General features: G+C 46.0%; 1 protein-coding gene across 3 annotated transcripts; it reads right to left on the bottom strand.

Annotated features, from left to right (window-relative positions):
- Positions 1 to 38,132: 38,132 nt before the first annotated feature.
- On the bottom strand, positions 38,133 to 70,550 carry LOC137563310 (proto-oncogene Mas-like). 3 transcript variants are annotated; one of them, XR_011030316.1, is made up of 5 exons: positions 70,530 to 70,550; positions 70,250 to 70,392; positions 45,055 to 45,122; positions 40,714 to 42,646; positions 38,133 to 40,679 (listed from the first exon to the last, which is right to left on the bottom strand). XR_011030316.1 is itself a non-coding variant. In XM_068275604.1 (3 exons), exon 3 carries the CDS (start codon positions 42,570 to 42,572, stop codon positions 41,619 to 41,621), a length of 954 nt encoding a protein of 317 aa, XP_068131705.1. In that variant the 5' UTR covers positions 42,573 to 42,646; positions 45,055 to 45,122; positions 70,250 to 70,484; the 3' UTR covers positions 40,693 to 41,618. The 3 variants fall into 3 exon arrangements, 1 of the variants encoding a protein (XP_068131705.1); XR_011030315.1 differs by lacking the exon at positions 70,530 to 70,550 and having other exon boundaries at positions 70,250 to 70,484; XM_068275604.1 differs by lacking the exons at positions 38,133 to 40,679; positions 70,530 to 70,550 and having other exon boundaries at positions 40,693 to 42,646; positions 70,250 to 70,484.
- Between the last annotated feature and the right edge of the window lie 1,539 nt (positions 70,551 to 72,089).

The following is a 72,089-nucleotide window of genomic DNA, read 5'->3' as shown; positions in this document are numbered from 1 at the left end:
TCACAAACAGACCAGGGGGCACTGTATGACTGATATTGCGGTAAAACCCCTCCCACAAGAAGCTCTGAGTTCCGTGGTACTTCTCGCAGTTTCCTGTCTATGAACTTGCTGCATTGTGGGAAATAGCTGTTTACAGCTGTTTTCAACTGCCAAAAAAACATGCAGCAGCTACATCACCTGCCAACAGTAAAAATGTCACCATGTAATAAATGTCAGAATGTAAATCAGGGATTTTAAAGATTTTACAATGGGCAAACACTGACTAAATCATTTATACATAATTATTGTAAAAATGAAGCACTTTTTTTATTATATTATTTTCACTGGAGTCCCTCTTTAAAGTTGATGAACTGTTGTGGAGAAATTAACCGACAGCGGAAGATCTAACATTTAGTTAGTCAGTCACCACACTAACTGCCTATATTTTGCTGTAGCATTACAGTGTGTTTTAGGTTGCAGAAAAATAGCATATTTGCTGACTTAATTTTGTATTCAGTAATAAAAACTTTTAAATGATTTAACTAAAAGAGCATGTCCTTTTTACCGATTGGTTTTCCAGGCATACCATTCTTGGTCATGGAATCATAATAAATACACAAAAAGGATAACAAGGATGACAAAAAACAACAACAAAGCACCACATGCTTATCCAAATGCATCTGAGATGTAAAACAGGTATTATATAAAATGCAAAACAGGTATTATATAAAATGCTCAAATTGCATTTGTTTTTACATATGACAGAGAGCCTTTTATGACATTCAAAAACGTCCTATGTTGTATTTTCTTATTAGTTTGAATTAGATCACCAATATTTGAATATGCTGTATGCCGTTCCTGTTGGATGTGTGTTGTGGCTAATGTTGCATTCTGTTTTTATTCCCTTTCTTTCTGTAATTAAGTAAATAAACTACATAAAAATAGCAATCCTACCTAATAAAACACAAGTGTCCATGAGTCCTGTCCGTGTCTGTGCTTTTGCGCTACTGTGCATATCAAGCACTGACAGCCGTTAGGACAGGACGCAGGGCGGACGGGCGGGCAGCTGGGCGAGCGAGCGTGCGACCAGTCGGTGTTTGCGCGCTTGACCAATGGGTGCGAGCGCGGCGTGTGTATGTTGAAATGCCCATGTGGTTTAGCATACGTGGGCAAAACAACATCACCTTTCAAAAAAAGATTCCAAAAGCATTGCAGCGATGTTAATGTAGCTTGGAAAGCCATTGAGGAAAAGAAGGAACTGGGCTATACCAAATCGGTAGCCATTCATTGCATCGAAAACAATTATAAGGCATACCAACTGAGGGGTCAAGTTATAGAACAGGTTCGAAATCCAAGAAGAGGGGGTGACAGAGACAAACAGTTGTTACAGAGGGAGGCCTTCTGGCTACATGAACTGGGTATACTACACTCAGGAGGCCTGAATAAAAATACCCCCCTCACCTATTTTATCAATGAAAGATAGATTACCGTATATACTCGCATATAAGCCGACCCGCATATAAGCCGACCCCCCAACTTTTCCCTGAAAAAACAGGGAAAAATGATTGACCCCCATATAAGCCGGGGGTAGGAAATGCTGGATTGGTGCAGCCCCCCAGTGTGTCCCAATATAGCTAGTATAGTGCCCAGTATAGGTAGGTAGTGTCCAGTATAGCTAGTATAGTGCCCAGTATAGCTAGTAAAGTGCCCAGTATAGCTAGTAAAGTGCCCAGTATAGCCAGTATAGTGCCCAGTATAGGTAGGTAGTGCCTCAGTTTAGCTAGTATAGTGCCCAGTTTAGCTAGTATAGTGCCCCAGTATGGCTAGTAAAGTGCCCAGTTTAGTTAGTATAGTGCCCAGTTTAGCCAGTATAGTGCCCAGTTTAGCCAGTATAGTGCCCAGTTTAGCCAGTATAGTGCCCAGTTTAGCTAGTATAGTGCCCAGTTTAGCCAGTATAGTGCCCAGTTTAGCCAGTATAGTGCCCAGTTTAGCTAGTATAGTGCCCCAGTTTAGCTAGTAAAGTGCCCAGTTTAGCCAGTATAGTGCCCAGTTTAGCTAGTATAGTGCCCAGTTTAGCCAGTATAGTGCCCAGTTTAGCTAGTATAGTGCCCCAGTATGGCTAGTAAAGTGCCCAGTTTAGCCAGTATAGTGCCCAGTTTAGCCAGTATAGTGCCCAGTTTAGCCAGTATAGTGCCCAGTTTAGCTAGTATAGTGCCCAGTTTAGCCAGTATAGTGCCCAGTTTAGCTAGTATAGTGCCCAGTTTAGCTAGTATAGTGCCCAGTTTAGCTAGTATAGTGCCCAGTTTAGCGAATATAGTGCCCAGCATAGGTGGGTAGTGCTCCCCCCCCCCGCTCCCCCCGCGGCCGCCGCTGCTATTTTACCTTCTTAGACAGCGGCCGCTTCCTAATCCGCGTTCCTCTTCTTTCTCAGTGTCAGTGTATCACAGCAGCGCGCCGGGCGCTGCTGCTGTGACGATGCAGGGGGCAGGAAATAGCGCGGCTCCCTATAACGGCGATCTGTATCGCCGTTACCAAGGGAACCGCTCTTTCCTGCCCCCTGCATCGTCACAGCAGCAGCGCCCGGCGCGCTGCTGTGATACACTGACACTGAGAAAGAAGAGGAACGCGGATTAGGAAGCGGCCGCTGTCTAAGAAGGTAAAATAGCAGCGGCGGCCGCGGGGGGAGCGGGGAGGGGGGGGGGCGCGGACCACCCGACCACCCACCACTCACCACTAGACCACCAGGGAAGACTCGCATACAAGCCGACCCCCCAACTTTTGACCCCCTTTTTGGGGGTCAAAAATTCGGCTTGTATGCGAGTATATACGGTAATTAACAATGTTTGAAATGCTGTGATAATTCCCCTTCTTTTCACAGGATATTTAAGACTTTTTAATTAATTTTGCATTTAATTTTCTTTTGTTTCTCACAAATTTGATTGATGTCTTGCCAATTAATGGTTTATGATGCATGGATTAACATAATTTTGTATCTTTCCTACGGAGTTGGAAATCCCTGTCCCAGCCTTGTACATAGTAATGCGGTAAGACAGTGGGCGAGTTGTATAATTTTTGTATTCAGATATCATATAATGTTTAGCCACTAGGTGTCGCCTTAGCTGCGCTATGGGCATAACATTATCTTTAAGTAGTGCGACGTTATCGTCGCACTGAATCAGCATTATCCCCATTGGATGCGACGTGATCGTTGCATTGGTCTATATTGAATGGCCCGTACATGCTAGGTTTATGCGAGGTTTACGTCGCATAACCCACATGTTTGTTTAGCAGCGCTGCCTAGCAATGGGAGCTCCGCAGTGCGCAGGTGTAAGTCCCGGCAAGCAGCGCGTAATAGATTGCTAGGTGACGGCGAGATGCCGCACTCTGATTGGTCTGGATGCTCTAACCAGGCAGAGCACGGGGGCGTGGCCTCCCGTGACGGTATTTGTGATTCTAATACGGCAGCACAGCCCAGGGAGCTGTCAGTGATGTGCAGAAACGGCTGGTAAGCTGTGTTTACGTTTGAATACATGATGCAATTAACCAATATATTTCATAAGGAGCATATTGTGATGAGGCTGCGACACGTAAGATGAAACAAATGATGTAGCGCTGCGCGCACAAGCATTGTGATGAGGACTATTATTGCTTTGATGATATGAATTTGTCCCTTTTGCATTCATGTTTACTAGAGTTGGGCCGAACCTCCGATTTTAGATTCGCGAACCTGGTTCGCGAACTTCCGCGGAAGGTTCGGTTCGCGTTAAAGTTCGCGAACCGCAATAGACTTCAATGGGGATGCGAACTTTGAAAAAAAAAAATAATTATGCTGGCCACAAAAGTGATGGAAAAGATGTTTCAAGGGGTCTAACACCTGGAGGGGGGCATGGCGGAGTGGGATACATGCCAAAAGTCCTGGGGAAAAATCTGGATTTGACGCAAAGCAGCGTTTTAAGGGCAGAAATCACATTGAATGCTAAATGACAGGCCTAAAGTGCTTTAAAACATCTTGCATGTGTATACATCAATCAGGTAGTGTAATTAAGGTACTGCTTCACACTGACACACCAAACTCACTGTGTAACGCACCGCAAACAGCTGTTTGTGTAGTGATGGCCGTGCTGGACTGGTGCGCACCATGGCGAGAGTGCAGGTTTTGGTGGCTTTACAGCCCATATGGTCGCCTGGCTGATGTAGCTGAATGACAGAACAGTGACTGTCCAGCTGATCAAATTTGGTCTGACCACAATGAGGCAACGACCTTATTATCGTGGGTGTGCCCCCCGAGACACTCATCTAGGCGCCGGTCATTGCTTCATTGTGATACGCAAGCCCCTTCACCACGGCAAGGTAATGATCACGAAGGGGAATGGGCGCATGTACATGCCTTTTCTTTTGTTGTTGCAGCTGCCCGCAGTGCAGCCAGAAAAATTAGGCAGTCATGTACACGCACCAGAAAAATTATTACAGCGGCCGCTGCTGGCAGCGGCCTAAAAAATTCAGCAATCCGCCTGGAGTCCCGGACCCTGTTGGTGGTGGCGGAGAAGGTAGTCAAGCGGCCTGCAGGCAGACATGCTGTGTGGAGGGACTGGGAGCGACTTAGTCTTCTTGGGGCAGGCCAGGCAGCCAGTCACACGGCGTGCAGGCAGAGATGCTGTGTGTGCGGGGACTGACTTAGTCTTGGGGCAGGCAGCAGCCCTCCGGGATCCATGCCTCATTCATTTTGATAAAGGTGATGTACTTAACACTTTTGTGACTTAGGCGACTTCTCTTCTCTGTGACAATGCCTCCAGCTGCGCTGAAGGTCCTTTCTGACAGGACGCTTGCGGCAGGGCAGGAGAAAAGTTGGATGGCAAATTGGGACAGCTCTGGCCACAGGTCAAGCCTGCGCACCCAGTAGTTCAAGGGTTCCTCATCGCTGTTCACAGCAGTGTCTACATCCACACTTAAGGCCAGGTAGTCGGCTACCTGCCGTTCCAGGCGTTGGTGGAGGGTGGATCCGGAAGGGCTACGGCGAGGCGTTGGACTAAAGAACGTCCGCATGTCCGACATCACCATGAGATCGCTGGAGCGTCCTGTCTTTGACTGCGTGGACACGGGAGGAGGATTAGTGGCAGTGGTACCTTGCTGGCGTTGTGCCGTCACATCACCCTTAAAGGCATTGTAAAGCATAGTTGACAGCTGGTTCTGCATGTGCTGCATCCTTTCCACCTTCCGGTGAGTTGGTAACAGGTCCGCCACTTTGTGCCTGTACCGAGGGTCTAGTAGTGTGGCCACCCAGTACAGGTCATTCCCCTTGAGGTTTTTTATACGGGGGTCCCTCAACAGGCAGGACAGCATAAAAGACGACATCTGCACAAAGTCGGATCCAGTACCCTCCATCTCCTCTTGCTCTTCCTCAGTGACGTCAGGTAAGTCAACCTCCTCCCCCCAGCCGCGAACAATACCACGGGAAGGTTGAGCAGCACAAGCCCCTTGCGATGCCTGCTGAGGTTGTTCTCCTGCCGCTGTCCCCTCCTCCTCCTCCTCCTCCTCCTCCCCCAAAGAAACACCTTGCTCATCATCCTCTGAGTCTGACTCGTCTTCTGCACACGACTTCTCTTCTTCCTCCTCCTCCCCCCTCTGTGCTGCCGCAGGTGTTGAGGAAACAGCTGGGTCTGATGAAAATTGGTCCCATGCCTGTTCCTGCCGTAACGGTTCCTGGTCACGCTCATTCACAGCTTCATCCGCCACTCTACGCACAGCACGCTCCAAGAAGTAAGCGTAGGGAATTAAGTCGCTGATGGTGCCCTCACTGCGGCTCACCAGGTTGGTCACCTCCTCAAACGGCCGCATGAGCCTGCATGCATTTTCCATCAGTGTCCAGTTGTCGGGCCAGAACATCCCCATCTTCCCAGACTGTTTCATTCTACTGTAGTTGTAGAGGTAGTGGGTCACGGCTTTCTTCTGTTCTAGCAGGCGGGAGAACATGAGCAGGGTCGAGTTCCAGCGAGTCGGGCTATCGCAAATGAGGCGTCTCACCGGCATGTTGTTTTTGCGCTGAATTTCCGCAAAGCGTGCCATGGCTGTGTAAGACCGCCTCAAATGCCCACAGAACTTCCTGGCCTGCTTCAGGACATTCGCTAAGCCAGGGTACTTTGCCACAAATCTTTGAACCACTAGATTCATGACATGTGCCATGCAGGGTATGTGTGTCAGCTTCCCCATATGCAAAGCGGCAAGCAGATTGCTGCCGTTGTCGCACACCACGTTGCCTATCTCCAGGTGGTGCGGGGTCAGCCACTCATCCACCTGTTTCTTAAGAGCAGCCAGGAGAGCTGCTCCAGTGTGACTCTCCGCTTTGAGACAAGACATGTCTAAGATGGCGTGACACCGTCTTACCTGGCATGCAGCATAGGCCCTGCGGAGCTGGGGCTGTGTAGCTGGAGAGGAGAACTGCCACTCAGCCAAGGAGGAGGAGGACAGCGAAGAGCATGTAGCAGGAGGAGAGGAGGTGGCAGGAGGCCTGCCTGCAAGCCGTGGAGGTGTCACAATTTGGTCCGCTGCGCCCTGCTTGCCATCGTTCACCACCAGGTTCACCCAATGGGCTGTGTAGGTAATGTAGCGGCCCTGCCCGTGCTTGGCAGACCAGGCATCCGTGGTCAGGTGTACCCTTGACCCAACGCTCTTCGCAAGAGATGACACCACTTGCCTCTCAACTTCACGGTGCAGTTGTGGTATGGCCTTTCTCGAAAAATAAGTGCGGCCTGGCATCTTCCACTGCGGTGTTCCGATGGCCACAAATTTACGGAAGGCCTCAGAGTCCACCAGCCGGTATGGTAACAGCTGTCGAGCTAACAGTTCCGCCACGCCAGCTGTCAGACGCCGGGCAAGGGGGTGACTGGCCGAAATTGGCTTCTTCCGCTCAAACATTTCCTTCACGGACACCTGACTGCTGCTGTGGGCAGAGGAGCAGGAACCGCTCAAGGGCAGAGGCGGAGTGGAGGAGGGTGCCTGTGAAGGTGGAAGGGAGAAAGCGGCAGAAGCAGATAATGCACCTGATGGAGGAGGAAGAGGAGAAGGAGGGTGGCTTTGCTTTTGTGTGCTGCTGCTGCTTTTGCTCAGGTGGCCATCCCATTGCTGTTTGTGCCTTTTCTCCAGGTGCCTTCGTAAGGCACTTGTCCCTACGTGAGTGTTGGCCTTTCCACGGCTCAATTTTTGTTGGCAGAGCGAACAGATGGCTTTGGTCCGATCTGAGGCACACACATTAAAAAATTTCCACACCGCTGAGCCACCCTGGGATGTGGGCACTATGGGGACCTCAGCAGCTGATGCTGAAGGGCAAGTTGGCTGGCTGTACATAGGTGGCGATACATGGTGCCGGACTCTGCCACCAGCTGTTTCTGACGAAGAGCTGCCCCAGCTTCTTTCAGCAACTTCTCTCCTCCTACTACTCTCTGACTCCCCCTCTGAACTGTCCCCCTCTTCATCTCCTCTATTGGGAACATACAGAGGATCCCTATTACCGTCATCATTGTAGTCATCCTGCCCAGCTTCGCTTGCCTCAGACAAATCCAAACTTGCACCATCAGTAGGTCCTTCATCCTCCTGACACGTTACATCCATAGTGTTGCCGCGTAACTCAGACATATGAGCTGGTGAAAATTCATCTGGCTGTAACAACAATGGCTGTGCATCAGTGATTTCACCACTAAATAATTCTTGCGAAGTGTCAAATGCAGCGGAAGTGGTGCTAGTAGTAGCGCTGGTGGCTGAGCAAGATGAGGTGTTCTGTGTCGCTAAATACTCAACCACGTCCTGACAATCTTGGGAGGTGATGGGACGTGCCTTCTTCCGAGCACTGTACTGTGGGCCAGGTCCACACGAAATTACATTTACACGACCTCGCGCAGACCTGCCGGGTGGCCTTCCTCTGGCTCTGGCACTACCTCTTCCTCTACCTGTTTTGTCCATATCGGGTATGCACGGAGTGGTATATCACACTGCGTGCACTCACGTAGGTAGGTGGGTTCACTTAACTGCACAGGTATGCGCACTGATGCGGTGGGTTCACTGAACAGAACAGGTATACAGTGGCGGGTTCACAGAACAGGTATGCAGTGGCAGGTTCACTGAACACAACAGGTATGCAGTGGCGGGTTCACTGAACAGGTATACAGTGGCGGGTTCACTGAACAGAACAGGTATGCAGTGGCGGGTTCACTAAACAGAACAGGTATACAGTGGCGGGTTCACTAAACAGAACAGGTATACAGTGGCGGGTTCACAGAACAGGTATGCAGTGGCAGGTTCACTGAACACAACAGGTATGCAGTGGCGGGTTCACTGAACAGGTATACAGTGGCGGGTCCACTGAAAAGAACAGGTATGCAGTGGCGGGTTCACTAAACAGAACAGGTATACAGTGGCGGGTTCACTAAACAGAACAGGTATACAGTGGCAGGTTCACAGAACAGGTATGCAGTGGCAGGTTCACTGAACACAACAGGTATGCAGTGGCGGGTTCACTGAACAGAACAGGTATACAGTGGCGGGTTCACTGAACAGGTATACAGTGGCGGGTCCACTGAACAGAACAGGTATGCAGTGGCGGGTTCACTGAACAGGTATACAGTGGCGGGTCCACTGAACAGAACAGGTATGCAGTGGCGGGTTCACTAAACAGAACAGGTATACAGTGGCGGGTCCACTGAACAGAACAGGTATGCAGTGGCGGGTTCACTAAACAGAACAGGTATACAGTGGCGGGTCCACTGAACAGAACAGGTATGCAGTGGCGGGTTCACTAAACAGAACAGGTATACAGTGGCGGGTCCACTGAACAGAACAGGTATGCAGTGGCGGGTTCACTAAACAGGTATACAGTGGCGGGTCCACTGAACAGAACAGGTATGCAGTGGCGGGTTCACTAAACAGAACAGGTATACAGTGGCGGGTTCACTAAACAGAACAGGTATACAGTGGCGGGTTCACAGAACAGGTATGCAGTGGCAGGTTCACTGAACACAACAGGTATGCAGTGGTGGGTTCACTGAACAGGTATACAGTGGCGGGTCCACTGAACAGAACAGGTATGCAGTGGCGGGTTCACTGAACAGGTATACAGTGGCGGGTCCACTGAACAGAACAGGTATGCAGTGGCGGGTTCACTAAACAGAACAGGTATACAGTGGCGGGTTCACTAAACAGAACAGGTATACAGTGGCGGGTTCACAGAACAGGTATGCAGTGGCAGGTTCACTGAACACAACAGGTATGCAGTGGTGGGTTCACTGAACAGGTATACAGTGGCGGGTCCACTGAACAGAACAGGTATGCAGTGGCGGGTTCACTAAACAGAACAGGTATACAGTGGCGGGTTCACAGAACAGGTATGCAGTGGCAGGTTCACTGAACACAACAGGTATGCAGTGGCGGGTTCACTGAACAGGTATACAGTGGCGGGTCCACTGAACAGAACAGGTATGCAGTGGTGGGTTCACTAAACAGAACAGGTATACAGTGGCGGGTTCACTAAACAGAACAGGTATACAGTGGCGGGTTCACAGAACAGGTATGCAGTGGCAGGTTCACTGAACACAACAGGTATGCAGTGGCGGGTTCACTGAACAGGTATACAGTGGCGGGTCCACTGAACAGAACTGGTATGCAGTGGCGGGTTCACTGAACAGGTATACAGTGGCGGGTCCACTGAACAGAACAGGTATGCAGTGGCGGGTTCACTGAACAGGTATGCAGTGGTGGGTTCACAGAACAGGTATGCAGTGGTGGGTTCACAGCACAGGTATGCAGTGGTGGGTTCACAGCACAGGTATGCAGTGGTGGGTTCAATGAACAGGTATACAGTGGCGGGTCCACTGAACAGAACAGGTATGCAGTGGCAGGTTCACTGAACAGGTATGCAGTGGTGGGTTCACAGCACAGGTATGCAGTGGTGGGTTCACAGAACAGGTATGCAGTGGTGGGTTCACAGCACAGGTATGCAGTGGTGGGTTCAATGAACAGGTATACAGTGGCAGGTCCACTGAACAGAACAGGTATGCAGTGGCAGGTTCACTGAACAGGTATGCAGTGGTGGGTTCACAGCACAGGTATGCAGTGGTGGGTTCACAGAACAGGTATGCAGTGGTGGGTTCACAGCACAGGTATGCAGTGGTGGGTTCAATGAACAGGTATACAGTGGCGGGTCCACTGAACAGAACAGGTATGCAGTGGCAGGTTCACTGAACAGGTATGCAGTGGTGGGTTCACAGCACAGGTATGCAGTGGTGGGTTCACTGAACAGGTATGCAGTGGTGGGTTCACAGCACAGGTATGCAGTGGTGGGTTCACAGCACAGGTATGCAGTGGTGGGTTCACAGCACAGGTATGCAGTGGTGGGTTCACAGCACAGGTATGCAGCCAGACAGGAACAAGTTAAGCCTAACTAATCTTTCCCTGAGAGACAGTCTGCAGCAGCTCGCCCTACTCTCACTAACGCAGGCAGCACACGAGTGACCGTAATGGCCGCCGCTGCCTGCCTTATATAAGGGGGGGTGGGGCTCCAGGGGCTAGTGTAGCCTAATTGGCTACACTGGGCCTGCTGACTGTGATGTAGAGGGTCAAAGTTGACCCTCCATGTGCATTATGGGGCGAACCGAACTTCCGCAAAGGTTCGCCTGCGGGATGCGAACGCGAACCACTGAAGTTCGCATGGAACCGTTCGCAGGCGAACCGTTCGGCCCAACTCTAATGTTTACATTATGAACCCAGGAGATGACATCATTGATTGATCACTGCTTTGGGTGGGGTGTTTTAGGATTAATGTAGTATAGAAGAGTTCACCAGTATGTCTAATTGTAACCACACGCCTTGATGAAGGGGGACCCTGTGAGACCCCGAAACAATTGTCGGTATCATTGTGGATATGATGATGGCTCAATAAAAGAGCGTTTACGTTGGAATCACGGAGTGCTGGTATACTTGTTGTTTGACTTTGCATTTGGCATGCCTAAGCCATAATACCAAGCACCTGATCAAGAAGCGAATGGTGTGCCCACTCACACTCCTTGAAACGGAATCATGAAAGGGACTAGATCTCCTATGTGCACAAAGATATAAGGTAATTTTCATAGAACAGGTTTATAACAATAGAAAAAGTGTGCAGATGTTCCATAAAAGATGGCCTAGATGGATTTCTTTTATAAACTTCAAATTCATCAAATTCATTGATTAATACTGGCATGTCTGAAGGGTCAAACATTGCTGCTTACTGTGTTTGCATCTTCTAGATACAATCATTAAGTAACCATGTTCCCCCATTTAAAAGAATTGAGTAGCCACATGCCCCTAGCATTAGGTAGCCAGAGATGCCCCCATATTAGGTAGCCAGAGATCCCCCCACCAACAGTATTAGGTAACCAGGAGTGCCCCACAGTATTAGGTAGTCAGAGGTAGCCCCCCCCCCCCCCAGTATTAAGTAGCCAGAGGTTCCCCAAAGTATCAGATAGCCCAAGATGTCACCAAGTATGATCTAGCCAGAGGTGCCCCAACTAGTAAGTAGTCAGATGTGAATAAGTAGTCACATGTGTTCCCCAGTATTAGGCAGCCAGAGGTACCCCCAAGTATTAGTGTCAGTGAGGAACAGTATGTTGGCACTACTGATGTATAAAGCAACAGTGGTGGTTTATTTGAACAGTGCAGGTGTTAGATAACAACAAGCAAGGTGGACATAACAGTATTGATGAACGGTGGGTGGAGTTACGAAATTCTGCTCCTCACAGATATTATCCACTTGCTTTTCCTTCTCTGAGCACACTGATAGAAGAAGACCGGAATCTTAATCTACCCTAGCCCAAATGGTAGTGTCCTCTCTTTTTGTTGCCCCCCAAATATTAGGTAGCTAGAGGTGCTCTCATGCATTAGTTAACCCAAGGTGCCCCAAAGTATTAGTTAGCCATAGGTCCCCCAGTGTTAGGTAACCAGAAATGCCGCCCGCCAGTATTTGGTAGCCTTGATCGACTCAATCTCTAGTTATTTATTTATTGTATTTATAAAGCGCCAAAATATTATGCAGCGATATAGCTGCAATGTTATCTCTCATCACACAACCGGCCGGTATGGGCTGGCGGGTCACATGATGAAGTCAGGAGCCAGCGAGATGGAGATGATGGACAAGGTTGAAGGGAGATCTTGTTGCTGTAGTGCAGATGTGAGTTACCGCCTCTCCACTTGGGATTCTGTAGTTCTCGCCAGACAGTCCCAGACCTAGGAGTTACTTGAGAGGAAGGCAGGCACAGTAATCTGCTACTGCAATGGCACCCAACCTTTTTTTACCCAAGGGCCGAACTTCATATTAAGATAAATCTCACTGGCCAGAACAAATACATACAAAATTTTAAAAAAAGGGAACGAAAATGACATACCAAGAATTGTAGTACATACCATTTCATGCCCATTTTCTTAATGTAAAGTTTGCAGTAGGGATGCTCATCCGGAATTGGCGGTATTGATATTTCTGCATTACCGGCTGGAATTTGCATTTCCGTGTCGGTATGCGGAATCCGGAATTTATAGTACACGGAAACTGGATTTCCGTGGAATTTTTAAGCCAATCAGTGGATTCGGAACGAATGAACCAATCAGCTGGAAGTGACAACTACGAACTTCCGCCTGGGCGCTGCCCCCAGTGCACATTTGAAAAAAATCCGGAATTCCGGAAAAAAAGGCGGAAATTTACGAAAGTATGCTTCTGCCAAATTTACAGTATACACAACAACTTTATTGACAATACACTGTTACACACAATCTTGATGATCATCTTAAATGGCAGAAGAAACCAAAAACGATGTAGCAAATGAGCAACTGTCGGACTGAGTAACACTTCCGAAAAATACGGCCGTCCGGATAAAAATTACGGAAACATACATACCGCCGGAATGTAAAGGTAGCGGAACTTAGTAGCGTCGGTATGCGGAATTACCGGGGAACCGGAAATTGGCATTCCGACCATGCCTAGTTTGCAGCTATTTTTCAGAAACTAATTTCAGAATATTTAGCTCCAAATTTGTAACATTTATGCTTAATACAGAATGAAGATGATCATCTGTGATGTGAGAACTGCAGGGGTGTTGCTAGGGTCCTAAGAGATCCGGGGCACTTTTGCGCACTCCAGTTGGAAAATGGGTGTGGCCATGCACCATAATGTGGGCAGGCCTACAACAGCAGTCTAAGTAGGCCTGCTCAGCAAAATGTTGGATGAAGCCCCCCTCTCCGTTAATACAAAAAAAAAACAAAAAAACTGCAGCATATCACATAAATAGTGAGTGTCATTTAAACATGACTAGTCAGTTACCTGGCTTCTGTGCTGGCTGGTCTGGATTTCTGCTGGGTGGGCTGGCCTGCTGCCAGGTTGTCTGACCGCCTTGCATTCCCTAACTTTCTAATGGACCCCCCCCCCATGCTCCCATGGGCCTCCTATTGAGGCATCCCAACTCCCAGCATGCCCCATCGAAGAACCACAGCTCCCTGCATGCCCCATCAAGGCATCACAGCACCCAACATGGCACCACAACACCCATTATGCCCACATAGAGGCACCACAGAACACAGCATACCCCCACACCAGAATAGAAAAAACGAGTGGTTGTGGCACACCTTACCCAAGGGTGGGTGCAGAGCCTGTAAGTGCCAAGCCAAAGGCACTCGTTCACATAACACAGAGTATAAGTCCAGGCTCGCACACCAGATTCAAAATGCAACAATCTTGTTTATTGCTCCATCAGCACAAAGTAGTGACAATTGTTTCGGGGCCACTGGGGTCCCCTTCCTCAGACAGTGCGGACAAACAATATCCCTCACAATAAACACTGGTTATATACAATCCAAGTGAACATCCACCCCAAACGATCAATGAAAACCCCTCCCCCCATCCCAAACCACACCCATCATCCCAATGTAGACAGAACTACTGTACGCCTGTGCACCACATCTAGCAGTGTCACATATCACATACCGCTATGTTCCCAATCGAATCACTGCCTGGCGTATCAGTGAACATCGTGATCGCTCCTAGACACATGCTGATCCACGCTATTCCCAATGGCTCCCGCTGTCAGTCATAGCAATGGGGGCTGGCACATGCGCAAATTCAAATCCGATAGGCTGTGAGTCCGGCGCCACGGCTCCGCCGACCGTTGCCGTGCGCCGGGTGAGACTAACTGCAGTGACTTGCAGTCAGTCGCGTCACTTCCGCCGCACTCCGCGCAACTTCCGGTCGTCGTGCAGCCGCGGAGGCGCGTCATCACGCGTCTCCACAGCAACCATCACTATGGAAATCACCTGCCAACATATGCCATACCGCAGGAAGGGCACACAGCCCTAATGCCAGCATGGCTGCGCTATATCACGCTGTGCCACACTCCACCACATTGAGACCACATAGGTCGCGTGCGCATAATGACTGTACATGGATCCACGCGCGGGCGAACCGCGCTGACCGTCAGCAAACCTGCACCCCACCAATCGTTGCACCAGGCGACTAGATGTAGTGCGTGCAATGACGGTCTGGTCCCGAAGGGCTCTCCTAGTGAATCCATGGACATCGGTCGCGAAGGGGGCGTGGACTAAGTTACCAAGATCGACCACAGTGTTACACACGCCATGCTAAGGGTTGTCACAGTAGCAAAATAAGTAATACAATACAACACAGAGTGGGAGTGGGAGGGGGGGGAGAAAGGGGGGAGGGAAGGGGAAAGGGGGGGAAAAAAAAGGGGGGAAGGGGAAAAAAAGGGGAAAGAGGAAGAAAGAGCAAGCGAAAAAAGGGGGGGAGGGGGGGGGGATGGGGGAAGGGGGGAGGGGGAAGGGGGGGAAAGAAAAGGAGGAGGAAAAGGGGGGTGGAAATTCCGCCCTATCATATCAGGTACCGAGTCTGCCACACAGCCTCTGGCAAGATTCATTGACTTTCACTTACAGCCTGTGGTCCAGTCATTACCAGCATACCTTAAAGACACTGAACATTTTCTGCAGAAGTTGAGTACAGTTGGAGAGGTAAGTGGCGACATGCTACTTTGTACAATGGACATCAGCTCACTGTACACATCCATTCCCAATCGGGAAGGAATTAAAGCTGTAAGACACTTCCTGTTGAAACAAGATAACAGATTGTTACCCGTGGAATTTGTTTTGGCGGGACTTGAACTGATTCTCACGGAGAACTGTTTCAGGTTCGAGAAAGAGTGGTTCAGGCAATGTAGGGGTACCGCCATGGGCAGCTCGGCTGCCCCTGCGTTTGCTAATCTGTTTGTGGGGTACCTTGAGGAAACGGGTGTCATGCCGTCGCCGATGTACCTTGCCCATGTTGTTCTGTGGGAGAGGTACATTGACGACGTGTTTGTTCTGTGGAGGGGAACAACTGAGGAATTAGAATCTTTTGTCAGTTTTTTGAACTCCCTATTTGAAGGAATAGTCTTTAATCCTGAAGTATCTGATGTGGGGGTTCCTTTTTTGGATGTAATGGTCACCAAAAATGATAGTATGTTGAGCACCTCATTGTACAGGAAACCGACAGATCGGAACACACTGTTACATTACCATAGTGCCCACCCTAAACACCTCACGAACAGTTTACCCATATCCCAGTTCTTAAGGGTCCTGAGGATATGTAGCGAGGTGGAAAATGTGACACAAGAGCTCCATGTTATGAAAACACGATTCTTGGAGAGAGGATATCCAGAGAAAGTGTTACAGGAAGCGTTACAGAGAGCCAGAGACATAATGGAGGGGTATGATAAAAAAACCCCTAAAAGTGGGATTGCCTTCGTACATGATTATAACCCAATGGCAGGGACCATTAAGAAGTCCATGATCAAAAACCTTGCAATATTACAGTCTGACAATTCTCTTAATCCAATTTAGCATGAACTTCCATTGTTTTCCTATAGATCAAGCAGAAGTTTAAAGGACATACTGGTCCAAGCGGACCCAGTAAAGAAATATGAGAAGCCCCCCTATGTATTCTCCAGCAGGAAAGGTTGCTACAAATGTTATAACTGCAATGTCTGCAATGTGCTGATGACCGGTCCATATTTTTTACACCCTAGGAGCGGCAAACGCTATTATCTCAGGGAATATTACAATTGTAACACAGAGTACTGCGTATATATGTTGCGGTGCCCTTGTGGACTGGTTTATGTGGGGAAGACCACAGGGGCCTTCAAGGTACGTTTCCAGCACCACAGAAGTGACATCCGATTGGCAATTGATGCCTTGACAAAAGGTAAAACACTGGACGTCTCTAAGCCTGTGGCAGTTCATTTTGCCAACATGAAGCATAGTACCAGTGATTTAAAGGGCTCGGTGATTGACTGTGTAAAAATACCTCGACGTGGGGGTGATCGGGACAGGTTGCTATTACAAAGGGAGGCGTACTGGATATACACCCTGGATGCTGTAGCACCTGGGGGTTTGAACCAGTATAATTCTTTGAACTGCTTTCTCAATGAGAGATGATGAACTGTGTTGCTATACAAATATAGCATAAGACTGTATGCCTAGTACGATTGTAAAGTGGGTACGATGATTTGTTGAGCACCCTCTGAGTCATATACGACACTGTTTAATATGGTATCTAGAGTTACTTTTTTTGATTATCTTATGTTTCCGCCCCCCTTTTCCTCCTCCTTTTCTTTCCCCCCCTTCCCCCTCCCCCCTTCCCCCCTCCCCCCCTCCCCCCCTTTTTTCGCTTGCTCTTTCTTCCTCTTTCCCCTTTTTTTCCCCTTCCTCCCCCTTTTTTTTCCCCCCCTTTCCCCTTCCCTCCCCCCTTTCTCTCCCCCCCCTCCCACTCCCACTCTGTGTTGTATTGTATTACTTATTTTGCTACTGTGACAACCCTTAGCATGGCGTGTGTAACACTGTGGTCGATCTTGGTAACTTAGTCCACGCCCCCTTCGCGACCGATGTCCATGGATTCACTAGGAGAGCCCTTCGGGACCAGACCGTCATTGCACGCACTACATCTAGTCGCCTGGTGCGACGATTGGTGGGGTGCAGGTTTGCTGACGGTCAGCGCGGTTCGCCCACGCGTGGATCCATGTACAGCCATTATGCGCACGCGACCTATGTGGTCTCAATGTGGTGGAGTGTGGCACAGCGTGATATAGCGCAGCCATGCTGGCATTAGGGCTGTGTGCCCTACCTGCCGTATGGCATATGTTGGCAGGTGATTTCCATAGTGATGGTTGCTGTGGAGACGCGTGATGACGCGCCTCCGCGGCTGCACGACGACCGGAAGTTGCGCGGAGTGCGGCGGAAGTGACGCGACTGACTGCAAGTCACTGCAGTTAGTCTCACCCGGCGCACGGCAACGGTCGGCGGAGCCGTGGCACCGGACTCACAGCCTATCGGATTTGAATTTGCGCATGTGCCAGCCCCCATTGCTATGACTGACAGCGGGAGCCATTGGGAATAGCGTGGATCAGCATGTGTCTAGGAGCGATCACGATGTTCACTGATACGCCAGGCAGTGATTCGATTGGGAACATAGCGGTATGTGATATGTGACACTGCTAGATGTGGTGCACAGGCGTACAGTAGTTCTGTCTACATTGGGATGATGGGTGTGGTTTGGGATGGGGGGAGGGGTTTTCATTGATCGTTTGGGGTGGATGTTCACTTGGATTGTATATAACCAGTGTTTATTGTGAGGGATATTGTTTGTCCGCACTGTCTGAGGAAGGGGACCCCAGTGGCCCCGAAACAATTGTCACTACTTTGTGCTGATGGAGCAATAAACAAGATTGTTGCATTTTGAATCTGGTGTGCGAGCCTGGACTTATACTCTGTGTTACCCACACCAGAATAGATCTGGGGCACATGCCACTGATCTTTGGGGCTAGCAATGCCCCTGCCTGTGAGAAACGTGAGATTGTAACCATTTTTAGCCCGTTTATTTGGAAAGTTTTCTGATGAGAGTTCTGCATAAAATTCATAGCACCTTTTCTCTAAATTTGGCCTGCAGCAGTGTCTGGTATTGTAACCCAATCAGTTCCAATTGTAAATCACTTGGTGCGGTGGAAACTTCAACTGAAAATAGGGTTTCAAAGAAACGGATTTCATTCTTGAGGCTGTGAAAATCTTCAAACCTTTCTTTGACTTTTGACAGTTCCATCACAGAGAACCATAAGCTCTTCTGAGATTAAACAACGGCATGTGGTAAGGATGTGTGAAACGATAACAACTTTTATCAGCAATGTTTTGCATCCGACAGCATTATCAGATCTTTTAGCAACTTTTCCCTTTGTCACTGACTACTTCCTTCTCATAGTTGTGCTATAACAGTCATATCTTTGGCCATAAGAAATTTGGAAGCAGTTAACCCTATCAGATGTCAAATAAATGCTACAGAGTGACTAAACTGCTTGTAGGCAGCAGATTTGTCAAAGGATCTAGATGGGATACTGACAGAGGCTGGAGAGGTACCAGGTCTGGGCACAGCGCCGTAAAAGGGCATTCCTCTCCCTCTCTAAATGCCCAGCAGCCCATCTTCTCTCCACATGCCTCTCCACCTTCCGTGCCTTCCGTGCAGAGGCAGTCTCCCTATTCACAGCCAATTCCTTGTAGTAGTGCCCGTGCTGAGCAGCTGTGTGTTGCCAGGCAACAATAGGAAGCCGGGTTCTGCTTCAACAACAGCGGCACCACACTGGCATTGCTTAGGAGGAGAGAGGATGAGACCCTGTGGTCATTGCTGGTTTGCTGGCTTCACATTCAATGCTCTGGACTCTGCCTGACCTGAAACTGAGCAAGGCTGCTAGAGGATTGACTGGCTGTGGTGCTGGAAATGAGCATTGGCTGGTGTGTGTGATCAGACAGAGCACAGGCACCTGTAATGACTAGTGCTGCAGTTGCCCCACCAGTGTGATCAAACAATGGCCGGGGGGGAGGGAGGAACGGGGTGGCGACTCTCCCTATGCCCCCAGACCATTCTGTGCCTGCCTGCCACTAATATAAACTATGTTTGAGATACCTGCAGGGATGTTTTATAATCATTTTTCATGTCTCTGTGTTAAAAACCAGCATCTCCAGTTGTTTGCTTACAATCACCGCAGCCTGAAACATAAACTCCATACCACTTGCTGGTAATCACTTGTGTTTTTATTAAATCTACAGTTGGGATTCTTCTCCCACAGGGGGATATTGCTGCCTATTAGAGCAATAGTAAATCACTGTATTGTGTTTGAAGTTGGAGGTCAATGTGTAGTACTATAGTACATACTGTATAAACATCAACCTGATCTCTTAACCACTTCAGCCTTCAGTTGTTTTCACTTTATGCATCCGAGCAATTATCACCTCCCATTCATTAGCCTATAACTTTATCACTACTTATCACAATGAACTGATCCATATCTTGTTTTTCCCGACACCAATTAGGCTTTCTTTGGGTGGTACATTTTGCTAAGAGCTACTTTTACTGTAAATGCATTTTAACAGGAAGAATAAGAAAAAAATGGAAAAAAAATCATTATTTCTCAGTTTTCAGCCATTATAGTTTTAAAATAATACATGCCTCCATAATTAAAACCCATGTATTGTGTTTGCCTAATAGTCCTACAGTAGTATAGTATTACACCGTTGAAATGATGTCCCTATCACAATGTATGGCGACAATATTTTATTTGGAAATAAAAGTGCATTTTTTTCTGTTTTGCATTCATCACTATTTACAAGCTTATAATAAAAAAAAAAAAAATATTTCATCTTTACATTGATATTTAAAGGGAACCAGAGATGAACGATTCACACAAAATAAACTTGAAATCAGTTGATAGCTTGTAAAAAATAAATGCTCTACCCGATAATTTTGCCACTCTGGTGTGCCTTTTTGAGTGCTTTTTGTCCATTATTGCTCCAGGAAATATCCAATATGGCCGCCGGCTCATATCCCTTCTGCTTCCAGGTTATGAGGTGTTCTGAATGTGCTGTCTAGCCTCTATGAGACTATAGACAAGCAGGGCTGCTGCTGCAGCATTTCATCTGTGTGCTTTCAACTTCATATTCTGGTATGCTGTGTGGATGCCTGTAGGAAGTGTCTCTCATAGTAATGAAACTGCATACAGTAGATAATAATGATGACTGGCTGCACAGACAGAGCACACAGATCACACAGCCACACTTGTCTGTTTCAGAGATTTTTCCTGCAGCAGCAGCCCCTCCCATGTCATCAGAGCTCTCCGTATGTAAAGCAGGAAATCTGATCCAAGAGGGGGAAGGCTTGGGCTTGAAAAGACTCCACAAAAGAGTGACTCAGCTATAATGATTCCAGGTCAAACCTCGACTGACTCAGTCAGGGATTCTTATCACAGCTGATTATAGACAGATTAAGCAGAGAATATTTAAACTAAAGCAGGGTAGGTGTTTACTGTCATGTTCCCACTGATAAATGTAATAAAATGCATGAGAGTGCTTCGTCTCTGGTTCTCTTTAAAAAGTTTAGACCCTTAGGTAAATATTTACGTGTTTTTTATTGTAATGGTTTTTTTTTTTATTTAACATTTTATTTGGGTATTTTTGGGAGGGTGGGATGTAAATAGTAATTTTTTTATGTAAATATGTGATTATTTTTTATTTTTTTTACATGTAGATGTACTTTTACTTTTTGGCCACAAGATGGCAACCTTTAGTTTGTTTATATGATGTCACTCTAAGTGTAACATGTACGCTTAGAGGGACGTAGGGGGACATAAGAGGCAGAAAAAGCGAGGCTTCCGAGAGAAGCAGTCGCTTTTTCTGCCGGGGAGAGAAATCAATCATCGGGCACCATGTCCCGATTAATTGATTCCTGGGCTGACGATCCGTGGCCGGGAGCGCGCGTGCATGCGCTTATCAGCCGCGGGACCGCAAATGGCCTTCTGGACATAGATTCTACATCCAGAAGGCTTAAATGGTTAATATAATGTCTCATAATGGGCCACCTAGTGGACAAATGGGGAGCCCCAACGGGACATTCAAAGGTGCCTCTGCTGGGGCTCCAAGTACGCAGAGGATGGCTACGGCAGTGGGCATAGCCATCAGGCAATTGGGGGATCCAGGAAGAAGGAAGAGTAAGGAGGAAAAAATAAAATAATAATTAAAGGAGAAGAAAGAAGGAAGAAGAAGTAAAATAAGAAAGTGACAGATGAGAAACAGAAGAGTAAAGAAGAAGAGTTTCTCCCCCCTAAATAATGATTAATAATTTATTTTTTACTTGTTTATTATTTTTACTTTTATACAATAATTAGATATAGGGTCAAAATCGACCCTCTGTACCTACTTACCTGGAAGGGGCAGGGCATCTGGGGGACCCTTATTAGGGCTCCCAGATTCCACTTAAGCCCCCCCCCCATAGGATGTATGTCAGTGGGAGTGAGGGGGAGGGTTTGCTGCCCCTCTCTTACAGAGCCCCCCATATCATGTACCATGTGGGCTGGTATGGCTAGTATGGTGGAGCGACCTGCAGCCTGCATGGGTAACAAGTGGTTGATAAAATCTGCGGAGGGGGGCGATGTGTGTTTTTTAAATAAAAGAAAACATTTGGCATAGCCCCTCCCCTTTAAACTTTGTTTAACCCCTTGTCACCCATGCAGGCTGATAGAGCCAGAATGGCTATGTGGGGTCCGCCATAATAGCCCACATGGTCCATGATATGGGGGGAGCTCTTTAAGAGAGAGGCAACAAAGCCTCCCACCCTACTACAGAGCCTTTCTCTATATCATGAACAAGGGCCCATTTTAATAAGGGGACCTCCAGATATCCTTCACTTTTCTGGTAAATAGGTATAGAGGGTCAATTTTGACCCTATACCTTTTCATTGTATAAAAGTAAAAAGAATAAACAAATGAAAAGAAATCTTTATTAAGGGGAAAAAAACTTCTTCTTAATTCTTCTGGTTTTCATCTGTCAATTTTTTCTCATTTCTTCTTCCTTCTTTTCCTTTAATTCTTCTATTATTTATTTCTTCCTTCTTCTTTGTATCTTAATTGAAGGTTCCTCCCCGCCACTCGCTTATCCGCCGATCCCTGCGCTCTGTCGGTCCTCGACCCTGCAGCGCCGGTAAACATCTGGAAGGAGGATCCTCATTGATCCAGACTGTGGACCAACAGCAAGTCCCAGTGGATGCTTCAAAGATGCTTTGTCGGAGCTCATAGTCATTTACAGCAATGGGAGTCGTGGCAAGGGACGGCAGACGTAGGGTGGTGCTGTGGGTTGAGTTGCTCGGGCCGAGGGTGCACAGCTCAGCTGCAGGGGAAGTTCGGCGCTCTGGAGGAGGAATGATGGGCAGTTCTGGGGCTCTCCTTAATAAAGGAGACTCCCAGAGGCGTAAGACATGCGTTAAGTCTTTAGACCTGCTTTTTGCAGGTCTAAGCTAACGATTATGTCTGACGGGCAGCATTTATTTAATATAGATAACAGAAGGTAAATTAATACGCAAGGAGGGTGGTCTTATGCACATTCTGTGCGTGTTTACTGACAATATTTATTATTATTTATTATTTATTTATTTATTTATTGTATTTATAAAGCGCCAACATATTACGCAGCGCTGAACATTAATTTAGGTTACAGACAATATTTAGGGGTGACATACAGCAATATGACAATACAGGAATACAAGAAAACCAGATCACACAGCACAGTATTAGTACAAGGTAATGCTTAGTCAGTCACTGGATGAAGCATGGAGATTAGGCAAGTTATGTTCACTCAGATGCATAGCATGGGTTCACAGTAATGGAGGTGCCAGATCAGGTAGGACACAAAAGGAGGAGGACCCTGCCCAAAGGCTTACAATCTAGAGGGAGAGGTAAGGACACGAATGGTAGGGGACCAGAGTTCAGCTGTAGGTTTAGAGCACTTGTGAGGGGTAGTAGGCCAGAGTGAAAAGGTGAGTTTTGAGGGCTTTCTTGAAGATGTTGAAGGAGGGGGCTGCCCTAATGGGTGGAGGTAGGGAGTTCCATAGTGTTGGAGCAGCTCTTGAGAAGTCCTGGAGGCGTGCATGGGACTGGGTGATGCGGGGGGCGGTTAGGCTAAGTTCATTGGAAGAGCGGAGTGAGCGGCTAGGTGTGTACCTCTGAGTAAGATCGGAAATGTAGGTTGGACAGGTTTTGTGGACAGATTTGTAGGTCAGACACAGTATCTTGAATCTGATTCTGGACTGGATAGGAAGCCAGTGGAGGGATTCTAGGAGGGGGTCTGCCGTGGTGGAGCGATGGGAACAGTGCATAATTCTGGCTGCCGCATTCATGATGGACTGCAGTGGGGCTGTTCGGGTCATAGGGAGACCAGACAGCAGGGCATTGCAGTAGTCAAGGCAGGAAATTATGAGGGCATGGATGAGGAGTTTGGTGGTGGCAGAGGTCAGGAAAGGGCGAATCTTACAGATGTTACGAAGGTGGAAGTTGCAGGACTTTGTGAGGTTTTGGATGTGGGAAGTGAAGGAGAGTGCGGAGTCCAGGGTGACACCCAGACAGCGGGCTTGAGAGGTAGGGCGAATGGTAGTGTGGTTAACAGTGACATGCACATCTGGGAGGTTCGTGGATGGCCGGGGTGGGAAGATCATAAATTCCGTTTTGTCTAGATTTAGTTTCAGGAACCTAGCAGACATCCAGGAGGAGATGGCGGATAGGCAGGAGGAGACCTTGTCCATGGTAGTGGTGGATATGTCAGGGGTGTGGAGGTAGATCTGGGTGTCATCTGCATACAGATGATAGTTAAAACCCATGGAAAATGATGACTATAACAATAACTATAACTATAATTCAGCTTTGACATGTGTAACTATCTAAATATCTAAATAGGACTAATGAAAGAACACAAAAGTTATATAAAGAAAGTTTAATCAAGCCAAAAGAGAAAAGGAACACAAACAATTGCTGATTTACAGTGCTCAACAATGACCTTTCACAAAACAAGAATTGCAACACAGAACAATAAACAAACCAGGCTGAGTAATTTATCTTCTCTACATCAATTGAAAGTATAACATAAACAACGTTGCTAACACTTTTCTCATGCAAACCCAATGTTATTTTAGTAATGACACCACCGACAAAAAGAATATGTAATTTAACTCAATCAATTCTACAAAACTTTCTGAAAGAGCATCATCCAATCTCTTAGTAGTTTGCCTTTTAAGTAATGGGTGTTTAAAAGGATAATTTAAGATGTCTAATAGAAAAATATAATTTGTTTCCTTTCCCCAAGATCAAAATCTGTGTTCAACATATTGGTGCTAATGTGTGAACTTTCTGTCATGAGTTTTTGCTTCATATCTTATTTCACATTCTTATCTGTTTCTCGCATTATCTACAACTTATGTTCTCAGCACCCAGCAAGTGAGAAAGCACTCAAAAAAGGGAAAGACAAAATAATATCATCATCGGTTAACTGGAAGTAACCTATTTTGGGTACTTGTTTTGCTTCCAAAGAAATATAAACGTGTCATATTGACAAGGGAAGAGAAATGGCTTCATGCAGAGGTCACAAGGCTCTGCAAAAAGATATTAATGCTATGAGCCGTCAAGAAGAAGAAGAAAAACATTAGAAAGAGAAACATTTTAAAGCAGTATTGAACTCTGTTTTTCAAATAATAAAAAAATAATTCTACATTGATTAAAATGTATATATGTATATAAATACCCCCCCCATTAAAAAAAATATGAGTCAGTCAGGATAGTGTACCTGTCAGAATCTGCAGTCCATCATTTTTAAAGCAGAGAAAGAGGAAGTAATTTTTTCAGTGATTTGTGATTTTGAAAGAGATTTGTGATTTTGATTTTTGGAGCAATTTTGGAGCGATTGCGTTTTAATGCAGAAGTTAGCTCAAGATGGATTATCACCCAGGATGAATACAAAGAAAAGAAAAGTATTTACCATACTGCCTGTAATGATCGCTGCTGCAGCAGGTGTTGCTGGAAGTAGTAGTGCTGCAGCTCAGGCAGTTCTGATCTCTTTCCATGCAAGCTGCATAGCTTTGTCTGCCTTTCCCTGCTGTCAGCTTGTGACTGATTACCATTCATCTGTGTGGGAATCTGCATGTCTGCTCCCATTGGATGACCTCAGTATAAAGATCTGCTTCCTGCAGGACTCCTTGGGTTTTCATAATGTTAGGCTTGGTGGTGTATTCTCCACAGTCAGCATGCAATGCATGAGCTGGCGTGGAGGAGGTACACACACCAGCACAAGGAAACAGGCTATCCCTAGTATAGTGGAGGGGAGGACTGACTCCAATAGGAGATTGTGGCGCACAGAGCCGGTGCAGATCTGACAGCCACAAACAATGCTTTCGTTATAACGTCTCAGCGCAAAGGAGATCAGGACAGGTAGACAGAATGAACGCTTGCTAGCGGCTACTTAGCGACAGCAAGCGTCCAAAACAAGACAGACTGGAATGAGGCAGCCAATGCGATTGCAGCGATGGCGTGCCTCACAAAGACAGGACAGGATTAGTGTTGGGCGAACATCTAGATGTTCGGGTTCGGGCCGAACAGGCCGAACATGGCCGCGATGTTCGGGTGTTCGACCCGAACTCCGAACATAATGGAAGTCAATGGGGACCCGAACTTTTGTGCTTTGTAAAGCCTCCTTACATGCTTCATACCCCAAATTTACAGGGTATGTGCACCTTGGGAGTGGGTACAAGAGGAAAAATTAGCAAAAAGAGCTTATAGTTTTTGAGAAAATCGATTTTAAAGTTTCAAAGGGAAAACTGTCTTTTAAATGCGGGAAATGTCTGTTTTCTTTGCACAGGTAACATGCTTTTTGTCGGCATGCAGTCATAAATGTAATACATATAAGAGGTTCCAGGAAAAGGGACCGGTAACGCTAACCCAGCAGCAGCACACGTGATGGAACAGGAACAGGAGGAGGGTGGCGCAGGAGGAGAAGGCCACGCTTTGAGACACAACAACCCAGGCCTTGCATGAGGACAAGAAGCGTGCGGATAGCATGCTTTGTACCGCCATGCAGTCATAAATGTAATAAAGATAAGTGGTTCAATAAACAGGGACCACGCGGCAACGCTAACCCAGCAGCAGCAGACGTGATGGAACAGGAGGAGGCGCAGGAGGAGAAGGCCACGCTTTGTGAGACACAACAACCCAGGCCTTGCATGAGGACAAGAAGCGTGCGGATAGCATGCTTTGTACCGCCATGCAGTCATAAATGTAATAAAGATAAGAGGTTCAATAAACAGGGACCGGGCGGCAACGCTAACCCAGCAGCAGCAGCACATGTGATGGAACAGGAGCAGGCGCAGGAGGAGAAGAAGGCCATGCTTTTTGAGACACAACAACCCAGGCCTTGCATGAGGACAAAAAGCGTGCGGATATAGCAGCAATGCTTTTTGCCGCCATGCAGTCATAAATGTAATACAGATGAGAGGTTCAATAAACAGGGACCGGAAACGCTAAACCATCCCAGATGTTCATTGGTCATGTTACTTGGTTGGGGTCCTGGAGTGTTGCGTAGTCGTTTCCAATCCAGGATTGATTCATTTTAATTTGAGTCAGACGGTCTGCATTTTCTGTGGAGAGGCGGATACGCCGATCTGTGACGATGCCTCCGGCAGCACTGAAACAGCGTTCCGACATAACGCTGGCTGCCGGGCAAGCCAGCACCTCTGTTGCGTACATTGCCAGTTCGTGCCAGGTGTCTATCTTCATGCCCGGTTTCAGGTCCAGCGGTGCCAGCCACAAATCCGTCTGTTCCTTTATTCCCCTCCAAATTTCCTCCCCTGTGTGCTGCTTATCCCCAAGGCAGATCAGCTTCAGCAACGCTTGCTGACGCATGCCAACAGCTGTGCTGCACTGCTTCCACGATCCTACTGCTGCTGGTGCTGGGTTAGCGTTTCCGGATGAGGTACAGCTTTGAGATGCGTTGGAGGAGAAGGAGTCAGAGAGGTAGGTGCTGCTGTTGTTATCCAGTGGGAGGGACGGCGGTGCAGCTGTTTGCGGCATGGGCAACACCCGCGCCGTAGCAGGTGAGGAATCGCTGCCAGGCTCCACAAGGTTCACCCAGTGCGCGGTAAGGGAGATGTATCGACCCTGGCCGAACGCACTCGTCCAGGTGTCAGTGGTGAGGTGAACCTTGCAGGCAACGGCATTCTTCAAGCTTCGGGTTATTTAGCTGACCACGTGCTCATGCAACTCAGGCACTGCAGAGCGCGCAAAGTGGTAGCGGCTGGGAACCACGTAACGTGGGATGGCCACTGACATCATGCCCTTGAAGCTGTTTGTCTCCACCACTCGATATGGCAGCATTTCGCAGGCCAGAAGCTAGGCTATGCTGGCTGTTAGTGCCACGGCCCGGGGGTCATTTGCTGGCAATTTCCTCTTGCGCTCAAACATCTCAGAGACAGACAACTCAACCGTAGGGCTGCACACCGAAGGGCTGTTGGTTGTTGTGTTTGATGAACACTGGGAGACCTCAAGAGCACTAGTCCAGAAAGTGACAGTGTCAGCGTCGTCTGATGTTTGTGAATGTTGTGAACCACGCAATGGCTGGGCTACTGCTGCTGCTGAGGCGGGTCTGGTGGTGAGTCTGGTGAACCCAAGGGAGGCAGTGTTGCTGGTGGTACCCTGTCCTGCCGCGTTTGCCCACAGAGTGGGATGTTTGGATAGAATGTGGCGGCTCATGCTGGTGGTGGAGAGGTTGTTAATACTTTTCCCCCTGCTCAGGCGGGTCTTGCACACCTTGCAAATCGCCATGGTAACATCCTCAGTGCAGTCTTCAAAGAAAGCCCAGACTTTGGAGCACCTGCCTTGCTGGCGATTTCTGTTTGCGCCTCTTTTGCCTCTCACTTGAACTTCCATGCTTGCGGTGCCTGAAATTGCGCGCCGCCTACCTTGTGGCACAAGGCGAACTCGTGCAGCAGTGGGTTCCTCAACAGACTCATCTGTGCTGCTGCTACGACGGCGATGTTCTCGTTCACAATCAAAATCTGGGTCTATGTCCACATTGTCCATACCCTCCTCTTCCATCTCCTCAAACTCGTCATATGTCATTGTGGGGGGCCGCCGCCGTGGAGTAGAGCTCCCCAGAACAACCTCTGCGCAGCTCACTCCAACGTCGTCTGGTTATCTGGCAGTTGTGTGCGTGGTGTCGCTGCCGGTTGTGTCAGCTTTGTGCCCACTGGCTCCTTGTAACTGGCTGAGGACTTGGACCTCGTGCGTGATGTGCTGGTGCTGCTTAACCCACTGCTGGACGCTTGAGAGGTCATCCAAGTAATTATCTGGTCCTGTTCTTTTGGATCTGTGAGGGTTGTTGTCCTGGACAACATGGGCGGTATTGAGTGGGTTTTCTTGGGTGCTCCCCTGTGGCCTGTACGTGAACCGTCAGGGGAAACACCTCTTCCCTTGCCCCTCCCTCTTTCACCGGATTTCTTCCTCATTTCACTTATCCTTAAAGTACACGCTGACTGGCAGCAGTACAGTGGCAGTACAGAAATGCTATACAGTGGTGGGTGAGCGGTGTACCACTATTGTCAGCAGCGACACAGAGCACAATGCTATACAGTGGCGGGTGAGCGGTGTACTATTGTTCCCAGCAGACACAGAGTGGAAGTAAACACAATGCTATATAGTGTGGCTGAGCCGTGTTCACAGAGTGGCATCAAACACAATGCTATATAGTCTGCTATATAGTCACCCCGAACAGGGTGATGTTCTGCAGAACCCGAACAGTGGCAAACACTGTTCGCCCAACACTACTCGGAGGGAACGCAGATTTTAGTACCTAAACACACGATACAACATGTTTTCCGGGGTCGGACTCTGAGGCACATACAGATGGTCCCGATCATCATCCTCATCATACAACTCTTCTCCTGAGTCTGACCCACCCACCACCTCTGCCACCCCAACATCCCCAGACACAGACCCCTCATCGTCCTCAACATTAACTTGGGATGCTGGCCTGAGCCAGACCTCCTCCTCCACATCAGGCCCCATCATCTCCTCAATGGCAGCCCTCATTAATCGCTCTGGCGACGGACCGATGGACACAACGTTCTCCTCCGGGGAGGGCTGCTGCTGACCACTGGCTGCTGGGGTGGATGTTATAGCCTGCGTGGGGCGTTGGCTGTTGCTGTTGTTGGGAGTGCTGCTCACAGCGGAGGTCTCTGGGGAACTCATGTTGAGCTCATATAGTGGTTGACGGTGAGTGGATTATTACTGATCCCAGCAATATAAACACTGACTGGCAGAGTACGCAATGCTATATAGTGTGGCTGAGCGGTGTACACAGAGTGGCAGTAAACACAATGCTATATAGTCTGGCTGAGCGAGCGGTGTACTACTGTTCCCAGCAGAATCAGAGTGGCAGTAAACAATGGTATATAGTCTGGCTGATCAGTGTACACAGAGTGTCAGTAAACAATGCTATATAATCTGTCTGAGCGGTGTACACAGAGTGTCAGTAAACAATGGTATATAGTCTGGCTGAGCGGTGTACACAGAGTGTCAGTAAACAATGGTATATAGTCTGGCTGAGCGGTGTACACAGAGTGTCAGTAAACAATGGTATATAGTCTGGCTGAGCGGTGTACACAGAGTGTCAGTAAACAATGCTATATAATCTGGCTGAGCGGTGTACACAGAGTGTCAGTAAACAATGGTATATAGTCTGGCTGAGCGGTGTACACAGAGTGTCAGTAAACAATGGTATATAGTCTGGCTGAGCGGTGTACACAGAGTGGCAGTAAACATAATGCTATATATAGCGTGGCTGAGCGAGGTGCACAGTGGCAGTACACACAATGCTATATAGTCAGGCTAAGCCGTGTACACAGAGTATCAGAAAACACAATGCTATATATAGCGTGGCTGAGCGAGGTGCACAGTGGCAGTACACACAATGCTATATAGTCAGGCTAAGCCGTGTACACAGAGTGTCAGAAAACACAATGCTATATATAGCGTGGCTGAGCGAGGTGCACAGTGGCAGTACACACAATGCTATATAGCCAGGCTAAGCCGTGTACACAGAGTGTCAGAGAACACAATGCTATATATAGCGTGGCTGAGCGAGGTACACAGTGGCAGTAAACAATGCTATATATATAGTGTGGCTGAGCGAGCGGTGTACTACTGTTCCCAGCAGCGACACACAATGACTGGGGGGGACCCTGGCTAGCGTGGCTGGAGAGCAAACTACCCTGCCTGCCTACCCAAAGCTAAACCCACAGAGAAATGGCGGAGATATGACGTGGTTCGGGTATTTATTTACCCGAACCACGTGACCGTTCGGCCAATCAGAGCGCGTTCGGGCCCGAACCACGTGACCCGTTCGGCCAATCACAGCGCTAGCCGAACGTTCGGGGAACGTTCGGCCATGCGCTCTTAGTTCGGCCATGTGGCCGAACGGTTTGGCCGAGCACCGTCAGGTGTTCGGCCGAACTCGAACATCACCCGAACAGGGTGATGTTCTGCAGAACCCGAACAGTGGCGAACACTGTTCGCCCAACACTAGACAGGATAGTCAGGAAATAGCAGGATCAAGATAGATGAACGTAACACAGACAAATATACAATAAGTATGTATTCCTAGCGTATTACAATTACAGCTATCAATGAAACTATTTGTAACGTCTGACTAACATATGTATATATCGGCAATGAACCGATATATGACATAAGCAGGAACGCTGACTAGGACTGGAGTAATACAGGGAACAGGACTCAGAAGGATTCGCTATCTCTTCGCAGAGATGAACGCAATCCACAAACGGTAACAGAACAGGATTCAGAAGGATTCGTTATCTCTTCGCAGAGATAAACGCAATCCACAAACAGTAACAGAACAGGATTCAGAAGGATTCGTTATCTCTTCGCAGAGATAAACGCAATCCACAAACGGTAACAGGACAGGATTCAGAAGGATTTGTTATCTCCTCGCAGAGATGAACGCAATCCACGAACAGGACCAGGAGCAGGATACTAGCTCAGCACGGGTGCTCACGATACGCGCAAACTACCAAAACGTGCTGGAAAGCTGACTAACTGCACACAGGATATAAACAGTTCGTGTACGTATACATCAGCGACACTGATGTATCAACGTAACACGAATACAAGGAAAATAATAAACGTGCTGGTATGCATATATATGGGCAATGAACCAATATATGATGCAAAACCAGCAAAGTATCTTTAGAACAAGAAACACGATCGGGGGCTGAAGCGACAGCAAGACAGGCTAAAACTGAAGCTATGAAAACCCGAGGAGTCCTGCAGGAAGCAGATCTTTATACTGAGGTCATCCAATGGGAGCAGACATGCAGATTCCCACACAGGTGAATGGTAATCAGTCACAAGCTGACAGCAGGGAAAGACAGACAAAGCTATGCAGCTTGCATGGAAATAGATCAGAACTGCCTGAGCTGCAGCACTACTACTTCCAGCAACACCTGCTGCAGCAGCGATCATTACACTGCCTGGCTTCAGATACAGGAAAAGGTGTTACATATATTGTATATTTATTGTGAGGGTACTACAGAGGGTACTGCTACTATTGTAAGGATACTTTTATTATTGATCATGAATCATGTTTAACCATGCTTTTTTATGTTCAAGAGTTGTTGTTTTTTTATTAAAACCTACATTTACAACTAAGTGAAAATAAACTACAGTAAGTTTCTCTCTTTATTACATCAGGCCCATTGTGAAAAATGAATTGCCTACATTATCAGGTGCATCTGTGCCTCCACCTCAATAAAAGCACCACTTGCTTTGGTTGTCAGTATGCCCACTCTCTTCTAGCGAACACAGCAGTGCCTTTTTCTACACACTCCGCTGAGTGCTTTATTTCCCAAAATAACTTTTAACGTTTTGGTTGGCAACTCCAGAAAGCCATAGCTCTTTAAATAAGCTGAAGTGGAAGTTCAGCTTGAGAAAGGGCTGTTTTGTCCAGGTTCTCCTTCAAGGTAAAGGTGGTGGTGGGGGTGGATTTTGGACTGCAAAAGGAAATGAAGTCTTTTAGCAGTAATTTTACAATCCCATGAACTTAAAGCACAGCTCAATCAAAACAGATACTTTTGCAGCAATTCCAAGTTTAGGTGAATCACTGACTCATCATCATTTTCACTGATCTATTTGTAGGTATGGTGTGGCTCCATACCCATACTGTTTGTAGTATAGCTGAATGGCAAATGACATACACAGAGTACTTTGACCACATCAACTTTTTACAATTCAGTCCCTAACTAATTTCAGTATAGCAAAGAGAAATCTGATTGGCTCTTTAGAAAACAAATAAGCTGCCTATTAAAGGGAACCAGAGAGGTGGGGGGAGGGGGGAGAGCTTCTATACATACCTGGGGCTTCCTCCAGCCCCATACGCACGGATCGCTCCCACGCCGCCGTCCTCTGCTGCCTGAATCCGCCGGTACCGGGTCCCGTCATGGCCGCCAGTCGGCCAGTCGGCCGGCAGACGCGGCCAAATGTCCGCATCAAACGGGGCTCCCTCCATGCACATACGCATGAGGCTGCCTGCTGCGCAGCCTCATGCGTACGAGTATGGAGGGAGCCCCTGTGATGTGGACAATTGTCCGCGTCTGCCGGAAGTGACGGGACCCGGTACCGCCGATCCAGGAAGCGGAGGATGGCGGCGTGGGAGCGATCCAGGCTTATGGGGCTGGAAGAAGCCCCAGGTATGTATAAAATCTTGTTCTATTTTTTCATGCCGTTCCTCTCTGGTTCCCTTTAAGATGGATAATGAGATGCAACTAATTCTGAGAAGATGCAGGATTATGTACATTTTGTATGCAAATGTATGCAGCTTGAAATTGGACCTATCAAAACAGCCAACGTGGAATTAAATTGGACCATTATAAAGCGCACATAAATTTGTACACAAATTGGGTATAATCCTGCATCAACTTGGAATTATTTGCATGTCACTGACCATGCCTACTGTCTACACATGATCTGCTAATGGTCTGATCCCATTCCTAGCTGATACTCCTGAATTATAATACAAATTAGAGAGCAGTGAGCGGTGATCCACCCTGCACCCTGGAGTCTAATTAGATTTCTAGCATAAATATTACGAGAACTCATTTATGTGCATGAATATGTTAAGCTGATTGCTGCCACTTCCAATATGCCAATCAAACACCGCCCAATAAATCCTGATTTTCTGCCTTTGTAGTTCTAGGGAATTTTGGCCTGTTGAACATTATTTATCTTTCTTCAGAAGAAACAGATGAGTCCGAACAAGAAGAATAATTGAATTGAAGCTGAAATCATTCAGTAGCTCTGCAATGTGTGTGGCAGACATTACCGTTCATGCCACATGATAAATACCATTTGTATTGTTCTCTATATAAACCTGAATACACGTATCCAACAAGCAAGTTCTAAGATAGTAATGTTCTTAATATATAACTAAAAACACTCCAAAATCCCAGTTTCCGGTAAAAATCCTGTAGAATAACTTTGTTTTACATACTCATGCTTTACGTGTTTGCACGCAAGCAAGCTAAGTTCTGCCATTACTCTATCCTATATAATAAAACCCCTATGGCCCTGCGTCCTCTTGTGTGTCCCTGTGTCTGTGCGTTTAGCCTAGGGCACATGCGTGGCACGCAGGCGGACTTGGGACAACAGGAGGACGGGTGCACGTGGGCGGGCATGTGTGTGCATGCGCGTGGGTGCACGGCCATGTCAGGGAGCGTGGCCATAGTGGGGAGGGGAGAAGCCGGTGAGGGGGGTCACAGCAGAGCCCTAGCGCCCATTTTCAAAGGGGTGGGCATATTAAAATAAATAAAGAAGAACAAGAGATTGCCTTTTTTCTCATCAATCTTGGAGTTTTACATTAAGGTCATGGCCACACAAAAACTGACATTAGGGTAGCATCAGTAGGTTCAATCAACTTCTAGGTCCTGGTATCTCCGACATATTCCACTGTTAACCATTTTTAGAAGTAGTTAGTGTCTCCACCCTCTCCCACAATGTCATATCAAAGGCGTCACACTCTCCAGTCCATATAATACCAGGTAACCTTAGTGCTTGTGGTGCTGGGGGGCTTTATTACTGGAACTTCCTGTATTTCTAGGTAGGTGTTGCTATTATTTGGAGTTAATTATTTAGGTTTTGTAATGTTAGGGATAAGGTTAGAGGTAGTGTAATGTTGTAGAGATGTAGGTGTCAGCATAAGTTGGACTTAATTTGTTTGTTTTTAGAAAAATGTTGAAAAGATTATGGTTTGGGTTAGGAGAATGGTTAAGAAGGGTTAGGGTTTTATCAGAAGTGGGTTAAGTTTTAATACAAGCCCCATGCAATGGAAAGGTGGGTTAAGCAGAGAAGATGTAGGAAAATGATTGTCAGGGACAACTAAAGTAGAGATGACCCGAACGGTTCCCGGTGAACTTCCGTGGTTCGCGATCGCGGAGAACCGCAAACTTTTCCGGAAGTTCGTTTCGCCCCCATAGTGCATCATGAGGGTCAACTTTGACCCTCTACATTACAGTCAGCAGGCACATTCGAGCCAATTAGGCTACACTCCCTCCTGGAGCCCCACCCCCCTTATAAAAGGCAGGCAGCGTCAGGCATTGGACTCACTCGTGTGCCTGCATTAATTAGAGGAGGGAAAGCTGCTGCAGACTCTCGTAGGGAAAGCTTAGTTAGGCTCTTGTAGGCTTCTTAGCTTGCTCCTTGCTGATTCTTATTGCTAAAAAAGCACCCCTCAACAGCTCTTTTGAGAGCTAATCTTGTTCTTGTGATCTATTTTTTTTTTGTGTGTGTGTGTCCTACTGACACTTGTGTTGCATAGACAGCCTTGGTAATTCCTACTGTGTGTGCCACTGCCAGGCCCAGCACATACAGTGACTACCTGTGTGTGTGACAGGTGCACATTGTAATACCCATCACTGCATATACCTTCTACCTGTTGTTCACTGTGCACCCACCTACCTACATGAGTGCACGCAGTATCACTGTGCCTGTCCGGTACCTGTCTGTGTGTGACAGGTGCACATTGTAATACCCATCACTGCATATACCTACTACCTGTTGTTCAGTTCAGTGCACCCACCTACCTACGTGAGCGCACGCAGAGTCACTGTGCCTGTCCGGTACCTGTGTGTGTGACAGGTGCACATTTTAATACCCATCATTGCATATATCTACTACCTGTTGTTCACTTCAGTGCACCCACCTACCTATGTGAGCGCACGCAATGTCACTGTGCCTGTCCGATACCTGTGTGTGTGTGTGACAGGTGCACATTTGTAATACCAGTCATTGCATAATTGTTCACAGTACCTGTGTGACCGCACACTGTGTAATATACCACTCCGAGCATACCTGTTAACTGCACCTGTGTGACAGCTGCACATTGTATTGTAATACCAGTCACTGCATACCTTTTACTGCATCGGTGACTGCACATTGTATTATACCTGGCAGTCAGTACATACCTTTCACTTGAATGGATGGCAGACTTGCCCCTTCATAACAGATTCTCGTTAAAGGTAGTAAAGTCGATTAGTAGTGTCATATACAGCAAGGCCTCAAAAGTCCTCCTGTATTGTTATTTTTTGTCACTACCTCGGGACTTGCATGCCATGCCTGCTGCCTTCCTTAGATGTGTGGTGGTAGCCGTTTCTCAGGCTCCAACTCCGGACCGGAATCGAACCCTGAGTCCCCGGCTGTGCGCTTTCTTTAAAAATAGTAGAGAAAGAACCATCGACAGTATGAGCAGTGATGGACTACTGGGTGCGCAGGCTTGACCTGTGGCCAGAGCTGTCACAATTTGCCATCCAACGTCTGTCTTGCCCTGCCTCAAGCGTCCTGTCAGAAAGGACCTTCAGCACAGCTGGAGAAGTTTGTCACTGAAAAGAGAAGTCGCCTACGTCACAAAAGTGTTCAGTACCTCACCTTTATCAAAATGAATGAGGCATGGATCCCGGAGGGCTACTGCCCACCCCAAGACTAAGTCAGTCCCTATACGCAGCATCTCTGCCTGCACGCAATGTGACCACCTGCCCCAAGACTAAGTCGCTCCCCACACAGCACCTCTGCCCGCAGGCCGCTTGACTGCCTTCTCCACCACCACCAACAGGGTCCAGGACTCCAGGTGGATTCCTGAATTTTTAAGGCCGCTGCTAGCAGTGGCCCCTATAATAATTTTTCAGGTGCGTGTACATGCCTGCCTAATTTTTCTGGCTGCACTGCAGCTGCAACAACAAAACAAAAGGCATGTACATGTGCCAATTCCCCTTCGTAATCATTACCTTGCCGCGGTGAAGGGGCTTGCGTATCACAATGAAGGAATGACCGCCGGCTATATGAGTGTCTCGGGGGGGGGGGGGGGGGAGCACACCCACGATAATAAGGTCGTTGCTTTATTGTGGACAGACCAAATTTGATCAGCTGGACAGTCACTGTTCTGTCATTGAGCTACCTCAGCCCGGCGACCATATGGGCTGGAAAGCCGCCATCTTCTGCACTCTCGTCATGGTGCGCACCAGCCCAGCACGGCCGTCACTACACAAACAGCTGTTTGCAGTCACTGCATACCTTTCACTGCATCTGTGACTGCACATTGTATTATACCTGGCAGTCAGTGCATACATTTCACTTGAATGGATGACAGACTTGCCCCCCATAACAGATTCTCATTACAGGTAGTAGAGTCGATCAGTGTCATATACAGCAGGGCCTAGAAAGTTCTCCTATATTGTTATTTTTGGTCACTACCTTGGGACGTGCATGCCATGCCTGCTGCCTTCTGTGGATGTGTGGTAGCCGTTCCTGCTCCTTTGTCCACAGCGTGCCTGCTGCCTTCGTTGGATGTGTGGTGGTGGTAGCCATTTCTTAGGCTCCCACTCCGGACCGGAATTGAACCAGGATTCCCCGGCCATTACCCGTGGTCACCATGCTACTGAGAAAGTATTATTGAAAGTTTCACATGGTTGAATGAATGGCAGACTAGCCCTCCATAACAGATTCTTGTTAAAGGCAAGTGGTGTCATCTCTGGCACACAGTGCTGTGTCAAGGATCCATCTGGCCACAGATGCCTGGTCTGCAAAGCACGGTCAGGGCAGGTACATTATTTATACAGCAAATGGGTTCTTACTTGGATGTGTGGTGGTGGTAGCCCTTTCTCAGGCTCCCACTCTGGACCGGAATCGAACCCTGATTCCCCGGCCATTACCCAAGGTCACTCACAATGGCAGACTTGCCCTCCATAACAGATTCTCGTTACAGGTACTGAACAGCCAGCAGAAAATGCAATTTAAAAAAAATAGATGTAAGCTTTAACAATGGTAGAGAAAGAACCATCGAAAGTTGATAAGGCAGTCAGACATTACCTGATATCACTGAGGAAGAGCAATCTCGCCATGGTGCGCACCAGTCCAGCACGGCCGTCACTACACAAACAGCTGTTTGCGGTGTGTTACACAGTGAGTTTGGTGTGTCAGTGTGAAGCAGTACTCTAATTACACTCCCTGATTAATGTATACACATGCAAGATGTTTTAAAGCACTTTAGGCCTGCAATTTAGCATTCATTGTGATTTCTGCCCTTAAAACGCTGCTTTGCGTCAAATCCAGATTTTTCCCCAGGACTTTTGGCGTCTATCCCACTCCACCATGCCCCCCTCCAGGTGTTAGTTCCCTTAAAACATCTTTTCCATCACTTTTGTGGCCAGCATAAGTGTTTCTAGTTTTCAAAGTTCGCCTCCCCATTAAAGTCTATTGTGGTTTGCGAAAATTCGTGCAAACCGAACTTTCGCGGAAGTTCGCGAACCGAAAATCAGAGGTTCGGGCCATCTCTAAACTAAAGGAGTCAATGACTAGTTTGATGTACGTAGTTAGGGTCAAGGTAGGAAAAGTAAAGAGGCTGCAGGTTTCATAATATTGGGGTTCAAATGTAACCTGCTATCTTGCACCAAAATGTTCTGGTGCAATGATTCAGTTTTTTCCAGTTCGACTATCACACACACGTGGGGCATATTCACTTGACTTTGTACAGGCTTTGTAGTTGGGTAAGAATGAGAATACTGATAGATACATGCACACCTTGTGAGACTTTGAGAGACATGAGAAGTCAAAACGTTATTCAGCTTGTCCGCAACAAGCCAGAGCATGAAGAGGCATATAAATTACTGTGCACAAGCTTCTTTTATTTCATCTTTATTCACATTAATGGAGATTATAAGACATCTTCTATATTACAAGCGTAGCCAAGCCACAATATATCAATGAAGGAATACATTTTAAATACAACATCTTTTAGATTTAAAAAAAACCATTGAAACACAAAATAAATATGGCATGAAATGATTAGAACCTTTTTACTACTATGATTAGTCTTATTGGACATAACTACGTTTTCCTGCAAAGACCACAGCAGCATAAACTATTGCAGGAAACCAGTGTTGTAAAGTGCAGTGACCTTCCCATCCCTGTTAATGAGCACATAACTGCACATGAGCAATAGGAAGTGAGGCTCATAGAAGGAACTGGACATATTGCCGTATAAATTAGCTCAGTAGGACCTGATTCACTACTGTAGATAGTAGATACCACAGTGATTACTTATACTAAGCATTTGTGTGTGTTCAGCTAAAGGGTGTTGAAGAAGCATGTATATGGCTCATAGAAATAGGATTGTCTAGCCATTATTGACTAGGCCTAGCAATCATCACGTATGCTTTGAGGGCTCAAACCCACTAGAAGCCTTTTCTAAGCGCTAGTGATTTGAAAAAGCTTTTGCTAATTCAACGTTATGGGGGATTTTTACAAAATCACATCGCTCAAGTGGGATCACACCCATAACATTACATTCGCAAGAGCTTTTCAAATCACAAAGTGCTCAGAAAAGTACGTTTTTGGCCTAAAGCAAGTTTCTCCACTCAAGTACGACCAACAGTGCATGTTTTGCAGAAAACCACCAACATTCACAGGTGTCTTTTTCTACTCATTGAGGCTCAAGGTCTGCCTCAAAGGAAAACTGAGGGTGAGTGTGTCATCCATGTAACCTATGAATGCAGAAGGAGGGTGTGTGGGCATCTGCTGTGTGCCAAGAGTATGGTAGACCCAGATTCAGAACCAATATGACTGTTCCCATAACCATGAATCCACAGAAGCAAGCTGTTTATGTTGACATTCGCAGACCTCATCAAGGGATGATTTTGGAAAGTCAGGTCTTACTTAGGCGAGTGTTTTTCACAAGCATGATATTAAACATTTAAATTTGCATTTAGGTCCAATTAGCACTCCTGTTGATGGAAAAGCAATCTCCTCAGTTCAGATCTATACATAGCTACATAATTAGTTTGGTTGAAAAAAAGACATCCGTCCATCAAGTTCAACCAGTTCACAATGGATTTACAGTTTTCAAATGTACTGTATAAATTGCTTTTATCAGAAGAGTTAACTCAGTCTTTCTGCCAGTAAAACAAGTTTTAGGTGTGGCTTTTTTATGATTTAAACAGCTGATTTCCATCCAGAATTGCAGTTGTCTGTTATGGTGAGATAATTACACATGTAGGAAGAGGGGAGTGCCTGGGCTGTGTTCTGAGGAATTCCATCTCACCACTCACATCATTAGATAAATAACAGTTTCTGCTTGTAGGTCCTAGAAGCTCAAATTTAAATATTTTTAAGCTTAATTGGAAAGATAATCTGTAACAACATTAAAAAACAATAACACAAGCCTTATAATTATATATTTGTTTTTACAAAAAGGACTTTCATCTTAGGGCTGACAAGAAATAGAAACGCTGTTGCAATATGGCCCACATGAGGGCTGCAATCTTTTACCATATAATCACAGACATTTTAAAAAAAAAGTAGAGTCCAAGTGTGCAGTTACAGTAATACATTTTGTGCTGACAATGACCCCAATTCAGTTTGTGTCTTGTGCAAACTTATTGTATTCAAAATATTGCAGTGATTATCAAAGGCGCCATTGTCATAATCATGATCCCCGAATATTTCCAGTCAGACCTCCTTTGGAGGTACCGGTAATACTTTTACCCAAAACAATATCTAGGAGAGCGACCATCCAATATCTGGCAGGACCTGGAAAGCTGAGCGGGCCGGTTTACCTTTAAACTACCGGTACTGGGCACTTTCTGCATACCACCTAGGTGTTCCAGTAGTGGGAGCCTGCTACTGGAAACACCGAAACCTTTCTATATTGTCATACTCAAGCTGAGCAACACTCATGATCTGGTACAAGTATAGTCAAACAGAGGGGTTTAGGAGTGGCACGCCTTCCCGAGTAGTTGGGTGCATAACCTGGGTGTCAATCAACGCCAGTCTGATATAGCAAAGTTTAAAGTTAGCACACCGAAGTTTACTTAAAGCTGGAGTGATTTTAATTCTTCAAATCATGCGTAAACACAGATTATTGATAATTGTTCCAGGGCCACGGCAGGTCCTCTTCATCAGAATAAGTATGGAAAAATGGGGGGGGGATTTAGGAGGGGGGCACAGTGACAGCAGGCACCTGCAGTGCCCCCGAAACATTTGTCAATAATCTGTGTTGATGCATGATTAGAAGAATGAAATCACTTTAGTTTTAAAGTGAACCTTAAATGAAACAAAAAAAATGTTTTTCAATTATCTGAGGCTTCCACCAGCCCCCTGCAGATGTCCCGCACCGGCGCCGCCATTCACCGATCACCTGGTTCCCTGCCACGGCTCAGTTTAATTTTCAGCGACTGGTCAGTGCGCCTGCGCAGCCCTGGATGCGCATAATTGCTTGCACTCCCGGGAGCTTCCTGCGCATGTACAGTATGCCTACTACATATGTATGTGCGTGTAGTACGCATACTGTGCATGTGCAGGATGGCTACAGGAGTGCAATTGAGTTTGCACACGGCCAGGACTGTGCAGTGCACTGGCCTGGCGACTGGCCAATCACTGAAAATGAAACTGAGCCGTGGCGGGGGATCGTTGAGTGACGGCGCGGGCACAGGACATCTGCAGGGGGCTGGTGGAAGCCCCAGTTAAGTGAAACTTTTTTTTACATTTCAGTTAAGGTTCACTTTAAGCAAACTTTGGGGTGCTAACATACATTAGTCTTAGCTATCTGGTACAAGTATAGATACAAATTTTAATCTCAAAGTAAGAGTTTAAAACCTTATCTAGAGCCCAACCGTTAATAATCTTTTCTGAAGTGTCATATTATTATATGATCAAATGAAGAATGAAGATCAAATGTCTTCATTAAATACAATAATTATATTGTTTATGTTTGTTAACTGAGATGAATAAGAAGTCTTACATTACCACATTGCTACAGGATAAAATCTGCAGCTCAAAGGGTAATGCTCTCTCCCAACTAAACACTGTCAGGCCCCGTTCACACCTGCAATTGTAAAAGGCAATCGTAATCACCTAGCGATTACGTTTTTGCATTGCAAATTGCTGGTGATTTTCTGGCGACTGTGCTTTGCCACTTTAGTTCGGGGAACGAGAATCACATCGGGACTGCTCCTAACATGCTACATGTAGTGTGTTTGCAGTTTATTCAAATTGCAAGCGCTGCAGTGAGAATAGTCTGATAGGGGATACACTGTCACCGCGCTTTAATGATTGCCGGTGATCAGCAAAGTGCTGAAATGCTCTTGAAAAGCTCCCCAGTGTGAACTGGCCCTTAGTGTTGTCACTTTACTTAAAGCTAGTACTTGTAGTATTACCATCATAGCCAGATGACTGCTCGGTGTCATCGTCCTTAAACACTCTGCTAAGCGCTTCATTGACTGAGCCCCCAAATCTCTTCTTCCGGTGTCTGCCCACAAAGAAATATATAAAAGGGTTTGCACTGCTATTGAACACAGTAAAATATGTGCTGGTGAAGAAGAAGGCCAAAGCGGACATTCTGTTTGTGAATGTCTTAAAATAGAGTAATGACCATAGCAACCTGATAGGTGCCACAGAAAACAAGAAAACCATGACAGTGACTATGATGGCAATATAGATTTTTGGAGGTCTGGATTTCTTGGAGGTTGTTTTGACAATATAAATCAAGACAAAGCTGGAAAGGAGCATAAGTGGAATGAAGAAAACAAAGGTAAGGACAATGGAAAACACCTGGACTCCGGTGCATTCTTTAGTCATCATCATGAAGCTGGCTGGAGGACAGACAAAATTATCCAGAAGGGACAAAAGGGCACCCAGCATCCAGATGAAGGTGCATGTGAAGAGCGATACACGTTTGGGCCGATAACATTTATACCATATAGGGAAGAGAACGGAAAGGCATCTCTCAACACTTATTGCTGTCAGAAAGATCATTCCTGCTCCATACCCGAAGTCATATAACACTTCTAGGGCAAGGATTGTCACCTTTGAATTGTATTTGTAACCAAACATTGTTGCAACCATTAAGAGCATCACCACGGCTACAAAAAGAAGGTAGATGAAGTCCGCAACAGCAAGGTTGAGAATGTACACAGTGTATTTGTTCCTTTTTATCTTAAAAGAAAGAATCCAGATGACAAGTGCATTTCCCAACATCCCCAGTAGACAGAGAAGAGCAGCAAAACTGGCAACCACGGAATAGATCACGGTAAGGTTGGAGCTGCCAGTGCTATTCGATGAGCTGTTTCCTGAAGCCGCCATGTCGATGGAATTTTGAGCAGAAAACTCTTTCCAACCAATAAACCGAATTTGTCTTTGCTTCAAATTTTTCTCTCCTGTAACAAAAAAGATACAGATAAAAATAAATGTCATCCTCCATATCCCTCTCCCTTCAGGATGCCTTTAAAGAAAACCTAAAGTGAAAATAAACTTTCGAGATGATAAATGTATGTTTTACTACAGGTAAATTTAACACAGAACTGAGTCTCATATTACAGTATTATGTTCGGTTAAGCACTTTATTTTAAGACTTAAAAATTCTAAACATCAGCCGTGTCAAATCTGCCTTGCCGATCTGATAAACAGATGTAATAATGACCCTTTAACTTCCAAGCACAAAAACATATCATAGATCTTTTGCCTTTTATTTACTCTTCAGACTGAATTTGACAAGCCTTTCAATATGCTCATTTGTATAGATAACAACTGTTTTTTTTTCACACCTGCTGGACTGGAAAACAGAAAGAGGCTTCAGACACTTTCATTTTAAGGCTAGTATTATATGTACCTCTATTTATCTCACCATGTCACATGTCAATTCAGGTGTGCTTTAAACAAAAATAAATTAATTAACATGGTGTAAATTTCTATGACTTACTGACTGGGCGTTCCACAGATTACCTTCAATTTGCACAGTCACTGTAAGCATATTCTCTTCAAGCTTTAACCCCTATTCCGGCAGTGTAAACCATCAGAACAGAAGCTATTCTCTCTATCAGCTTACCTATTCTAGCACAGGAAATAAGTTAAAGCAGACCTCTAGTGTTTATCACATATTCACTAGGTGCTCTTCTATAAAGTTATAATCACCTGCAGTGTTTTCTTCTTGTAAATCATCCCCTGGGGCTCTGTGTCCATCAACTAGTGCCTAGCCTCCCCCCACCCCCACCCCCCACGCCATAGGGTTTTCTCTTTCTACATAACACTTGGCTGGTGCTTATAGGAGAAGAGGGAATAAGTGGTATACCTATACACTGGAGGTTGTGTGTGTGTTTGTGTGTGGGGGGGAGGGGGGCATCTAACAGAAAGGGAAAGGGTTACTGTTAACTATTGGAGATGAGTGAGTGAGTGAGTGAGTGAGTGAGTGAGTGAGTGAGTGAGTGAGTGAGTGGATTAGGGTTAAGAATGGTAATGGAGGTCCAGAAAGGTCATGCAGTTTGTGGTGTTGCAATAATAACACTGATATCCCATTTAATGCTGACAAAATATTGGTGCTATGGGTGAGAAGAGATTGTGGATAGATTGGGTTGGACTGAGAGGGCTGGCAGAACAGGTGAGTAGGTTATGGTGGAGCATGCAAATGGGAAAGGGGGGAGGGTTATAACAGTGGGCATGACAGGAAAAAGTGATAGAGGAGGTGATAGGAGAAGTAATGAAGTATTGAAGGAGAGTAAAAGCATTAAATGTGGATGTTGGGTGAGGTGGACTGGTAGGAGGTGCTGAGGCTACCTGCCTTGCCATTATTAAGACCTTTTTACCTGTTGCTAATAGCCTTGTAATGAGTGTCGGGGATACGACCACCGCCGTCCCCGCCGCTCAGCTCAGACCGCCGCGCGCTGGCCTGACACCGGCGCATAGCGTCAGAGCTATGCGCGCGCGGCCAGCAGCAAGACCTTAACGCGTCTCGGAGACGCGTCAGCTGACCTGCGGGTCGGCTGACATCACAGGGAGTGCTCCTCGCCCCTGATTGGCTGGGCTGGCGGGGGGGTGCCTGGGAGTCCCCTGCCAGCATAAAGACAGCGAGCTGCCAGTAGCTCGCTGTCTGTTGTTGCGAATACTATGTGTTAGCACTCAGACCTTAGATAGATCCGGTGTGCTTTGATCCGGGAGGAAACCGGGGATTTCACACAGAGCTAGGAATTGTTTAATAGCTATAATTATAATTGATATTATTGCCTTTATGTGTATGAACCTTGCCTGAACTCTCGACTATCCTTTTGCCTTGTGATTCTGTGCTTCTGCCCATCTGATCTTGTTGCCGACTTTTGCCTGAACTCCACTTTGATTCTGCCTGCCGATTCTGTACTTTGTCTGCCCGTCTGTTGCCTACCTGATCTGTCCGACTACTCTCTCTCACCAGTGGGCCCTCGCCACTGGTGAGGTTACCGCTGTGGTTCTATCTGTAACCTCCATCACCACTGGTGAGGTTACTGCTGAGGATCTATCAGAAAATTACTGTTTGCACCAATCACTACACTTAGTGCAATAAAGCTAGTGACTTTGTCACGTCTTACACTTCATTTGCTAACTATTTCTGTATTATTGGTGATTCTGCAGATCACCATATAATCAGATATAGTATCTGTATTATTGGTGATACTGCAGATCACCACACAATCGGAGACCTGTTATCCTGCTGACACGATTGTTACAAGCCTCCATATTTCTCCAATGCAGGTTTACTTAAAAATGAGAACATATTTTTCATTTTTTAAGTACAAAGTTATTTTTAAAATGCTCTTACCGATTTCCTGAAAATGTTCTAAGGTTCATTCATTTTATTCCATTCTGACAAGTCCCATAAGAAGCCAGCTAAAAGAAAAGAAAAAAAGTTAGAGCACTTCTTAGCTTACCAAAAATGCTGTGTCGTTTGGCTGTTCTTGGAAACATTTAAACATCTTGATAGGATACTTAAACAATAGATGAACCCAAAAAGCGATAAATAGCAGGGGAAAAACCCTGTCTAGTTTAGTGAAATATGGACCTGGAAGCACGTGTGATGTTTGAAACCTTTTGGTTTGGCATTTGCATGTGGACCATTGAGGCCGTACGACTATGCCCTGGCCTGACAACAAGCCACCAAAACACCAAGCATCATGCTGAGAGGAGACAGTATTGGCGCAGAAAGAATTATACATGGCTACAAGCTCTTAGCACGCCCTTCCTGGCAATGGAATAAAATTAATCGCTCCGTAGTTACGCTTTTTCATTGATTTTTTTTTATATCAGTAAGGTGACATGTTTATTTTTTGCTGGGTGCAGTTTATGAATGTATCGTTTCTTTTCAGAGCGATACAATGAAACCTTAATCCTCAAATCTATTTAATATTTACTTTTAATCAAGTTAGAACTTGCTGTTGTGAACAGTCCTAGTAACTGTGGGGAACAGTCAGTCATGGTCATAAGCAATTCACAATATCACCTTATGTGCACTTGGACGCTTTCATTGCAAGTCACAGTCATCTCATGCACACACTAGCAAAATATACTCTGTGACCAGTTTGCCAAGGGCAGTATGAAGAAAGCTTGGAGCAGATGCCAAGAAAAACAACCAATTAGAATTTTTGTGATTACCTGGTTGCTCTGAGCAACTCCTCTAGTTTCAGTCAATAGTTAGTGCTTAAAGGACCACTATTGTGAAAATGTGTAAAATTTAAAATACATGTTGTACATTTATCACTGACTGTTCTTGTCACGTACAGTAGGCAGTAGAAATGTGACAGATCTGACAGGTTTTGGACTAGTCTAACTCCTTATGAGAGATTTCAGGAACTCCTTTATATTCCAAAGCACTCCCTGGATGGCAGTGGCCTTCATCCTTGTGACCATATTTGAAAGGCACACTTGTATTGATCTGAAGAAGCGGGCTGAGACCCATGAAACGCGCTGTCCTTTTAATCGTCCTGAATAAATAATTTAATAATTTACATTAACCCTGTGGTTTGGGTTCTTCCATCTGGAGTGGTAAATACACCTCCCTCCACCTTTTTATAATTTTTTGTTTCATTATAATACTATCTGTGGGCGCCTCCACCCCCAGGATTTACCATAGGGCATGTGCCTACAGGTGACTTAGGGTGCGTACACACGGACTACTGTAAGGAACGACGGGTCCGTCAGACCCTCACACTGTTTCTGAACGATGCAGCTGGGCAGGGGTCCTGCTGTGTGGGAGACCCCGGTAGCTTGTGGTTCCTGTACACATCATGGCTGCTTAATGGCCTGGTAGGATGTGATTGCGTCTTACCTTGCGAGCATTGCCATACCGAGCTAAAATATTGCAATTTGCTATTACTTGGATTAAATAATCACCCTCTAAATATCAGATTGAGGCTATTCATAAATAGGTGAATATAAAGTTCAGTCTTTTTTTGCGTAGATTTGAAAGGCATGAGACACTCAAGCTGCTTGAGATTCTCAAGTAGTATGTATGCTTTCATGTGTTTGGATGTTTGAAAGCATCTTTTTCGGCATTGTTCATCAAGGTCAGACTGAACAATATGAGCAGGCAAGGCTGAGACATAAAGAACACTTGTGATAAAATGCAGAAGCGATGGCTGGCACAGTGCATAATGGCTTGTGCTGGCCAGATAAAAGAAGAAAACATCCATCTCTGGTACATTTAATTGTGCACTTTGCACAATTTGCTGCCTATTTTTATCTTTTATCAGAAGAATTACTGATAGAGAGCGTGATTTTTGCTCACAATGAAATATCCTATGTTCTAAGCTGAAGCCGTGAAGACAGCTCTATCTGTCACATGTAATTTATTCATTTTTACAACATAATAGAAAGCAGATGTGCTGTTCAGTAGTAAAAGAAGTAAGAACATAAAATGCTAAATTATCTTTGTTTAAAGGACCACTGTCACGAAAATCGTACAATTTACAATATATGTAAACACATACCAATAAGAAGTACAGTAAAATGAGCTATAAATTACTTTTATCCTATGTTGCTGTCACTTAAGGTGCACTGCCCGTACACTAATGCGATTTCCCGCCGATAGACAGCAGATTGGATCACTGGGATTGAATCTGCTGTGAAGTTGATAACGCAATCACGGACCGATGACCGATTTCCATCCAAAATTGATTGATTCCGTCGATCTGCGCGGAAAATTTCGCTCAATTGCCAGCAGGTCGGGAGCGCCGTTAGCGGCGTTTGATATGGCGAAGACCGACGCAGCAATACATCACCTGTCCAGCCAGCACGAGTCCCCAGGTCTCTGCAGTCTGTCACTTCTTCCGGCGTCTTCTCTTCACTTCCTGTCCTGTGAGAAAGCGAAGTTTAAACAGTAGAGGGCGCTCTACTGTTTAAACTTTCTGCTTGTGACAGGTTGGGACACTGACAGGAAGTGAAGCGAAAATGGAGTAGTGCGCTGAAAGAAATGAGACTTGCGGGGACACGGGGACTCGCACGGGTGGACAGGTGATGTATTGCGGCTGGCCAGGGGAGGAGGGGCGCACGGCAGGCGGCAGTGGCAGCTCCACAGATTGTGAATCGATTTCATGCTCAAAAAATCTGTTTGCAGTGTATGGGCAGCCATTAGATCCCTCTCTGATCAGATTTGATCAGAGAGGGATCTATCTGTTGGTCGATCTGGCTGCAGTCAACCAGTGTATGACAGCCTTTACAGTAAGTAGTAGGGATGATCAATGAGATGCAAATACTTCTGATATTATGCACAATGAATGTTATGCAAATATATGCAGCTTAAAAAAGGACCAATCAATTTAAACCTGGGATTAAATTGATTGGTCCATTTTCAAACTGCATACATATGCATAATAATACTCCGAACATTTGTATATAGCGCTTTTCTCCTGTTGGACTCAAAGCGCTCAAGAGCTGCAGCCACTGGGACGCACTCAAGAGGCCACCCTGCAGTGTTAGGGAGTCTTGCCTTGAACTCCTTACTGAGTAGGTACTTGACCTAGCCAGGATTCAAACCCTGGTCTCCCATGTTGAAGGCAGAGCCCTTAACCAGTACACCATCCAGCCACTACATAAAATTTGCATCAACTCAGAAGAATGTGATCATCCCTAGTAAGTAGTAGAAATCTGACAGAACTGATGGGTTTTGGACTAGGCCATCTCCTCATGAGGGTTCTCAGGGTTTTCTTTATTTTTAAAAGCACTTAGTGAATGGCAGTTGCTCCGTCCAACTGCCCGAAAAGTGTACGATGAGCAGGAAGGCTGGCCAGCATCTTTGTCAGGGATTGTCTTTATACAGAATAAAGGCTATGCTGAGAATCCCCAATGGAGAGATGGACTAGCCCAAAACTTGTTGGTATTGTCAGATTTCTACTACTTACTGTAAGTAACAGCAACATAGGAGAAAAGTAATTAATGGCTCATTTTACTGTGGAAGAAATGTACTTCTTTTGTATGTTTTTTACATATATTTTAAATTTTAAGATTTTCACAACAGTGGTCCTTTAAAAATGTTACTTTTAATATATATCTTCCTCTAATACTTTTAGCCACAGACCCTGAACAAGCATGCAGCAGCCAGCAGATCAGGCATTTCTGACATTATTGTCAGAACCAACAAGATTAGCTGCATGCTTGTTTCTGGTGCTATTCAGACACTACTGTAGCCAATAGATCAGTAGGACTGCCAGGCAACTGGTATTGTTTAGAAGGAAATAAATATGGCAGCCTCCATATTCTTCTCACTACAGTTGTCCTTTAATTTCGGGTTTTGTATATATTTGGAATGAACAAAACAAGAGCAGATCATTTAGTCAAACATACACAGCAAATATACTGGGTTAATTCAAATCTTAAACAGGAACTTTACTGAATATAGCATAAAAGGGGGGCTTAAAGAGACTCCGTAACAAAAATTGCATCCTGTTTTTTATCATCCTACAACTTCCAAAAGCTATTCTAATGTGTTCTGGCTTACTGCAGCACTTTCTGCTATCACCATCTCTGTAATAAATCAACTTATCTCTCTCTTGTCAGACTTGTCAGCCTGTGTCTGGAAGGCTGCCAAGTTCTTCAGTGTTGTGGTTCTGTGATGCATCTCCCCCCTCCTGGCCCCTCTATGCACACTGCCTGTGTGTTATTTAGATTAGTACAGCTTCTCTCTGCTCTATTATCTTTTACAAGCTGGATAAATCCTCCTCTGAGCTGGCTGGGCTTTCACATACTGAGGAATTACATACAGGCACAGCTGTCTGCACTCTGCAGGAAGAAACAGCCTGACACTTCAGTGGAAGATAGCTGCAGGGGGAAAGAAACACACAAATGATCTCTTGAGATTAAAAAGGAAGGCTGTATACAGCCTGCTTGTGTATGGTTGTATTTTCTATGTGTAGACATACTGTACATCAACCTACTTCCTGTTTTGGTGGCCATTTTGTTTGTTTATAAACAAACTTTTTAAAACTGTTTTTAACCACTTTTAATGCGGCGAGGAGCGGCGAAATTGTGACGAAGGGTAATAGGAGATGTCCCCTAACGCACTGGTATGTTTACTTTTGTGCAATTTTAACAATACAGATTCTCTTTAAGGCTGAAAAAATGATTTTAACTTATGTGGGGCTTCTTCCAGTCCCCTGGACTTGTGCAGTGTCCACAATGTCCTCCTGATTCCCTCCGGCCAGCAGCGGCGACACCCGCAAAGCTGGCCTTTCACCACCAGTCATCAGCTACTGCGCATGCATGGCCCTGAGCGATAAGCATTCTGATCGCACTCCCATGGCCAGGAAGATTCTGTGCATGTGCAGTATGCGGAAATCGCTACTGGGCATGTGCAGATTGATCCCGGTCGCGGGAGTGCAGTGAGGGTGTGTGCGGCACATGCGCAGTTGGGCAGTAGCCGCAAACTGATGGCGACGGCCAGCTTTGCGGGGTAGCTGCTGCTGGCCAGAGGGGATGAGGAGGACGTCGTGGGCACAGTAGGAGTCCAGGGGGCTGAAGCCTCACGTAAGTTAAAATCATTTTTTTTAGCCTTAAGCTTCCCTTTAAAAAGAAACCCAAGGTGAAGGACATATGGAGGCTTGCCATATTTGTTTCCTTTTAAACAATACCAGTTGCCTGGCAGTCCTGCTGATCATTCTGGTCAGTAGTGTCTGAGTTACACCCTTCGCAGATTTAAAGAGAATCTGTATTGTTAAAATCACACAAAAGTAAACATACCAGTGTGTTAGGGGACATCTCCTATTACCCTCTGTCACAATTTCGCCGCTCCCCGCCGCATTAAAAGTAGTCAAAAACAGTTTTAAAAAGTTTGTTTGTAAACAAACAAAATGGCCACCAAAACAGGAAGTAGGTTGATGTACAGTATGTCCACACATAGAAAATACATCCATACACAATCAGGCTGTATACAGCCTTCCTTTTGAATCTCAAGAGATCATTTGTGTGTTTCTTTACCCCTGCAGGTCACTGAAGAGTTACAAGCTGATTGTTTGTTTACTCTTGCAGACAGCTCTGCCTGGTTGTCTGTAATTCTGCAGTATGTGACTCATCAGTATGTGAACAGAGGATTTATCCAGCTTGTAAAAGATAAGAGAGCAGAGAAAAGCTGGCTAATGTAAATAACACACACACACAGGGGAGTGTGCATAGAGGGGGCATGCATAGCAGATCACACTGAAGAGTTGGCAGCCTTCCAGACACAGGACGACAAGTCCGACAGGGGAAAGATAAGCTGATTTATTACAGAGATGGTGATAGTATAAAGTGCTGCAGTAAGCCAGAGCACATTAGAATAGGTTTAGGAACCTGTAGGATGGTAGAAAACACAATGACATTTTTGTTACAGAGTCCCTTTAAGTCAGAAACATCTGATCTGCATGCTTGTTCAGGGTCTATGGCTTAAAGGTATTAGAGGTTGTGGATCAGCACGACTGCCAGGCAATGTGCATTGTTCAAAAGGAAATATGTTAGCCTCTGCATGTTTCTGCCCTTGGGGTTCCCTTTAATGAATAAAATTGCTTATTTTTAACAATATTATCTACTTTATAAATGGTGTAGTCAATGTTTGCCCATTGTAAAATCTTTTCTCTACTTAATTACATTCTTACATTTATGACAGCATCTTGCTGGCAAAGTGCATCACTGCGGAAAGTTTGTTTACTGTGCTTCCAAAGTCAGAAAAAAACAACACCTGGTCTCCCAGAATGCTCTGGGAGAAAAATCTTGCATAATAAAAAGCCTAGGCTAAGCATCATTCGGAAGGTGAGGTTACATGCCACTATCTGTAGAAAGGTAGTGTTACTGATGCCAAAACTGGGATAATTAAAGTAAAAGTGGGTATCCTTAATAATTAACTACATTCTACAATATGTCACTACAGCACCTCTGTTACTACTCTCGCACAATAAGACATTTCTTGGCTGCTGTCATACTTTTTCATACAGAGGTTTGGATTTTTTTACATTTTCTTTTAGTTAATGCCAGTGGTGCTGGATATGGATCTATTTGGGCTGTCCATTTATGGTTTAGAACTTAGTCAATAGTTGATATATGGGTTTCTGATGGACTTAAAGATCATAACTGCCTTTCATAAGCAATAATCAAATTTACTGTTTGCTTTTTTCCTAAATAAAAGTAAATCGGGAGTGGGGCTTTTCTGGTCATTTTTTTCTTATTGAATGTTGTAGGATAGATTATTATTTTTGATTTATAGACTTAAGGATTTTTTTTCCAAATATTTACATCTTCATATATATATATATATATATATATATATATATATATACTTGAATACAAGTCGACCTTGCGTTTAAGTCGATTCCAATATTCAACCCTCTTAAGCTGGATTTTTTTATTGACTCAAATATAGGGCTACCCAGCAAAGTTAATGGCTGCACTTGGGGCTCAGGAGGGGTTAATGACTGCCCTGCATGCAGTATTGCAGCCATTAACCCCCCCCCCCCCCCCCCCTGTCCCATAAGTGCAGCCAATAACTCCTCCAGGTCCTCAAGTGCTGCAATAATTCACTCCCCTTTATGCAGCCCAGTATTTCCCTCCTGCCTCTTTCCTTGTTAATTGTTGTGGCCAGGACTTTCGGACTTATGTTTTCTTGACATTTCCTTTCTTCAGAGTATCACTTACCACTGAGTAAATTGCTGCAAATGGCAATGTCACTATTAGTACACACATTACTCAGTGTGCTCAGTGTAGCTGTGACTCGTGTATAAGTCAACCCCTATACTTTTATGAAGTGAATCAGACCTAAATTTCTAGACTTATACTCGAGTATATACAGTATATGGAACATATTAACACGTGTGATGCATTGTATCGTGTGTGGCTACCTTTAGATTGATGATGGACTCTTTGATTTATTAACTTTTTATTGTGTGTTTTCATGTTCTTTGATGGTTTCATACACAAGATATACAAATATGTGAAATAATAATGTGTTGTAAGCCTTATACGGTAAAAAAAATAGAATACAAGAGGAAGAATTACATTTAAGCTACATACAGATGTTAGATTTTCATTGCTTCAGCTTTAATACAAATGATCTTCATATGTGAAAATCTCACATCTGTATCTCATGACATTGATCAGTGATCCCTCATGACAGATCACCAAATGAAAAATACATTGTTCTTACAGCTGCGGGTGCTGCTTGGTGCTTACTGCTGATTGCTGAAGGTGCTGCATGGAACGAAACAGGCTGCTTGGCTACTGAACAGCACTTGTTCCTAAATCTGTTCTTCTGAATAAACAGCTTAATTATTCAGAATGACAAATATCGCTGTCTCTGTGCAGCTTAACAGCCTAGTGAAATAAGAGATGGAGCAAAGCTTGCTCATGGTGCTCTGTTTATAAATGAATGAGGATATGCAGATTGTAGTTTTGTTACTTACATCTGGAAGCTTAAAGTGGACCTGAACTTATGCACAGGACAGAAGGAAAACATACAGTGGTGTGAAAAACTATTTGCCCCCTTCCTGATTTCTTATTCTTTTGCATGTTTGTCACACTTAAATGTCTCTGCTCATCAAAAACCGTTAACTATTAGTCAAAGATAACATAATTGAACACAAAATGCAGTTTTAAATGATGGTTTTTATTATTTAGTGAGGAAAAAAACCTCAAAACCTACATGGCCCTGTGTGAAAAAGTGATTGCCCCCCCTTGTTAAAAAATAACTTAAAGGTGGTTTATTACACCTGAGTTCAATTTCTGTAGTCACCCCCAGGCCTGATTACTGCCACACCTGTTTCAATCAAGAAATCACTTAAATAGGAGCTATCTGACACAGAGAAGTAGACCAAAAGCACCTCAAAAGCTAGACATCATGCCAAGATCCAAAGAAATTCAGGAACAAATGAGAACAAAAGTACTGTAATTGAGATCTATCAGTCTGGTAAAGGTTATAAAGCCATTTCTAAAGCTTTGGGACTCCAGCGAACCACAGTGAGAGCCATTATCTACAAATGGCAAAAACATGGAACAGTGATGAACCTTCCCAGGAGTGGCTGGCCGACAAAAATTACCCCAAGAGCGCAGAGAAAACTCATCCGAGAGGCCACAAAAGGCCCCAGGTTAACATATAAAGAACTGCAGGCCTCACTTGCCTCAATTAAGGTCAGTGTTCACAACTCCACCATAAGAAAGAGACTGGGCGAAAACGGCCTGCATGGCAGATATCCAAGGCGCAAACCACTTTTAAGCAAAAAGAACATTAAGGCTCGTCTCAATTTTGCTAAAAAAAAATCTCAATGATTGCCAAGACTTGTGGGAAAATACCTTGTGGACCGCCGAGACAAAAGTTGAACTTTTTGGAAGGTGCGTGTCCTGTTAAATCTGTCGTAGAAGTAACACAGCATTTCAGCAAAAGAACATCATACCAACAGTAAAATATGGTGGTGGTAGTGTGATGGTCTGGGGTTGTTTTGCTGCTTCAGGACCTGGAAGGCTTGCTGTGATAGATGAAACCATGAATTCTACTGTCTACCAAAAAATCCTGAAGGAGAATGTCCGGCCATCTGTTCATCAACTCAAGCTGAAGCGATCTTGGGTGCTACAGCAGGACAATGACCCAAAAGACACCAGCAAATCCACCTCTGAATGGCTGAAGAAAAACAAAATGAAGACTTTGGAGTGGCCTAGTCAAAGCCCTGACCTGAATCCTATTGAGATGTTGTGGCATGACCTTAAAAAGGCGGTTCATGCTAGAAAACCCTCAAATAAAGCTGAATTACAACAATTCTGCAAAGATGAGTGGGCCAAAATTCCTCCAGAGAGCTGTAAAAGACTTGTTGCAAGTTATCGCAAACACTTGATTGCAGTTATTGCTGCTAAGGGTGGCCCAACCAGTTATTAGGTTCAGGGGGCAATTTCTTTTTCACACAGGGCCATGCAGGTTTTGAGTTTTTTTTCTCACTAAATAATAAAAACCATCATTTAAAACTGCATTTTGTGTTCAATTATGTTATCTTTAACTAATGGTTAACGGTTTTTGATGAGCAGAAACATTTAAGTGTGACAAACATGCAAAAGAATAAGAAATCCGGACGGGGCAAATAGTTTTTCACACCACTGTAGAGAAATGTACCCTGTATGTATTTAGAGAGTTTAGCCTGTCTAATTCCCCCTCATTTGTGTCTAATCACAAGTTGTAATTTGATCGCTCTCTGTGTCACCCGACTGCCATGGCGGATAAGGCAGATACGCTCATTTAAAAGCACAGGATGTTAACAATGTGTCTGCTTCCCTGAAAGCAGGAAGTAGACACACTGCAGATGTATTGCAGGATTTGTATCAGCGGTAACAAAGAAATGTTTTTCTTTAAAGGTTATTATGCTGTTGTGTATCTTTTAGAGCAGAGAGGAAGTTCTGTGTTCTGGTCAGCTTTAAACTGTACTTATCATTACAGGAGGAAATGCAGCACCTGAAGAGAAAAGAGAGGTGGATGAGTCAAGGTGAGGAGTAATTGGAGTGATGCCAGTCATTTCAGTGATAGGCCTATAAGCAGATTGTTAAGATCACTATGTCATGATATGCAAGAAGTTCTGAGTCAGGATGATACAATACTCTACTGCTACTACTATGTCAGGATATGGCTGCAAGCATAAACATGTTAGTTGTCTTGTGCGAGGAAGAGACGCAAGCACCTTTTTCTCTGTATTTATTGGAAATGACTGGAGGCAGTTGTTAAAGGGAACCAGAGAGGATGAAATATACATACCTGGGGCTTCCTCCAGCCCCATACGCATGGATCGCTCCCACGCCGCCGTCCTCCGCTGCCTGGATCCGCCACCACCGGGTCCCGTCATTGCCGAGAGTCGGCCGGCGGACGCGGCCAATTCTCCGCATTACAGGGTGCTCTCTCCATACACATACGCATGTGGCCGCCTACTGCGCAGCCGCATGCGCACATGTATGGAGGGAGCCCCTGTGATGCGGACAATTGGCCGCGTCCGCCGGAAGTGACGGGCCCGGTACCGGCGGATCCAGGAAGCTGAGGACAGCGGCGTGGGAGCGATTCAGGCTTATGGGGCTGGAAGAAGCCCCAGGTATGTATAAAATATTTTCCTTTTTTCACCCCCCATTCCTCTCTGGTTCCCTTTAAGTGGATGTGATTGGATATTACTCATGTTCTGGAAAGCAGACAGTAAAGGGTGTTACCAACATTCATAGTAAATGATAGTATGAACATAAGAGTAGGAAAAAGAGATACATTTACAGTAAATCAACTATAACATATAAATGAACACCACCATTGAAAATCATATCAAGACTATTGATCCAGATGGAGAAGACTGGCAAGTGGCAAAATTCACAGCAAAATTGCCAGTTTCATGATTTGGAGAATGTTTGTGTAAGGATCCGCTCCTCTCGGCCGCAGTATGGTCTGAGGCGACGACTGAGGTAGAGTCAGCTGACACTTAGCAGGGGTTTATTTTAATAATATGAAATAATAGTTTCTGACCCTGCCTGGGATTGAACCCTGGCCTCCTACATCAGAGGTGGTGAGCTTGACCATTGTGCTATGGCTAATTCTCTCAGAAAGCTTTGCTGGTCAGTATTGAGTGGGTCAGCTGACCTGTTGTGGTCATCTGTTTCAGCTGATCTCACTGTCAGCTGATTTATGCCTGCGTGTGATTGGCTGTTGTGTGCATGTGGCCGGCCACTGATTGGTTGCATGTAGTATTTAAGTCTGCTGAGTGCTTCCTGTCATTGCCCGTGATAGCGTTAGCTAGTCTAGCTGCTGGGTGCATGTATCCTGGTTGGAAAACTATTCTTTATTGGATTACTCGGATTTTTGACCTCTGCCTGATTTTGGACCTTCCTTGCTCGCTGCCTGAACTGACCCCGGAAACTCTCGACTACTCTCTTGCCTGCTCCTTCTGTACTGCGAATCTCAGATACCTGTGTATGACCCCGGACTGTTATTGGACTCTGCTTTTGTTTCTCGTGTTTGGTGTTGGTGATCTATCTATACTAGAGTTGGGCCGAACCTCCGATTTTCGGTTCGCGAACCGGGTTCGCGAACTTTCGCGAAAGGTTCGGTTCGCGTTAAAGTTCGCGAACCGCAATAGACTTCAATGGGGATGCGAACTTTGAAAAAAAAAATTAATTATGCTGGCCACAAAAGTGATGGAAAAGATGTTTCAAGGGGTCTAACACCTGGAGGGGGGGATGGCGGAGTGGGATACATGCCAAAAGTCCCCGGGAAAAATCTGGATTTGACGCAAAGCAGCGTTTTAAGGGCAGAAATCACATTGAATGTTAAATGACAGGCCTAAAGTGCTTTCAAACATCTTGCATGTGTATACATCAATCAGGTAGTGTAATTAAGGTACTGCTTCACACTGACGCACCAAACTCATCGTGTAACGCACCGCAAACAGCTGTTTGTGTAGTGACGGCCGTGCTGGACTGGTGCGCACCATGGCGAGAGTGCAGGTTTTGGTGGCTTTACAGCCCATATGGTCAGTCACCTGGCTGATGTAGCTGAATGACAGAACAGTGACTGTCCAGCTGATCAAATTTGGTCTGACCACAATGAGGCAACGACCTTATTATCGTGGGTGTGCCCCCCGAGACACTCATCTAGGCGCCGGTCATTGCTCCATTGTGATACGCAAGCCCCTTCACCACGGCAAGGTAATGATCACGAAGGGGAATGGGCGCATGTTCATGCCTTTTCTTTTGTTGTTGCAGCTGCCCGCAGTGCAGCCAGAAAAATTAGGCAGTCATGTACACGCACCCGAAAAATTATTACAGCGGCCGCTGCTAGCAGCGGCCTAAAAAATTCAGCAATCCGCCTGGAGTCCCGGACCCTGTTGGTGGTGGCGGAGAAGGTAGTGAAGCGGCCTGCAGGCAGACATGCTGTGTGGAGGGACTGGGAGCGACTTAGTCTTCTTGGGGCAGGCCAGGCAGCCAGTCACACGGCGTGCAGGCAGAGATGCTGTATGTGCGGGGACTGACTTAGTCTTGGGGCGGGCAGCAGCCCTCCGGGATCCATGCCTCATTCATTTTTATAAAGGTGAGGTACTTAACACTTTTGTGACTTAGGCGACTTCTCTTCTCTGTGACAATGCCTCCAGCTGCGCTGAAGGTCCTTTCTGAGAGGACGCTTGCGGCAGGGCAGGAGAGAAGTTGGATGGCAAATTGGGACAGCTCTGGCCACAGGTCAAGCCTGCGCACCCAGTAGTTCAAGGGTTCCTCATCGCTGTTCACAGCAGTGTCTACATCCACACTTAAGGCCAGGTAGTCGGCTACCTGCCGTTCCAGGCGTTGGTGGAGGGTGGATCCGGAAGGGCTACGGCGAGGCGTTGGACTAAAGAACGTCCGCATGTCCGACATCACCATGAGATCGCTGGAGCGTCCTGTCTTTGACTGCGTGGACACGGGAGGAGGATTAGTGGCAGTGGTACCTTGCTGGCGTTGTGCCGTCACATCACCCTTAAAGGCATTGTAAAGCATAGTTGACAGCTGGTTCTGCATGTGCTGCATCCTTTCCACCTTCCGGTGAGTTGGTAACAGGTCCGCCACTTTGTGCCTGTACCGAGGGTCTAGTAGTGTGGCCACCCAGTACAGCTCATTCCCCTTGAGGTTTTTTATACGGGGGTCCCTCAACAGGCAGGACAGCATAAAAGACGACATCTGCACAAAGTCGGATCCAGTACCCTCCATCTCCTCTTGCTCTTCCTCAGTGACGTCAGGTAAGTCAACCTCCTCCCCCCAGCCGCGAACAATACCACGGGAAGGTTGCGCAGCACAAGCCCCCTGCGACGCCTGCTGCGGTTGTTCTCCTGCCGCTGTCCCCTCCTCCTCCTCCTCCTCCCCCAAAGAAACACCTTGCTCATCATCCTCTGAGTCTGACTCATCTTCTGCACATGACCTCTCTTCTTCCTCCTCCTCCCCCCTCTGTGCTGCCGCAGGTGTTGAGGAAACAGCTGGGTCTGATGAAAATTGGTCCCATGCCTGTTCCTGCCGTAACGGTTCCTGGTCACGCTCATTCGCAGCTTCATCCGCCACTCTACGCACAGCACGCTCCAAGAAGTACGCGTAGGGAATTAAGTCGCTGATGGTGCCCTCACTGCGGCTCACCAGGTTGGTCACCTCCTCAAACGGCCGCATGAGCCTGCATGCATTTTTCATCATTGTCCAGTTGTCGGGCCAGAACATCCCCATCTTCCCAGACTGTTTCGTTCTACTCCAGTTGTAGAGGTACTGGGTGACGGCTTTCTTCTGTTCTAGCAGGCGGGAGAACATGAGGAGGGTCGAGTTCCAGCGAGTGGGGCTATCGCAAATGAGGCGTCTCACCGGCATGTTGTTTTTACGCTGAATTTCTGCAAATCGTGCCATGGCTGTGTAAGAGCGCCTCAAATGCCCACAGAACTTCCTGGCCTGCTTCAGGACATCCGCTAAGCCAGGGTACTTTGCCACAAATCTTTGAACCACCAGATTCATGACATGTGCCATGCAGGGTATGTGTGTCAGCTTCCCCATATGCAAAGCGGCAAGCAGATTGCTGCCGTTGTCGCACACCACGTTGCCTATCTCCAGGTGGTGCGGGGTCAGCCACTCATCCACCTGTTTCTTAAGAGCAGCCAGGAGAGCTGCTCCAGTGTGACTCTCCGCTTTGAGACAAGCCATGTCTAAGATGGCGTGACACCGTCGTACCTGGCATGCAGCATAGGCCCTGCGGAGCTGGGGCTGTGTAGCTGGAGAGGAGAACTGCCACTCAGCCAAGGAGGAGGAGGAGGACAGCGAAGAGCATGTAGCAGGAGGAGAGGAGGTGGCAGGAGGCCTGCCTGCAAGCCGTGGAGGTGTCACAATTTGGTCCGCCGCTTTCTGCTTGCCATCGTTCACCACCAGGTTCACCCAATGGGCTGTGTAGGTAATGTAGCGGCCCTGCCCGTGCTTGGCAGACCAGGCATCCGTGGTCAGGTGTACCCTTGACCCAACGCTCTTCGCAAGAGATGACACCACTTGCCTCTCAACTTCACGGTGCAGTTGGGGTATGGCCTTTCTGGAAAAATAAGTGCGGCCTGGCATCTTCCACTGCGGTGTTCCGATGGCCACAAATTTACGGAAGGCCTCAGAGTCCACCAGCCGGTATGGTAACAGCTGGCGAGCTAACAGTTCCGCCACGCCAGCTGTCAGACGCCGGGCAAGGGGGTGACTGGCCAAAAGTGGCTTCTTCCGCTCAAACATTTCCTTCACGGACACCTGACTGCTGCTGTGGGCAGAGGAGCAGGAACCGCTCAAGGGCAGAGGCGGAGTGGAGGAGGGTGCCTGTGAAGGTGCAAGGGAGAGAGCGGCATAAGCAGATGATGCACCTGAAGGAGGAAGAGGAGAAGGAGGGTGACTTTGCTTTTGTGTGCTGCTGCTGCTTTTGCTCAGGTGGCCATCCCATTGCTGTTTGTGCCTTTTCTGCAGGTGCCTTCGTAAGGCACTTGTCCCTACGTGAGTGTTGGCCTTTCCACGGCTCAATTTTTGTTGGCAGAGCGAACAGATGGCTTTGGTCCGATCTGAGGCACACACATTAAAAAATTTCCACACCGCTGAGCCACCCTGGGATGTGGGCACCTCAGCAGCTGATGCTGAAGGGCAAGTTGGCTGGCTGTACATAGGTGGCGAATCTGGCGATACATGGTGCCGGACTCTGCCACCAGCTGTTTCTGACGAAGAGCTGCCCCAGCTTCTTTCAGCAACTTCTATCCTCCTACTACTCTCTGACTCCCCCTCTGAACTGTCCCCCTCTTCATCTCCTCTATTGGGAACATACAGAGGATCCCTATCATCGTCATCATCGTAATCATCCTGCCCAGCTTCGCTTGCCTCAGAAAAATCCAAATGTGTAGGTCCTTCATCCTCCTTACACGTTACATCCATAGTGTTGTCGCGTAACGCAGACATATGAGCTGGTGAAAATTCATCTGGCTGTAACAATGGCTGTGCATCAGTGATTTCACCACCACTAAATAATTCTTGCGAAGTGTCAAATGCAGCGGAAGTGGTGCTAGTAGTAGCGCTGGTGGCTGAGCAAGATGAGGTGTTCTGTGTCGCTAAATACTCAACCACGTCCTGACAATCTTGGGAGGTGATGGGACGTGCCTTCTTCCGAGCACTGTACTGTGGGCCAGGTCCACACGAAATTACATTTACACGACCTCGCGCAGACCTGCCGGGTGGCCTTCCTCTGCCTCTGCCACTACCTCTTCCTCTTCCTCTACCTGTTTTGTCCATATCGGGTATGCACGGAGTGGTATATCACACTGCGTGCACTCACGTAGGTAGGTGGGTTCACTTAACTGCACAGGTATGCGCACTGATGCGGTGGGTTCACTGAACAGTACAGGTATACAGTGGCGGGTTCACTGAACACAACAGGTATGCAGTGGCGTGTTCACTAAACAGGTATACAGTGGCAGGTCCACTGAACAGAACAGGTATACAGTGGCAGGTCCACTGAACAGAACAGGTATACAGTGGCGGGTCCACTGAACAGAACAGGTATACAGTGGCGGGTTCACAGAACAGGTATGCAGTGGCAGGTTCACTGAACACAACAGGTATGCAGTGGCGTGTTCACTAAACAGGTATACAGTGGCAGGTCCACTGAACAGAACAGGTATACAGTGGCGGGTTCACAGAACAGGTATACAGTGGCGGGTCCACTGAACAGAACAGGTATACAGTGGCGGGTTCACAGAACAGGTATGCAGTGGCAGGTTCACTGAACACAACAGGTATGCAGTGGCGTGTTCACTAAACAGGTATACAGTGGCAGGTCCACTGAACAGAACAGGTATACAGTGGCGGGTTCACAGAACAGGTATACAGTGGGCTGAGGGCTCACTGAACAGAACAGGTATGCTGTGGCAGGATCACTGAACAGCTATGCAGTGGCAGGATCACAGTACAGGTATGCAGTGGCAGTATCACAGTACAGGTATGCAGTGGGCTGAGGGCTCACTGAACAGAACAGGTATGCTGTGGCAGGATCACTGAACAGGTATGCAGTGGCAGGATCACAGTACAGGTATGCAGTGGGCTGGGGGCTCACTGAACAGAACAGGTATGCTGTGGCAGGATCACTGAACAGCTATGCAGTGGCAGGATCACAGTACAGGTATGCAGTGGGCTGAGGGCTCACTGAACAGAACAGGTATGCTGTGGCAGGATCACTGAACAGGTATGCAGTGGCAGGATCACAGTACAGGTATGCAGTGGGCTGAGGGCTCACTGAACAGAACAGGTATGCTGTGGCAGGATCACTGAACAGCTATGCAGTGGCAGGATCACAGTACAGGTATGCAGTGGGCTGAGGGCTCACTGAACAGAACAGGTATGCTGTGGCAGGATCACTGAACAGGTATGCAGTGGCAGTATCACAGTACAGGTATGCAGTGGGCTGAGGGCTCACTGAACAGAACAGGTATGCTGTGGCAGGATCACTGAACAGGTATGCAGTGGCAGGATCACAGTACAGGTATGCAGTGGGCTGAGGGCTCACTGAACAGAACAGGTATGCTGTGGCAGGATCACTGAACAGCTATGCAGTGGCAGGATCACAGTACAGGTATGCAGTGGGCTGAGGGCTCACTGAACAGAACAGGTATGCTGTGGCAGGATCACTGAACAGGTATGCAGTGGCAGGATCACAGTACAGGTATGCAGTGGGCTGAGGGCTCACTGAACAGAACAGGTATGCTGTGGCAGGATCACTGAACAGGTATGCAGTGGCAGGATCACAGTACAGGTATGCAGTGGGCTGGGGGCTCACTGAACAGAACAGGTATGCTGTGGCAGGATCACTGAACAGCTATGCAGTGGCAGGATCACAGTACAGGTATGCAGTGGGCTGAGGGCTCACTGAACAGAACAGGTATGCTGTGGCAGGATCACTGAACAGGTATGCAGTGGCAGGATCACAGTACAGGTATGCAGTGGGCTGAGGGCTCACTGAACAGAACAGGTATGCTGTGGCAGGATCACTGAACAGCTATGCAGTGGCAGGATCACAGTACAGGTATGCAGTGGCAGTATCACAGTACAGGTATGCAGTGGGCTGAGGGCTCACTGAACAGAACAGGTATGCTGTGGCAGGATCACTGAACAGGTATGCAGTGGCAGGATCACAGTACAGGTATGCAGTGGGCTGGGGGCTCACTGAACAGAACAGGTATGCTGTGGCAGGATCACTGAACAGCTATGCAGTGGCAGTATCACAGTACAGGTATGCAGTGGGCTGAGGGCTCACTGAACAGAACAGGTATGCATTGGCAGGATCACTGAACAGGTATGCAGTGGCAGGATCACAGTACAGGTATGCAGTGGGCTGAGGGCTCACTGAACAGAACAGGTATGCTGTGGCAGGATCACTGAACAGCTATGCAGTGGCAGGATCACAGTACAGGTATGCAGTGGGCTGAGGGCTCACTGAACAGAACAGGTATGCTGTGGCAGGATCACTGAACAGCTATGCAGTGGCAGGATCACAGTACAGGTATGCAGTGGGCTGAGGGCTCACTGAACAGAACAGGTATGCAGCCAGGAAGAAGTTAAGCCTAACTAATCTTTCCCTGAGAGACAGTCTGCAGCAGCTCGCCCTACTCTGACTAATGCAGGCACACGAGTGGCCGTAATGGCCGCCGCTGCCTGCCTTATATAAGGGGGGGTGGGGCTCCAGGGGCTAGTGTAGCCTAATTGGCTACACTGGGCCTGCTGACTGTGATGTAGAGGGTCAAAGTTGACCCTCAGGTGCATTATGGGGCGAACCGAACTTCTTCCGCAAAAGGTTCGCGTGCGGTACCCGCACGCGAACCACCTAAGTTCGCGCGAACCCCGTTCGCCGGCGAACCGTTCGGCCCAACTCTAATCTATACCCACCCTGCATTCAGCCTCAATATCTTGCGCCCTAAAGGCCTGGGTGTGTCCGAAGTCGGGTAGGTGTTGTCTCTCACCTCCCGTTCAAGCGGGGACGCGCCACACAAGGCGAAGATGGCAGAGGTAGATTGGGACATTAAGGCTGATTCGTGGGTGGATAGGTTGCCAGACCTTACAGTTTGTATAAACACCAGAGAAATTTGTCTATTTCCTGCTTAGGTGAAGCTAGTTATTGGTATATTATTGCACAGGGGAATAGCGGAAATCTGAGAAACTGCAAGGACATTATTCCCCTCGGTTGTAAGCTCGCAAGGGCAGGGCTCTGAGAATGGTGAGGAAGCAGCCCAGAAGTACAAGGGGGAAGGGGGGGGGGGGGGGGATGACGACTTGTCAAAGCTCTCAGGGCTGCTGGGACCATAGTCACCAAGAAAACAATTGGTAACACACTACGCTGTGAAGGACTCAAATCTTGCAGAGCCTGTAAGGTTCCCCTGCTTAAGACAGCACATGTACTTGCCCGTCTGCAGTTTGCCAATGTACATCTTAATGATCTGAAGGAGAATAGGGTGAAAGTGTTGTGATCAGATGAGACCACAGTTGGCGTACAGTACGTATTGATCCGGAAGGAAAAGTAGGGGAATAAATCAAATATGCTCCCCTACTGATTACCTACCCTGTTCCACTATGGCCGTAATTCATGGTTTGGCTATTGCCCCACTCAAATTACAGTTATTTCGCACTGCGCTGCTATAGCTATAATATCATTATGGTCTATGTTGGCACCCAAAACGGGTGCTTCATAGCTCGGATCCGGTGTCGAGATCAGCTGCAAAATTTAGCTCTTTGACATCAACTCGACTTGCCGTGTTTGGAGGAGGAGGAATGCTGCCTATGTTCTCAAGAACACCATCCCCACTGTCAAACATGAAGGTGAACACATTATGCTTTGGGGAGGTTTTTCTGCTAAGGGAACAGGACTCCTTCACCACATGACAGGGATAAAGGACAGCATCATGTACCATTGAATCTTGGGACAGCAGCACCTCTTTCCCCCAGCTAGGGCATTGAAAATGGGTCATGGATGAGTATTCCAGCATGGCAATGACCCAAAACACATGGTCAAGGCAATAAGAGTGGCTTAAGAAGAAGCACATGAAGTTCTTGGAGTGTCTTAGCCAGTCTCTAGACCCCAATCCAAGTAAAAATCTGTGGAGGGAGCTGAAGTTCAAGTTGTCAAATATCAGCTTTGAAATCTTACTGACTTGGAGAGGATCTGTAAAGTGCAGTGGGAAAAAGTCCCTCTGAGTTGTGTGCAATCCTGTTGGCCAACTACAAGAAATGTCTGACCTCTGTGCCGACAAGGGTTTAGCCCCCAAGTAGTAAGTCATCTTTTGATAGGGTATCAAATACTTATTTTAGTCACTGAAATTCACATCAAGCTCTGACCCTGGAGCATTGGTTTTTGAGGGTTCCTTTGTTATTATTCTGTCTCTCAACTATAATAAATCTACCATTACAATTATATTATAGACTGGTTGTGGACATTTCTTGGTCAAGGGCAAGCAAACAAAATCAGCAAGGGATCAAACACCTCTTTCCCTCACAATAAGTGTGTGTGTTTGTGTCTGACTGTCTACCTGTGTGTGTGTTATTAATCCCTTCTGGGAGATGGGTAAAATTTACTCGAGTTTTCTCACAGGAGATGTTTATTTCATTACTCAAAATACCTTTTTCATCCAGCAATTGAAAAAGTACTAAAAAGCAGGTAAGACAAGTAATATTAAACTTAAGTTAATTTTGGACAACTTTTTTTGAAGGAAACCTGAAGTGAGAGGAGCATGCAGATACTTTGACTGCAGATGATCTGGCTGCATGCACGTTCCAGGTGTGTGACTCAAAAACCTCTAAACCCCAAAGCTCAGCATTACAGCTCAGTAACTAACATTGTTTGTAAGGCAATAAAGATGGCAGCCTCCATTTTCATCTTGCTCCAGGTTCCCTTTAAGTACCTTTTTTTTTGCTTTCTGGGGCCAATAAAAGTACTTTATTGTCAATGTGTGAAAATTCTGGTGCTGCCAACAGACATAACACTGTTGCCTGAAATGGTGAATGCACAAATCTCAAGTCTATAGACCACTGACTGCATTAGCTTTGCTTATGGTCACAAAGATAAGGTATTAGAAGCAGTGGTGCTCATCCAATATTCAGGTATCCGAACTACCCATATAATTCAGGTATCCGAACTACCCAGATAATCCAAACTTTTTTCACTATCCGAACTTTGAATAGCAATTCGGATATTTTTTAAAATCCAAATAGCACTATCCGACAAACTCGGATTTCCCATCTGAAATCCGGGCGGATAGTTAGTTCAGATATCCGAGCAGAAGCCAAAATCAACTTCAATGGCAAAAATCCCTTTTGAAGGCAGTCAGGCCGAGAGAGGAGAGAGAGAGAGAGAGAGAGAGAGAGAGAGAGAGATTGTAAGCCATTTTCAGGTCACTTCCGTTTTTTTATCCGGATATCCGAATCCGGCTGGATATTCAGGATATTGGGTTTGGATATCCGAGTTTACTCGGAAACCAAAAAGTTCGTATTCGGATATCCGATTCGGATCCGGATATCTAGGTATCCGGATCAATTCGGATTTTGCAAAGGGGTATCCGAGAACCCCTGATTAGAAGTAAGTTTGTGGGAAAGTGTGACTGATGCACAAGCTAAGAGAAGAAAAATCAGACATCCAGAGACACCAACAGAAGCCCATCTCTCCATCGTGTGTCATCACTCCACCAGCAATGTAACTGAAGATTTACAAGCCACTTATTCCCTTTCTTAATCAATCGGATCCCTGATATTGACTAGATGTTAGTCATCCCTTTCAAGAAAAGCAATAGATTTCATGCAGATTTGTTCAAACAAACCCAACTAGCCTAAAATTAATCAAGTCCTCTGCACTATGTATGGCTGGCTGCACTTATTCTACACACTAGTAAAGAAGAGAGTACTAATAAGCATTCCAGAGGGATAGTAATCTGACAGATGGCTTGGGATAACTAAAACAGTTTTTTGGGCACTTTATCAAAGGTAAACTCCAATATGTGCTAAATGAAGCTATCCCCTTGTTAAGAATATCACTGGTCAGTGAGTTGAAATGCATGAAAATGCATGAATAAAAACTCATGAATGGGTGTGAATGAGTTGGAGAGTTTCCATGCATTTCCACCCATTTCCACGAGTTGAAATGCACTGCACAGCAACTCACTGTTGTAGTGTGAATGATAAAATGAAAGTCTATGGACTTCCATGTTCCCTTGTAAAATGCACACTACGGGCTTGATTCACAAAAGCGTGATAACTGGTAGCACAGCAGTTATCACGCGATCTGCCGCACACGAAGGTTTGCGCACGTAAAGGATTATGTTCGCGTGTAAAAAGAAGGTTTGCACGCAAACGCGATTGTGATCGCGTGCAAACCTTCATTTACATGCGAACGTAATCCTTTACGTGAGCAAACCTTTTCGCAGTTATCACGCTTTTGTGAATCAAGCCGAATGTGCAGTGAGTCAAAACTCACTGCAACTCACATAGGGCTTGATTCACAAAGCCGTGCAAACTGTTTAGCACGGGTGTGCTAAACAGTTAGCACGTGAAGTGCCGTTCGCAGACTTTTGCGCGCACAAAGTGCCGCGAGTCCAACTCCCAGGTCTGGGAGCATGGTGTAAACAAGGATCCTTATCTCAGCTAACAACCTCTCACCCCATTTAGATGTTCTGTTTCACTTAAGGCATCTTAATGACATGTATTTATGCTTGAAAAAAATCTATGTTTTCCCTTTTGATGTTGCATGTATAAAGCTGTCTGTACCATCAGCCTGCAAGCATACAGGATGTAAGCCCGACGAAGGCTGCAAAGCCGAAAGCTTGCTTTTTCTTATTCTTTTTAGTTAGCCAATAAATGGTATCATCCTGATTTAAAACTTCTTGCTTTTAATGGTATGCACAGAGAAATTACAATTTGAAAAATCTCATACAAAGTGCAAAATCACAGAGGAAAAATAACAAAGGGCCAAACGGAAAAATTGCTAAATGGAATACGTGGAGAAACACGACTACACAGACTACATGCAGAACTTGCATGGATAAGTGTGAAAACTGCCATAATGTAGATTGTTAATCAGGTTTCAGGTAGCGTTGCCAGAGGATAATCAGATAATCAGCTGTGGAATATCCCCCCAAGCAGTACATGCTGCCAGTAAAAGTGACATCTGATTACCACAGAATAACATTTGGGAAACAACTGTGACTTGTGTGTTTTCTCTCAAGACGGATGAGTCAGGTTCTATTCAGCATTGTGAGGTCTCACGGCAGTCTGTGTTGCAAGAATCATAGCGTAATGTGAGAGTCTGGAAGGTATTACCTCACGCTGCCCTTAGCTGTACGCTGCACTGTTTAGCTTGATGCAACCAGGAGGAACTAGCTTGAATCTATAGCACATGGATTGGTTTATAAATGGTAGCATATCGTTCAGCTACTGAGGCAGCTTCCGTACTCAGAATACTCAGAAGCTCATGGTGACCCAGAATGACTAAGAATATTTAAGGGACTCAAAGAGCCTGAGTAGCCCTCCTACTAAAATGCAACTCTGAGTATAGTTTCCCTTCTTAAAACAGAAGGTATATGGGATAATTCAGCTTTAAAGGAGTGGTCCAAGCAAAATAAAAATAAAAAATCCACTTACCTGGGGCTTCTTCCAGCCCCTGGCATCCATCTTGTGCCCTTGCCGCAGCTCTGGTGGCTCCCGGTCCCCTCCAGTGGCGCAGCCGACCTCACCAGGTCGGCTTCAGCGTCGGCTCTTTCTGCGCTCCAGTGTGCGGTTCACTGGCGTGCTAACATCATCTGGACTGTACAGCGCAGGTGCAGTAGTTCTGCGCCTGTGCTGTACAGTCCAAATGACGTCAGCGCGACACTGAGAGCTTGGATGTGTCCTTTAAGTGAGCAAATGTGGTTTTCAATGATGCATCACTCATGAATATGTAAATCATCTCTTTATCCCCCTGAAGCCAGGCTCACATTCAGAACCGCTGGTTGTCTAGCAAGCCTCTAGCTAATACATTTTACAGAGATGATTTGCACACTTCCGTACTCAGTGATGAAAAATGCATTCACACATTCTACCAGGATGCTTTTCTTGTAATCTGACTGCAGCACTGATATTTCCTTTGGACAGAATGACCACACTGATAACTTGCTACAGATATGCCACGGTCAAACCATGGATTTTCTGTTAGGTATAGCAGCAATAAAATAGCTATACATGTGTGATGCTACACTGTTTTAGTATATATTGATATAGGTTCTTAAGTATCACTGGTAAATATCTAGAAATTTTAAATTTAAAAAGCCTGTATAAAGAATATCAAGATAGCTTGTCATGTGCAGTATACAAAAATATAAATAAGCTGTCTGTAAATATTACAGGTCATCTTTATAGTGTATTTTAGGTCCTGTTACATAAAGAAACACCACTAGATAGCAGGCTATAACCAGGGTCATCTATTAGCGTACATGTAAAAAATGGTGCCTGATAAAAAGGGCGCTGGAGATTGCTGCTAGTAGAATATTGGTAAAATTACCAATATTCTACTACTTGATTATGATAGTAAAATATTGGTAATCTTTACCTATATTTTACTATGATCTAACCCTACTCTCACATAGAACCCTTCCTCTACCGAAGCTCAACCCTAAGACACCCTCCCCCCCCCCCCCCCCGGTGGTGCCCAACCTTAAGCCTACCATGGTGCCTAACCCCCCCCCCCCCCCCACTTCCTAACCTTAACCCCTGGGGACCATCCGCAAACTCCTAACAATAAAGGCCCCCACCTCCTAACCCCCAATATTTTTACCACAGAGCTTTACAGAGCACATAATTAACTGTCCCACACAGGTTGGTAGATGCAGAGCAGGTAAAAAAGGGCGCCAGAGATGGCGATGTTTACAGGGAACCTAAACTGAGAGGCATATGGATGTTTCCTTTTAAACAATACCAGTGGCTTGTCAACCCTGCTGACAAGCCACTGCAGCTCTTTGGCTGCAGTAGTGTTTGAATCATACACCTGAATCAAGCATGCAGCTAATCCAGTCTGACTTCAGTCAGAGCACCTGATCTGCATACTTGTTGAGGGGCTGTGGCTGAAAGTATTACAGACACAGGATCAGCAGGAGAGTCAGGCAACTGGTATTATTTTAAGAAAGAAAAATCCATATCCTTCTCAGCTTTTTTTTTTTTTTTTTATAACATTGCATCATTCTGTCATATATGCAATTTACAAACCACACGCTGTAGTTTTAACTATGAAACACAGCAGAGCTAATGACCCTTTGAAGTTCCCTGCAGTAAAACCTTATCTGAAGCTGTGATTCGCCCAGACATACACACTTTACACTCACAAACACACACATTTAGAATGAACACACACACACACACACACACACACACATTACCCCACTTGCACTTTAAAAAAGGAGCATAGTTTAGATTGTGTAATGAATACTGACTTTCTATGTCATAACAAAAGTATTTAGAAGAATAGTTATAAACAGCAGAAAACTTACCAAGCTCCTCTTCATTTGTGTTTTTTTCCTTTTGTGGCTGTCTTGTAATGTTTATAAACTGGAGCTGATTACATCTGCGTGTATTTTCCAGGTACAGTAGCAGCTATCAGCACATAAATTCCCAGTCCTGACTGTTGCTTAGTCTGTGTACGAATGGTTTAGTTTACAAGTGTGTACACAAAGCACTACTGGAAAGGCTATATCACACCCACTCTTACTAAAACAAAATTAATACCATTTATACTATTCAGGTATTGCACAATCCCTTGGACTTACTGACATAGCATGTGTCACACACATATCCTTCTTTCTGTCTGTGCTGAGGCTTATATCCTCTTGCCCTGACTTGTTCTTACTATATGAGTTTATTTTTGCATTATCAAAACAGCTGATTGATCACATCACATTCATACTGAAGATTCATTGTATGCACAAACAGGACTTCTGCCAGATGCATGCAAATGATAGTGTTGCTGTTGTGCCAAGCGTAAAAGTCAAATTCACCACAAATGTTGGTGATTTGGTTGGGAAAAGTCAGAACCAAATATCTGTGATGTTTATAGATTACTTGTGTTGGGATTAGTGGGTCATCCCATAATGCCCTGGTTATAGTAGCAATCAAATAGTGGCCATCAATAAGCAGGGAACTCACTCTGGAAATCATATCTGCAGCCCCCTTAATTACCTAGTATACACCCCACACAGGCCCTCTAAAAAGAACAGCCTTTCAAGTGGTGTGACAACTGCTGCTGAGAAGATCAGGATTCAGATTTTTTTTCTTCCTTTTTTTCCTTTGTGTGTGTTCGGCATAAGAATCATCACTATAGGCTATAGGGTTTTTTCTAGCTATATTTCCAAGTGCAGCACACTATGCCAGACATTGTACAGCACTGCTGCTTGTCTGCACAGTATAGCCATCAACTACTTTTAAATATGCATCTTCATTATCATTACAAGATTTGCAATTGCAGCACATCACACTAGACACTGAGCATTACTGCTGCTATTCTGCACATTATACGGAAATATTACTTAACTGCTCATCATCATTAGGCCAGGCATTGAACAGCACCGCTGTCTGCATGTTATAGCTTTTAAGTACCTTCATCATTGCTTTGTACTCTTTGGGGTTGTGTCACTTTATTTCCAATACAAGTTTGTATTATATTTCTTAACATACAAGCAATCTCAGTTATAAGGATATTTATTTATTTTGGGGTCATTCTTAACAATTAGTGTTACAAATGAAAAATAAATACTCAACTTAGTGTGTGAATGTTTGCTATCACACATGCCATCCCAGTTATAGAGAGGGTCTAACGTTTGTTCTCTATCTTACTTATCTCAACAAGATAATGTTGCGGACTGAAAAAAAAAATGAAGCTAGCCCAGTTATAAAGATTTGTGACTTATTTTCACAATCCCCATCTGCTGTTGACTTTATAAAACTTATTGCATGGACTTCCACTATCCACCAGCAGGTGGCCTGTCATTATGTACAAGGCCTTGCAGTTCATTGTCTGGCCTGTAGAGGCCTCTAATGGAACTTTGATCATTTATCACCAGCTGCTTCCTGTTACATGGACTATATAAAGACTGCCTCTTCCTCCAAACAATTGCCAGAACCTCTTTTCCTGTAGGTCTGAGTTCCTGGACACTCCTGTTCCTTGATCCCGGATTATTGTACCTTGTTTGTTTATCTGATAACCTGTTGCTGAACCTATGCTTGTCCTGACTCTGCTTCTGCTGATTTCTCTGTGCCTTGTTTGTATCTGATACTCTGTTCTGACTTGTCATTGCCTGTTCCCTGTAATACCGCACTATTTGTATATATTTGTAT

Source organism: Hyperolius riggenbachi, chromosome 3 (assembly GCF_040937935.1).
Source record: "Hyperolius riggenbachi isolate aHypRig1 chromosome 3, aHypRig1.pri, whole genome shotgun sequence".
Classification (NCBI taxonomy): domain Eukaryota; kingdom Metazoa; phylum Chordata; class Amphibia; order Anura; family Hyperoliidae; genus Hyperolius; species Hyperolius riggenbachi.
The sequence above is the reverse complement of the archived record's forward strand: the minus strand, read 5'-3'. Positions and strand labels throughout refer to the sequence as shown.

Coding starts and splice junctions, on each gene's coding strand:
- LOC137563310 (XM_068275604.1), bottom strand. CDS start 42,572: ATGGCGGCTTCAGGAAACAGCTCATCGAATAGCACTGGCAGCTCCAAC.